The 72,089-nt window shown below is 33.4% G+C and overlaps 4 protein-coding genes and 1 non-coding gene across 7 annotated transcripts; 3 read left to right on the top strand and 2 right to left on the bottom strand.

Annotated features, from left to right (window-relative positions):
* The first annotated feature begins 34,402 nt into the window (after nucleotides 1–34,402).
* LOC120084846 lies at nucleotides 34,403–34,855 on the top strand. Its single transcript, XM_039040663.1, has one exon. It carries the CDS (start codon nucleotides 34,403–34,405, stop codon nucleotides 34,853–34,855), a length of 453 nt encoding a protein of 150 aa, XP_038896591.1.
* An 8,878-nt stretch (nucleotides 34,856–43,733) lies between these two features.
* LOC120087253 (pentatricopeptide repeat-containing protein At5g11310, mitochondrial-like) lies at nucleotides 43,734–46,924 on the top strand. 2 transcript variants are annotated; one of them, XM_039044188.1, is made up of 3 exons: nucleotides 43,734–44,520; nucleotides 44,806–46,316; nucleotides 46,511–46,924. In XM_039044188.1, exons 1-2 carry the CDS (start codon nucleotides 43,905–43,907, stop codon nucleotides 46,026–46,028), a joined length of 1,839 nt encoding a protein of 612 aa, XP_038900116.1. In that variant the 5' UTR covers nucleotides 43,734–43,904; the 3' UTR covers nucleotides 46,029–46,316; nucleotides 46,511–46,924. The 2 variants fall into 2 exon arrangements, with proteins under 2 accessions (XP_038900116.1, XP_038900117.1); XM_039044189.1 differs by having other exon boundaries at nucleotides 46,498–46,924.
* Nucleotides 46,925–50,860: 3,936 nt separating this feature from the next.
* On the top strand, nucleotides 50,861–54,959 carry LOC120086603 (protein TIFY 8-like). Of its 2 annotated transcripts, XM_039043332.1 has the most exons (7): nucleotides 50,861–51,603; nucleotides 52,393–52,544; nucleotides 52,680–53,119; nucleotides 53,410–53,497; nucleotides 54,003–54,189; nucleotides 54,426–54,523; nucleotides 54,611–54,959. In XM_039043332.1, exons 1-6 carry the CDS (start codon nucleotides 51,351–51,353, stop codon nucleotides 54,518–54,520), a joined length of 1,215 nt encoding a protein of 404 aa, XP_038899260.1. In that variant the 5' UTR covers nucleotides 50,861–51,350; the 3' UTR covers nucleotides 54,521–54,523; nucleotides 54,611–54,959. The 2 variants fall into 2 exon arrangements, with proteins under 2 accessions (XP_038899260.1, XP_038899259.1); XM_039043331.1 differs by having other exon boundaries at nucleotides 54,426–54,959.
* Nucleotides 54,960–60,086: 5,127 nt separating this feature from the next.
* On the bottom strand, nucleotides 60,087–60,989 carry LOC120086473. Its single transcript, XM_039043147.1, has 2 exons — nucleotides 60,826–60,989; nucleotides 60,087–60,722 (listed from the first exon to the last, which is right to left on the bottom strand). The coding sequence occupies exons 1-2, from the start codon at nucleotides 60,924–60,926 to the stop codon at nucleotides 60,362–60,364; spliced, it is 462 nt and encodes a 153-aa protein (XP_038899075.1). The 5' UTR covers nucleotides 60,927–60,989; the 3' UTR covers nucleotides 60,087–60,361.
* Nucleotides 60,990–61,146: 157 nt separating this feature from the next.
* Nucleotides 61,147–61,218, bottom strand: TRNAG-UCC. Its single transcript has one exon. It is a non-coding gene; the product is annotated as a tRNA-Gly (tRNA).
* Nucleotides 61,219–72,089: the final 10,871 nt, after the last annotated feature.

Here is a 72,089-nt window from a genome sequence, read left to right as displayed (position 1 = left end):
TGCTTCTTCCATTTTTTAATTTTATTTTCTTTATCCGGTTTTTGCTTCTTTCCTTTCTTTTTTATTTTTTAAAAATTTATTTCCTTTTTCTGGTTTTTGCTTCTTTTCTTTTTTTTTTCTTTTCTGATTTTTCTTTCATTTTTCTAATTTTTGCTTCTTCTCTCTCTCTCTCTTTTTTTTTTAATTTTCTTTTTTTTTATCCAGTTTTTGCTTCTTCTTCTTCTTCATAAGAATTATGAGGCCAAGTTTTGTAACCAAGACTTTAAAGTACTCAATTCATAAGTGACTTAACACCAACAGACCAAACATCAAGTTTGATTATTATAATAAAACATTAAATATAAATAGCAAATGAAAAAGGATTTCAAAGAAACTATTTTTTTAGTCCACAAATTTGAACCATTTTTAGAAACATTTCTTAAAAGTTTGAAATAAGAAACAAGAATAGTTATTAAAAAATGAGAAATGTGAATGACATCAGACATGCCAATAATTTTTTTTTTCTTTTTATAGAACTTTAAAAATATGATGTCTATCGGAAATAAACTTGAAAAAATGGCATAGATGTCCTAAAATGACGGGCACAAATTGAAATATTTGTATATTTGTGTACCCTAGTATTGGTTTACAAAATCAAACGAATAAGAAGGGTTTCGTTTGGCTATTCACTGTTTTTACGGAAGTGCCCTTGAGAGGTATCAGAAAGAAAATGAACCGTACAAATGTCTGTAAAGGACAAGGAAAAGGACAAGAAGGTGGTCAGTAGCTATCATTGATAGAAGTTACCACTGATACCATGTTATCGGTGATAGAAGCTAACACTAATAGCACGTTATCGATGATACAAGCTACCATTAATAGCACGTTATCGGTGATATAAGCTACCACTGATAGCATGTTATTAGTGATAGAGAGCTATTATTGATAGCATGATATCAATGAGATCATTGATAGCATCTTATCAGTGATGTTATCAGCGAAGAAAGCTATCATTGATAACCACGATATGAGTGATATTAATGATATTGATGATATTGATGATAGAATTTAGGTGAAATCTATATATCGAGTTTATTCAAAAGTTCACACCTAATTATAAAAGTCTATCATTACCAGCTGTGAGTGTTAATATTTCAAGGTTGATTATAATTAATGAAAGTCTATTAATATAGCGTCTGATAGCTGCTATAAGTGATAGCCACGATAGAAAATTATTAGTGATAGCTACTGTGTTGATCTTTCAAAGTTGATAGTCATTTATGAAAGTCTATCATCGAGAGCCACTAATAGTTTTCCATCACTGGTATAGCTCAATCTTTCAAAGTTGTTGGTTTTCTTTCAATGTTGATAACTACTTATAAAAGTCTATCATTGATAGCCACCGATAGCATTAACTGTTAATATTTCAAGATTGATTCCAATTAATAAAAGTGTATCAATGATAGCCACTAATAATTGAAAGCAAATTAAAAGCTAATATTTCAATATTGTATTAATATCTCTCAAATTGAAAGCTATCATTGATAGCAACTATCAATAATAGCAATGATAGCACCTATTAGTGATAGCAGCTATCAGTAGAGATCAGTGATAGCTTTCAATTTGAAAAAATTGGAAAGAAGAGGGCAAAATGATGGTTAGGCGTGTGATTTTTAGTCTTTTACCATTTTTTATTCTATATATGCAATTATGTTATCCTTATAATACACAATATATTATTTTGGGTTTGAATTCCATTTATGCAACTAGTCCTTATTATTAATAATAAACTTGTAATAAAATATTACATACAAATACCTAAAAAAATAACTTTATTTTATGTCTCTGTGTGTATATTTTGGACATGATTGCCATGGTGTCTATCTAATATAAAATTCAAATTAATGATTGATAATGAATATATAAATTATTATTATTATTAGATATTTTATGATTTTTGTTTTTATACATATAGGTATTTTATTTTTTTTAATTTTTTTTAAAAATATGATCTCTTCTTTAAAAACACTTTATTTAAACAAACATAAAAAAAAAAAATTCTTTCTTTACCTTGGTAAACTAACAAAATTATTTAACTAACCATTTAAAAGTTTACTTTGGAATTTTAAAATTAACATGAAATTAAAAGAAACAAATAATCCTATAGATTGGTAATATTAAAAAAATCAATCAAAACTGTATTAGAAAAAAAAAAAGTATAAGTCCAACTATTAACGTATTAACATAAAACAAAATTCTAAAACACATATGGAGAAAATGACTAATACATGCATTTATAATTTATCTTTTAGATGACGTTTTTATCCATCATTTATGTTTTGGATCTAAACATTTAGATCTTTGGAATGACCCAAAAATATTAGTTATTGTAGCTTTTTAAATAACGTAATGATCCAAAAATATTAGAGATCGTAGTTCTTTTTATGAAAAAATCAATTGACAATCAACGACAAAACTAATTTTTTTAAAAAAATGTTTAATAGTAATAATGTAACATACATAAACTTTACAAACAAAAACAAAATCATTATTATTATAAAAATAATTTGAAAAACCTATAGCAAAAGTTGATACCTGTGATGGATAATATTTTGTTTGAAGAATCTTTTTTCTTTTTTGCATGCTTAAAACTACTTTGCATTCATACAAATCATTAAAAACTTCGAGAGAATAAATCGTGACATGAGAGAGAAAGGACTTAAGAAGAAGATACTCAAGTTTTGGTAGAAAATGAATAAAGATTAGATGTTTATCAAAAAAGACGTTACACTATTGAAATTCTATTAGTAAATATGATTAAATGTAAAGATTTTCAATATTCTAGCTTTTCATATTCCAACTTTTCAAGATACTCATACTGATTATTTTCCAATTCATAGGTTAATTATGCATCAAAATATTATATTTAATTGAAAATTTTGATAATATATAATCTACTTTTTATTTTGTTCTAGAAAAATTAAAAATTAAAGATAAGATATGAGTAATTATAAATCTTGAGAAGATAACAAATTCAAGGAAGATTACCATAGAAGTTATTTAATGTCTCGAGTGGGGTTAAAAATAGCAGTAGGTGAATTTTAATTAGTTTTTATTCATAAATGGTAGTTTTTTTTCCTAGGGATGCCCATTTACCCCGCAGTGACTCTGAACGCAGCGGAAAATCTCAGATTAGATGGAGAATGGGGGAGGGAGCGGGGATAATTTTTTTCCCATTGGCTAGACGAGGACGGAAACGGGGATTATATTCCCCGCCCCGTCCCGATGAATATATTATATAATTATATTTATTATTATTACAATAATTATAATTATAATAATAATTATTATTATTATTATTTTATCTATATACTTTTTACAAAAATTGTGGTATAAAAAATTCGTTGTTTTCTAATTTTCATTTAAACCTTTTCGTACGTTAATACATTTATAAATTGTTTTAACATTTAAAACTTTCTACTTCTAAGTCATAAATGTTGTACTTAAACGGAAAGCTTGGCTATGATATTGTAATATAATTTTAACTCTTAGAAATTATAAGATTAAATTATATTTTTACAAATATAATAGTATTATTTTTATAATGATTTTTTATACTATTTTCTTTGAATGAAAAATTTATTGGAAATAACTCATTTAATATATAATTTTATTTGGTTGAGAATAAATAAAATTGCTAAAAATGAATATATTAAAAAAATACGAAATTTTTCCTCACACAGAATTTTGCGAGGACAGGGAATAAAATAGGAGGACAGAAATGGGGACGAGAAAGTCTTCATCGTCCCCGTCCGCCCCGTGGACATCTCTAACTTTTGCCCACGTAATTGTAGTTATTGTTGTTTAGCCCGATTAGAGAAGGGACGTAATAGGAATAATAGAATTATCATTGGAATAAAATAGTAAAAAAAATGATCCTCTCTGTTAACCATTTCTGTTAACCATTTTTTTGAGATGGTAAGATATACAAGGATGATTTAAAAAGCGTCCTAAAAACATGAAGTATTAGTACATATCATCTACATATCTATATATTTATATATTATCTAAAAGGATTATGAGAAAAACATTTGATTTTCCTTTTATTCATTTTAATTGATAGTTATTAAGATGTCTTATGTAATTTCACACTTAAATCATTAAAATATCTCATTTTTATCTCTAATATCTTCTCCACATCAAATAAATGGAAATTTTTTTTTAATAAATCACCTTTTATTATCTAATTTTAATTCACGAAAAATATATTTTTTAAATCATATTGTATTTTTAGTAATCTCTACTTCACTATAAATAAAATGATTTTTAAATCTTATTTTATCCTCTAATATCTTATCCATGATTTTTTTTATAATCATATTTTTATCTCTAATATCTACTTCAATCAAATAAATGTAAAAATATTTTAAAACAAATAACATTTTATTCCCTAATCTTCTATTCATGATTTTTTTAATAAAAAAAATCACAATTTATCCCTAATAATCTTACTTCACATTAAATAAAGGAAAAAAAATAAAAAAATAAAATCAAATTATGATTTGAAATCTAAATTTTCTCTATAAACCGCCAATTTCAATCTCTCATTTTCAATCAGGTATCTTCTCTCTCTTTTTTAATTTCGTTAATAGCAACATCTTTCCCGACAATTTTTTCCTTCGATAACAAATTTAATTTCTCTGTTTCAAGTATCTCTTCTATTTTTTATGGAAAGATATCATTTCTTTTTTTTTGTTTAACGTCCAATTTCATACGAAAAAAGCAATACCTCAACTAAACTATAATCATATATGTCATTAATTCAAACTACACATAATGTTAATTTATATGAAAATTTGTTGACTACTTCTATATCTACTTAGTTGATGTCAACATAATTTTTCATTCAATTTAGTAGCATTGAGAACAACAAAATTGTCAAATTAATTATCTTAAATCTTAATTAATTAAGCGCAAAACCTTAACAATTCATAAGACATCAAGTATTCTCAACTCAATGTGACTATAAAAGCTATCAACGTACACCCAAAATCTTTCATCCACTAAAATGTTAAAACTTGTGATTAGATCGTTTTAACGAAAATAAGTGATATTTGTATGAACCAGATCGAATTTTTTTTCTCTAATTTGGCAGAAAAAAGAAAAGAAAAAGAAATTTTTATGTCGATTTAAAAGCACTTTTTGCATTTCTAGAAAATGAAGGTTGGATCCGCATTCACACTTGCCAAACTTGAAAAAAAAAAAGAAAAATAAATAAATAAAACCTTAATTCCTCACCACTTAGTTTGAACTAATTTTATAAATAAAATAAATAAATAAAAACCAATGAGACGATGGTCGTGAATGTGTTTATGACAATATTCAAAGTGGCAGATAATGTCGGAAATAAAATAAAATATTGTGATTGAAAATTTAAAAAAAAAAAATGGGAATCAATTCTTTGTCTTTGTGTCATAATTTTTCAATAAAAGGAGAGAAAAATATTAAATGAGTATTTACTAACAATAATGGTAACTATTCAACTTGAAGGGAAAAAAAAAAGAAGAAAAATTAATTTGCTCGTGATTGAATTCAATTCTCTGTTCTGTGAAAATCAAGTTGGATGGGACCAAAATAAATTCTTTAGGTACGTAAGAGGGAGGGAAAATGTCGGGGTAGGAGATGTACTCATTATTATTAATTTTGAAATAATATATTCTTTATAGGTCAATCTGAACACAAATTAATGGTTCGATGTTTTACTCTTACACGAGTGAAAAAAAATCAATATTAAATATTTATATCGAAGTTTGATATCAACCGTAATTTTGGGGAGACAATCAATCAAACGCCCTATAAAATAGACAACGGTGTGGTGTTTGGCCATCAACACTCCAACAATCAAGTCTCTAACATGTAGAGAGAGCTATATGGTATAGGAGTTAGGATTTATTTCAGCATAACTCAAATGTCACGAGCCCTCTCGATCATATAGAAATGGATTTTATAACGATTATTTGGCTAATTAACTTGTCAGATCATTGATCAAGTCGTTATAACCCTTGTGGATCGTTGGATTTATTACATTAGTGACCCAAGCATGTGCAATATTACAACACTTATACATAATATTTACTTTCAGAGGGTCGGTCTCCTCCACCCTTATGGCTGGTCCTACGGGTTAATCTCCATATTTAGCCAAACAAATGTATGACTTGATGGTCAACCTTATAGATCGATCTCGATACTTAGCCAAATAAACTTGTGGCTTGAAGGCAATCCTATGAATCGATCTCCATACTTAGTCAAATAAACACATGGCTTGATGACCGACTCTCTTAGTCAAATAAGTAGTCACTTTTTCATTCACAACATTAGAAAATATTCATTTTAAAAATTAAAGTTGTTCGTAATTTTGTTGATTCGAACATAGTATTTTAAAATCTTATCTCCTTTTGAATTTTTATATTGTGGTTTTTAAATATCTTAATAAATACATGAATTCATAGGCAAAATCTAAAAGCAAAATCTATATATTTTTTTTCATTGGTTTGGTTTGTTAAAACATCAATAGAAATTGGGTGATAAAACATGAAAAATTATTATTGAAGTAGTGTCTAAGCTCGTTTTCAAAAACCGAAAGGAAGAAGGTGCATATATTNAAAAAAAAAAAAAAAAAAAAAAAAAAAATTGTATTGTGGATAAATTTGTATATAAATTATTGTTATTATTATTAAACCAAATTTAATAAAAATTAACTTTAAATAACTAAATTTAAAATTTATTAAAATTATCGGTTTATCGAAAGCACAAATACTAGAGTAAAATAAATTGGAACCTAAAGTACAAGGCCCAATATAGTATTTTAACCAGGTGAATTTTCCTTTGAAATTTAGCGCGAATTGCAAAAGCCACCCCTAAAGTACGGTGGTAGTTGCAATTATAGCCTCAGGCGTTCTATTATAAAAATTGAGCCATCAAATTTATTCAAGTGTTAAAATTAGGCCCTCAAACTTACATATTTGTAGCATTTGTAAGAATTATATAAGCTTGAAGATTCAAGTTTTATCATTTTGAGTCTAATTTTAACGTTTGTATAAGTTTGAGGGCTCAATTTTTATAACTGAAAGTTTGAGAGTATAATTGCAATGACCATTGTACTTTAAAGGTGACTTTTGCAATTTATCCTAAATTTCAAGTTACGTTTACTTTTCTATAAACGTAATCAAGCAGTGGTAACATGAAAAGTTGGGTCAAATTGCATTTATTGTTGTTTATCAAAATTATGTAATCACAATGAAGTGTGGGCCCTACAACAAAATCCATAATTTAATTGTGGAAGGGAAGATCATCTATCCGATTATGTTTGATCATTGTGTGAAACTCATACGATTTCTTTTTACTAACTTTTCATCATTTACCCTTTACCTCTAAATTCATACCCATATTCATATCAATATCAGTATCAGTGGTCTGTATCGATATCAATATACTATATGTAATTTTTGGATTAGTTTGTTACAAAAATGTAATTGAAAAACAAATTAAATAATGTGGTCTTATTAAATCAAATAACAGTAGATTTTGTTTGAAAAAAATATACTTTTTAGATTTTGTTTGAAAAAAATATACTTTTTAGAAATGTATTTACATGAAGATTATGTGTTTTTTTCTAAAAAGAATATTATGTGTTTTTCTAAATTAATATTTGAAAAATGATTTTTTTCTAGAATTGTGTATTTTTAAATTTTTTAAAATATAAAAAAATAGAATACGTAAATAAAAATGATAAATGGTGTTTCATTCTTATAACATATTACTTAACTGCCACGTTTTAATTAATAAAATATAAAAAAAGATATTATTGTAATCATTAATATGAAAATTTGATTACACATCACTTTAGAGTGAACATTCCCTTTGTGATTAAGGTTACGTTTACACTAGTGAAAATGTAATAAACCAATGGTAATATTACCTTTGGGTCACATTCCCTCCGAACGTCATGATCAAGTCTATTAAGATACTCATATTCATTGTCACTTTTTATGATTATGAAATCTGGCAAATGAATGTCAGTACAACTTTTTTTGAATGACTGTCTTGAAGAGAATATCTATATGTCTCAATTAGCGGGGTTTATCGCACAGGGTCAAGAGCAAAAAGTTTGCAAGCTTAATAGATTCATTTATGGGCTAAAACAAGCGTCTAGATCCTGGAACATGAGATTTGATACTGCGATCAAATCTTATGGCTTTGAACATAAGTTGACGAACCTTGTGTTTACAAGAAGATTAACTGTAGCTTTTTTGGTTCTATATGTTGATGATATTCTGGTTATTGGGAATGAAGTAGAATTTCTAGCTGACATTAAGACATGGCTAGCAACACAATTCCAAATGAAGGATTTGAGAGAAGCACAGTATGTTCTTGGGATCCGAATCGTTCAGAAGCACAAAAACAGAACGATAGCCTTGTCTCAGGTATCTTATATAGACAAAATGTTGTCTCAATATAAAATGCAAGATTCCAATAAAGGTATGTTGCCTTTCAGGCATGAAATTCCTCTGTTTAAGGAACGATGTCTTAAGACACCGCAAGAGGTTGAGGTTATGAAACGAATTGCATATGCATTAGTAGTAGGGAGTTTAATGTGTCATGTTGTGTACTCGTCCCGACATATGCTATGTAGTTGGAATTATTAGCAGATATCAATCCAATTCTGGATATGATCATTAAAGCGTCGTTAAAAACATCCTCTAGTATTTTCAAAGAACGAGGGACTATATGCTTGTATATGGTACTAAGGATCTGATCCTTACTAGATACACTGATTCTGAGTTTCAGACTGATATAGATTCTAGGAAATCTACTTTGGGGTCAGTATTCACTCTGAACGGAGGAGCTATAATATGGAGGAGTATTAAGCAAAGTTGTATTGCTGACTCCACTATGGAAGCTAAGTATGTAGCTACTAGTGAAGCAGCTTAAGAAGCGGTATGGCTCAGAAAGTTCTTTATCGATTTGAAGTCGTTATAAATATGCATATGTCCATCACTCTGTATTGTGATAATAATGGTGCAATTACTAATTTAAAGGAACGTAGAAGCCACAAGCACGGAAAAGACATAGAGTGCAAGTACCATCTCATCAGGGAGATCGTACACCGAGGAGACGTGATTGTCATGCAGATTGCCTCTGAAGACAACTTGGCTGATCCATTTACTAAGGCCCTCTCGGCTAAAGTGTTCGAGGGTCACCTAGTGGGATTAGGATTGCGAAATTGATAAAACTAGGGCAAGTAAGAAAAGTAATGGGTATCTGATGCCCTAGTTTATTGTATTTATTCTCTCGTTACTCAAAATTGTATATATGTTTGTATATATATGTAAAATCCATTGTAGTTTTAGTCCAAGTGGGAGTTTGTTGGATTGTATGTCCTAAAACTCGCAGTTTGAAATGTTAAATATATTCTATTATCAATAAAGATGTTATTGACGTTTATTCAATAAAACTGTTATTGAATATGTGAATTGCACTTGTAAAGTCTAAATCTAATAAACTAAAGATCCATGGCTATTATTTGAATACATAAACTTTATGTGGAGACATAAGAGTGGATCAAGTTCAGTAAATAGCCAAAATGGTCTATAGTATACGAATAAGGCTGGGTACCTTATTCTGGTAACACTACTGGATGCGACCCACTTTGTAATTATTACAATTTGTTGTAAAGTGCTACAAATGAAGTGGTCCTGATTTGCTCATGTATTGACATGAGGAGCGGAGACATCCTATGCAATGATCTTGCATAAGATCGGACCAAGAGTTAAGTCATTCTTACTTTATAATGTTGTTTACTGTTTAATATTGACTATTTCAAAGCGATGACCTAGGTAACCTGACCTTAATCCTCAGCTAACTATGAACTCCTGTTTATTTGGAATTATCCTTAGATTTACATGGGTGAGGGTTGCCTTAACAGCGCTGGCTCAATAAGCCTTCCATTTCAGGGCTAAGGACCGGTTAGATAGCTGGGGACATAAGATGCAAGACGGAGTTCACTCCTACCCACTTTTAGGGATAGTAGAGAGGTTATTTCCTTAAGTGCTGACTTCGAGTCTTGAACAAAAGGCCCCACCCTCTCATTGGCCTGAGAAGGACTCGGTTTAGTGATTGGATCACAAACCAATTCTTTATTAGAGGATTAGTGGGACTTAAAGGAGAAAAATGTAATCTTAGAGGTAAAATAGCTTTTGACTCAGCCGTTAATATGAACAACCTGTGAAGGGTTAACTTATTAATCATGGTTATATCGAGTGGACATAATATATCTACAATGAGAGGAGTGCAATTACTGGGCTTTAGTGGAGTGACCCAATAGTTAACGAATGGTGGTTAATTAGGTTAAAGAGTTTAGTTAGTTAATCGCGGATCGTTAAAGCCCATGATCTGTAGGTCCATGACGTTCCCCTACTAGCTCATATCAGACTAAACCTTAGAACAACGTGATGAATGAATTTGAAGCATTTAAATTCAGTTTTTGGAGCAACGCGTTAAATATATACGATATATTTAACCTAATGTTTAATTGTGAATTAAACATAAAGAGAGAGAAAATAGGAGATATGTAAATAATATTCAAATATCAAGATTATGAATAGTGATTCAAATTCATTAGGATTTTTGTTGGATTTAATATTAAATTGAATTAATTATTTAATTTAATTTAATTTTAAAATTGATTATTATAATTAATTTTGAAATTAAATGGAATTGGTCAAAATTGCATTAAAAGTCAAATTTGTTTACTTTAGACTTTGAGAGTCAAACTTTGATCAAGTTAGTGGAAAGATCCAACATTTGTGAGTAGGAAATGTCATCTTTTGCATGGCTAAGTGTTGTCTTTATTTGAAGACACTTATCCTACTAAATCCCACTTTAAGTTAGTGGATTTTGAGTGTCAAATTCTCATCAAACTCAAAGTTGCATGTTTTGGCATGTAATGGTCTTTATAAGGGAATGTGTAATGAATTTTAAAAACTCTTGACCATAGTGGAATTTGATGAGATTATGTGATAATCTCATTACATTTTTCTCTCAAAGACTTAACCTTTTCCTCTCCAAATTAATCACTCATCGAATCCCACAATCCCGTTCTAAGGTCAAAAAATAGTCGAGAAAACTCTTGTGGTGGTCTTCGAACCCTTCGTGAGGAGATTGGAGCTATATTTGAGGAGATTAAAAGCCTAAGAAGGTTGACCCCTTTTATTTGTTTCAATTGCATGCTTATCCTTTGTGATTAACCTAATTAGAGTACTTTAGATCCGTTTTTCTTCCGCTGCATATGTGTTCGTTCCATTTATTGGTATCAGAGCATGCTTAAAGTACTCAATTTTTGGTTAATTTATGCATATGGTGGGTATTGATTCATATGATGAATGGTTGAGTGTTCTAAAATGGATAATTTCGGTTTTGGCATCAGTTTTTCCTCTTGGGTTGTAATAATTATTGTAATTGTCTGGTGTTTTATGGGCTTTAATATGTCGTGAAGGGTCTGTAAATTTGTTAGAGTCATTAAAGTCGAAATTAGGCTTTAATTGCTCAATTTCGGCATAGAGGATAGCTCCAATTTGGTGAAAAATTGATCACAGACCCGAGTTGCACTCCCATACTTGATAGCCGACCCGATGACCCGACCCGGTTGGCGCCTAACCCGCGTGGAGGGAGTGAAGACTCGTGTAAGTCCAGATCCGGCGACCCGTCTCGACCCGTTCAGTCTGCTCTGGTTGAAGCCCAGCATGTGCGCGACCCAAGCGCGTCCGCCTCACCAGCCCAATTTGATCCAGCCCAGCTGCATTGCTCCGACTCGCACCTCCTCTATCCAGTTTGCACGTTCGGTTTGGTAGCTCAGCCGATTCAGGTCTGGATCGGTCCAGTTCGACTGGTTTGATTAGTTTTGACCGGTTTTGGACGATATTTACTGTTTTTTGGGTTTTTTAGGCCGGTTCAAGCGTTTTTCAAGTGGTTCGAGCTAGTTCGAAGTGTTTGGAGGCGGTTCGAGGCTAGTTTTTACTTGTTATTATAATAAGTATATCTTTTAGCTAGCTTAGGATGCCAAAACTGGTCTATTTTAGTGTATTTATTTAATTATACATTGTGAATGTATGAATTAAATAATTTATCTATTGTGTGCATATTGTATGCCATGTAGATTTTAAATCCCATTATAGGATAAGCATGTAGCATGCATTGCAAGTATATTATAAGTGTTATAATGTATAGTATGCATGTGCAGGATTCCATGTTTTTTTTTTATATAAGTTGTTATATTAACGCATGGAATTAATGTTTATATAATTGTTATATAAAAGCATGTTATGGATGCAAAGTATGTATATTATTTTATAAGTTGTTATAAAATTGAGTTAGACATTTAAAATCCATAACAAAGATAAATTGCATGCTCATGTAGGTTAACCGTCTGTTTTAATAGTTAAATAGGTCGACATCTTGTAAAATACGGTTAAAAACTTAACTAGTATATAATCCTGTCTAAAGCTAAGGGTGCTTAAGTTGACGGTCTAAGGAATACCTCCTACCTATGGATTATGGCCAAATAATTAAGCGTTATTAATCGATTTATAAGCACAGTGAGTGGTGTGAGGTGTTAAAATTGGTTTTTCACTTAGACATCGTAGATTGAATCCAATTATAAACAATATACTTGGATAAACCACATAGACTTAGGTTGTTTAATTAGCCGAAATATTCCTAAGTAAGGATTTACCCAAAAAGAAAAAAAAAATAGAATGCTTCAGTGGGAGATTAATAACATATGGGATATGTTGTTCTTAGCTCTTACATCCCTAAGAGTTCACATCACGAGATTCATGCAACGCTTCATGTCACCCTGAAGTGACCTCCATTCGGAAAGAGTTTGCATGAGTCAATAACAAGGTGAATAGGCGAAGTAGTTCATAGTAAGTGAGTGAAGGATGTGTGTCAACGTGTCCTGCGGTCTCTTCAATTAGCTTAGACCATGAGATTCCTATATTGCGCTTATTTTTCGTCTTTAATTTGGAACTAGCTATTCGCTAACCATGGCTATCCCCTTGGAGGGTTGTAACATAAGATTCGGAACAACTCAAACTCCAGAAATGGATAAGATTTCTTAGGTCGTTTCCCAACTTTAACTCTCTAATTCGGTAGCCTTGTTAAGGCCGCTAATCTTTGAGATTTGAAAATGGAGGGTTACACTTACATAATTACTAAGTGTTAGTAAGTTCTTGACCGAAAATGATAGCTAAATGACTATCGAAATATGATTTATTCTGGAGATAGAATTTAGTCAAGAATACCTTGCTTTAGTGAAGAAGTATTTAGCTGACCCCCGGTAGCACTTATTTTGACTCATTATAGTATCGTTGCAAATAGCACTTATTTTTTTGGTTTCGATCAAAACATTAATTGAACTTGTATCTACAAGAAAATTATCGAAGAAAAAGTAGCTTTTCTAATACTTTATGTGGATGATATCCTACTCATTGGAGATGATGTAAGGTACCTTACTGAGTCTAAAAGAACAGTGTCCTAAGATAGCTCAAGGAGTTGAGGATATGAGACGAATTCTTAGGAGAATAAGGGACTACATGCTAGTGTATGGAACTAAGGATTTGATCCTTACAGGATACACCGATTATGATTTCAAACTGACAAGGATCCTGAGAAATCCACGCCAGGATCAATATTTATCCTAAATGGGGAGCTATAGTGTGGTGTAGTACGAAGCAAGGATGCATTGCAAATTCCATTATGGAATCCGAGTATATGGCTGCTTGTAAAGCAAAAAAGGAAGAAGTTTGGCTAAGAAAGTTCCTAAGTGATTTAAAAATGGTTCCAATTATGGATTTGCCTATCACCTAATACTGTGAAACAGTGGGGCAGTAACCATTGTTGATAAATTTACGAAAGCTCTCTCTTGACAAAAATGTTTTAGGGTCATTTAGAAAGTTTAGGTCTACGTGACATGTATATAGTATAATCTAGGGCAAGTGGGAGATGTGTAATGGGTATATGGATGCCCTAGTCTATTGTATTTAGCATTGTCCCGCCTTTTGGATTGTGTACAACCCATTGACTAGAGTATTAGTTTATGTGAGAGTTTATTAATTCAATAAAAGTTATTGTTTGTATTGTTGTCTAATTTGTCTTAATAACCCTAAATCTAATAAAATAACATCCAAGGTTATCTTATGAGTCTTGAACTGTATGTGGAGACATATAGGAATCAATGTTCAAGATATAACCTAAAAGATCTATAGTATAGGGATAATGCTGGGGACCTTATCCTGGTAACACTATGGATGTAATGACCCGACCCCCTAGGACTTAGGTAAGACTGTTACTAAGATAAATGCATGCACAAAGTTTAAAACGACGCTTAGTTATTTGAAATAAATGCTAATTAAACAAGAGAAATTCATAAGGCATTTATTAAATGCAATTGTTAAAACAGTTAATAGGGTACCCATAATTCGTAAAGACTATTAAAAGTATACAAAAGACATAATCCTTAATAATAAGTTTAAGACAGTAAAACTAAACATTAAGGGAAAAATATAAGGACTCTAAATGTCATGATGCGGAAGCGTAAAAACTAGTCCCAGTGGCATGATCACGAATTCTGCTGCGCCATCGCCGGTGTATCTCTACCCTTACCTGAAACATCAACATAAGAAAGAATGAGCATGAAAATCCTTGATACTATAGCTCACACAGTCTCAACGTTCTAAGAATCAACATTGTAAAATTCTAGAACATACATGAAAATCCTTGATACTATAGCTCCATCACATACACATGATTATTAACAACATATCATACTACATTCATGTATACCTTACATCATAATTCCACAGCATGCAAGTATACCTCAACACCAGCAGATCAGATATCAACATATGAAAACACATACCATCACATACTAACGATCGAATACCTAGGTGTATCTTTAAACAAAACAGAACCCGTGCCAGAACATACTTGATTCAGGTCATACTATCAGTCAACATGCTAATATTTACTATAACTTACACTTATCACGTGAGCATACAAATAAAACCTGGCCCGTGGGTAGTTCCAATGGTAAGATTACTTACCTCAAATAAAGTCCAAAAGTTAATTCAAGCGAACAAACTCCTTTCTAAATTTCCACAACTTTTGAATGAGATCCTAGAACATGGAAAAAAATCGATTAACCTTTGAGCCCAATTTTTAAACATTAAATCATTCCTAAATTACCAGCACGACTTACCCAAAAGTGGTTTGACCAAGTTCGTCTCAAAGTTCTAACACCAAAATTTTGTTGGAATCAAACTCAAGTCATTCGCGTCTAAATTCAAAACTTCTCCAAAACTTGAATCTAAAGCCTAAAGTGTAGTTTGTTCCAAATTGTCTTCAGTCTCTCAAATAAATGCCTTAATCTAAGCAATTCAATAATAATGGTTAGAACCTCAAACAAATTCCAGCAACAACATTTTAATTCAATCCTTCCAAGGCTTAATATACTTACCAAAATGTTGCTTGGTCCAAAATTAGTTTCAAACTCAAATCCGTTTGCGAATCCAACTTAATCCTGCCAATGTCTGACAACACACTTCGACCTTAAAATTCCTTCAATGCTTGAATCTATGGCCGAAACAAATATGTGTCAATAGATTGAAGTAGAACACCATTAGCCAATAAATCAAAATAAAATATCACAAACTTACCCCAAATCCAAGAGTTTCGACGACCCTTATTGTTGGCAGCACAAACGACGAGAAACGACGGATTTGAAGCACCCTTGCGTGACTGACGACGAGCGACCCAAAAGTGAGGCGTAGTGGTGGCCACCTGGGTGTGGGTCTTCGAATCTGGGCGTGAATGACAGCGAAACTCGAGACTCTAGGCGACGACCTGCAACCCATGGAGACCAGCAGGGGCCGGAGAGCGGTACCATCGGGGTTCGACGGTCGGAGACGCGGCTGAGGAGAATCGGACGAAGATGGCACAGACGTGAGCGACTGGGTTTATGCAGAAGCGCGGCGCACGGTAAACGTCTGATTTTCGATCTTGGCGGTGACTGAAGGCTGGGCGGTGTAGCTGGGAGAGTTTCGACTCAGATTTGGCGGCTGACGAGGCTGAGTGACTAAGGCGGCGGCGGAGCAATGGAGGACGGGGAGGGGGGTCTCGGTGGCTGCTAGAAGAAAGGGGGAGAGAAAGAAAAGAAAAAGAAAAAGAAAAGAGAGAGAAAAAAAAAGAAAGAAAAGGGAAGGATTAAATAAAATAAAAATAAAATATTTTATTTTATTTTATTTATTTTATTCTTCTCCTAATCCCCATTATTTTCTTAAATTCTCTCATTTTCTAATTTGGAATTAATTCCTGCCATCAATTTCTAACATAAATTTCCAACTTCAATAATCAAATTCTAGTAATTACTCTTAAATGTCCAAAATTCCAAAAATTTCCCCAATTAATATAAATTAATGAAATTACACTACAACAAAATTTTGAGGTGTTACATTCTTCCCCACTTACAGAACTTTCGTCCCCGAAAGTTACTGTTGGAACAGCTCTGGGTACTGGGTTCTCATCTCATCCTCCCGCTCCCAGGTGGCTTCCTTGAACTGACGATTCTGCCATAACACTTTTACAAAAGTTATCTCCCTATGGTGCAATGTCTTTAACTTTATGGCGAGAATTTCTACAGGCTTCTCCTCGTAGCTCAAGTTGTCGTTCAACTGAAAAGATTCAAAATTCACTATATAGAATGGATCTGTCAATACTTTCTCAGCATCGAAACATGGAAGACATTATGGAATGAAGACAGTGCTGGAGGTAATGCCAATCGGTAAGCTACGGGGCCAATTTGCTCTAAGACCTCGAAAGGCCTAATGAACCTCAGAATCAGCTTCCCTTTCCTACCAAACCTCAGAATACCTTTCATAGGTGCCACCTTTAAAAACACTTTATCATTAATCACAAATCTCAGGTCCTTACGTCTCAAATCAGCATAGCTCTTCTGTCCGCTTTGAGTTGTTTGCATACGAGCCCTGATCTTCTGCATTGCCCTCTTTGTGGTTTGTACTAGCTCATGTCCTAGCAACTTCCTCTCGCCAACCTCATCCCAGCATACTGAAGACCTGCACTTCCATATAGGGCCTCAATGGCGAAGTGCCAGCGGCAGTCTGATAGCTATTATTATATGCGAATTCCATTAAATGTAAGTGAGAGTCCCAACTNACAGACGTGAGCGACTGGGTTTATGCAGAAACGCGGCGCACGGTAAACGTCTGATTTCCAATCTTGGCGGCGACTGAAGGCTGGGCGGTGTGGCTGGGAGAGTTTCGACTTAGATTTGGCGGCTGACGAGGCTGGGTGACTGAGGCGGCGACGGAGTGATGGAGGACGAGGAGGGGGTCTCGGTGGCTACTAGAAGAAAGGGGGAGAGAAAGAAAAGAAAAAGAGAAAGAAAAGAGAGAGAAAAAAAAAAGAAAAGAAAGAAAAGGGAAGGATTAAATAAAATAATATATTTTATTTTATTTAGTTTATTCTTCTCCTAATCCCCATTATTTTCTTAAATTCCCTCATTTTCCAATTTGGAATTAATTCCTGCCATCAATTTCCAACATAAATTTTCAACATCAATAATCAAATTCCAGTAATTACTCTTAAATGTCCAAAATTCTAAAAATTTCCCCAATTAATATAAATTAATGAAATTACACTACAACAAAATTTTGAGGTGTTACAATGGATATGACTTACTTTGTATTTGATACAAACGTAATGATCCAATGCGTTCGTGTAGGTGACACGCAAGTGGGGTATCCTATGCAATGAGCTTACATAAGACTGAACTGAAAAATAATAACCACTAGATGTAACACTGTTGACTAGTTAGGTTTCTATTTCAATATGATGACCTAAGCGACTTAGTCTTAATCCTAAGTATATTATGAACTCATGTTCACGAGGGATTGACTTTTGATTTGTATGGGTGAGTGTGACCAAATCGCCAATCTAATATGTATATCATTTTGGGGACAAGACCAAGTGGGGAGTTGGGAACATAATAATACAAGATGAAATTCACTCATTCCCTCATTGAGCATAATTAGATGAGTGTTCCCTTAAGTGGTGTCTCTGGGATTTGAACAAAGAGCCCTACCCTCTCATTGGTCTGAGTGGGTTTCTGTTTATTGGTTGGACCATAAATAATTATTCATTAGAGAAGCATTAGTACTTAAGAAGCCAAAGGTAACCCAAAGATAAAACGGTAATTTAATCAAGATGGAGTTACAAACACTCGTGAAGGATTAATTTGCTGGTATTTGTCTATATTCATGGACAAGAAATATATCTGCAGTGAGAAGAGTGCAGTTGTGGGTCTTTAGTGGAGTGTACCTGCAATTAACGAATATTGATTAACTTGGTTAATGAGTTTAATCAATTAATCTCATATCGTTGGAGCTTTTGATCTATAGATCCACCAGGTTGTTGGGGTTGATGCCCTAAAGTCTCGTGTCATGTAGTTTGTAAATAGTTTGTACGAACGCTTCCGTTGTATAATATATGATATTTACTTCACATCTGGTTTTATGCTCAGTTGCATGTTTTATTTGCTTTACCACAAACCAATAAACATAAAATCCCTAGTTATCTGTATGTAACTCAAGTATGTATATAGTGACATACAAGTGGATCATGTCTTGAGAGATAACCAAAATAGTCTGTAGTATATAGATATATGAGAGAAACCTTATCCTGGTAACGCTACGGATGCGACCCGCTTTATGGAATGGTCACAAATGTTGTGACTTGTCACAAATGGTCTGATCCTGATCATTCATATTGGGGACATACGAGCGAAGGTTTCCTATACAAATAGTTTGTATAAGACCTGACCACGAAGTGTTAACGTCTTGTTATATAACATCGTTCATGACAAAGACTTCACTTCACTAGGATGACCATAGGTAACATGACCTCAATCCTAAATGAGTTGGAAAGTCCTGCCATCGAGAGCGGTTCTTTAATTTGTATAGGTGTGAGTGGCCAGGTCGCCGATTCAAACCTACCATTTTGGGGATTCATCTGATTTGGGAGCAGAGAACTCAATTACACAAGATGGAATTCACTCCTTCCTAGAGGCAAGGGGAAGTAGATAGATAGCTGCCTTAAGGGCTGATTTCGGGGCTTGAACGATGTGGCGCTACACACCTTATCTTGGCCCGAGGGGTGTTCACACATAGTTGGACTATGTTGTATTGTTCATTAGAGAAATCAGTGGTACTTAAGGAGTGAGATGTAACTACAGAGGCAAAACAGTAAATTGGCCCAATTGTACTTATGAGCATTTGTGAAGGGTCATCGTACTCATGATTGGTTATATCTGATGGACACAGAAATATATATGTGGTAAGAAGAGTTCAGTTGTTGGTCTTTAGGGGAATGCCTGACAGTTAACGGATGGTGGATCTCGTGTCTAAAGAGTTTAGTCAGTTATTCATGGACTATTGAAGCTTTGAGCCACGGTCCATTAGGTCCCCTTGGTAGCTTGGATAAAGTCGAGAAACAATGTTTGGTTTAATTTGAAATGTTCAAATTGACAAGAGGGAGTTTGATTATATATGATATAATTGGACTGGTTAATTATATATGATATAATTGACTAAATATATGAGATACATTATTTTGAAGAAACTTAGATATAAATATGATTTATATCAAGTAGAGGATAAATTACTATTGTAGATATGTGATATTAAACTATAGGGAAGAATATAATATGATTATATTTATTAATTATTGAATTGGTTAATTATATGATAATTGACATAAAATTTCTCTCGGACATGCGTTAGTGGGAGCAGCCGTTTCGGTTATGGTAACCGAAAGATAGAATGAAAATTGGTTTCATTTTACAAAGGTTAGAAAAAAATTGGCATCGGTATGGAAACGTAAACGATCGCATAAGTCGAGAGCCTATATGATAGTTGCTTAGCGCTTAAACGATCGCACGCTAGTCCTTAAACGATTACTCAGCTTTCCTAAACGGTCGCATAGTGTGTCGTGTTTTCTAAATGATCGTCTACCTTTTACTAAACGATCGTTTAGTAAAACCTACACTATTGTGTAGCTTCTTCTAAATGATAAGCAGTTAGCTATACGATAGCTTTCTTTTCTCTCCCACTTGCTTATCGTCTACACGATTAGTTCATTCTCCAACCTCTACCAAACTCACCAAAGACCACACTTTAGATTCTCACTCTGAGAATACCAAGGGCTCTATTTTGGTGGGGTTTTCCCCGTTGCGTTTCACTTGTTTGTGATTGATCGTGCTGCTGCAGACGACGCGTTTGCTGGGCGATAGAGTACGGGTGGAGGTTCTTCCGCTGCATCTGAGTTCTAAAGCTTGAAGAGGGTCTTCAACTGATATGAGAACTTTTTCCCTTATTCTTTAGTGCTCAAAGCATGCCATTAATTATTGTTTGTTTGCATAACTGTATGTTAGAATGTATATGTTGTATTTCGGTCACGGTGAAATCGGAAAGATCCGAACGCGCTCATGGATGCTCTTCGTTAAGAGATCCTTCACAGGTCTCCTTATTAGCTCACTATAGGATACTTAAAAGAGATAATTTGAATTGTTCAAATTAATTTGAGGAAACTATATATTAATGTATTTAATATATAATTAATTATGGATACGATCTATAATTAAATTAGAGAGTAATATTTGAATAAGATTTTAATTCAAGTGAATTAGATTTACAAAGAATTAATTAATAAAGAATTTTTGCATATATACATAGAATGTATATGATGAATGTATATGATAATTAAATATATACATTAAATTGGGTTTAATTTTATTTAATAATTGTGCAAATTAAAATTAAATAAGTGTTATTTAATTGGCTAATTGATTAAATAAGCGTTATTTAATTATATGAGTTAATTAATTAAATAAATGTTATTTAATTAATTATAGAAAAGAAAAATACATTGGGAAAAGGGCTTGACTCTTCTCTATATAAAGACCTCCCCATGGTCATTTGAGAATGCACTAAATACACAATTCTCATTGTAGAAAAACTCTGACAATACACAACTCTTTAGTGTTATTGTGCAGAATTTTCTCTAAGCCATAAATCTTCTCTATTCTCCAAAACCTTATTCTCCTCTCCATCTCCCAATAATTGGATACCACTTATCCCTCTATTGGAATCTCAGAGAAAAATGAGGTAACTCTCGTGGTAGTGTTCGAGATCGCTCAAGAAGTTGTTTGTGATCAAGACCGTTTGGAGATTCGTTCATTGGAACCTTAGAGTGGATTGTTCGTGGCACTTGGGGAATCTACAGAGGTAAGAACTGTTCTAAATCTTTTCCCAAATAGTATGCTAATTTACGTGTTTATTCATTCAGTTTAGTATAACAATTTTGTTTATTGTAAAAATCGAATCGCGGGATGCAAGGCATTCTCACACGAGACACTTCCGTTGCAGGCCCTTTAATTTGATTTTTCCAAAATATGAAAAATATAGAGAAGCAAAAAAATATGCATTCTACAAAATTTACAGCATGCTTTAACAAGATTAAAGAGGAATTAGGGTTTGGTGATTACATACCCTTGAAGAAACTAAAAATTTCATGTGATCTTTTCCAATCAGTCACGAATGCACCAATCACCTTTGGATCAGAGCTCCAAAAACACAACACTTCAAAAGCCAATTGGAACACCACCACATTGAAAACCACGATATTCTCTATAGGATGAGAATATTAGAGAGAGTTGTGGGCTTCTCTAAATTTGAAAAAGGGAAAGAGTTTTTTTTTTCTTTTGAGAGGAAAAAAATTTGAATAAACTTTAGGATAGCATTTGGATCATTCACACCGACGTTCTGTGTTTTTTGAAAGAAGATGATAGCCTCTCCTCCAACTCCCCTCATCCCACGATTTTTTAGAGATAATAAGGGAAAGATGTTATTTTCATAATTCCCTCCCATTAATTCAAATTTTAATTTAATTAATATATATATATATAATATATATATTATACTATATGTCTGTCTCTTATACACATCTAGATGTGTATAAGAGACAGATATTATACTATATGTTATATCAACTACAACATGTAGTTTATATTATTTCAAATATAATATGACCTATAGTTTGAAATTCTCTCAACAATCTATGGTATTTAATATAAATCGAATTTATATTAAATAATTATATGAATTCAATTCATATAATTAATATTTGAATCATATTCAAATATTTATTTTATCTCAAAATACATTATATTAATCGTATCATATATAATTATTTTATATTAATTATATCATATATAATTAATTATCTCAATTAATTTGAACAATTCAAATTAATCCAAAATTAATTTGATTCTCAATAATCTCAGTTGAGTTACCGAGAGGATTTTAGGGACCTATAGATTGAAGCTTCAATGGTACTTGGATAATTAATTAAACTCTTTAATTAAATTACCCACTTCCATTAATTGTTGGTGACTCCATTAAAGACCGACATTTGCACTCTTTGTGCTACAGATATATTTATGTGTCCATTGGATATAACTAATCAACAGTACGATGACCCTTCATAAATTGCTCGTAAGTACAACTAGGTCAAAATGACTGTTTTGCCTCCATAGTTACATTTAACTTCTTAAGTACCACTGATTTCTCTAATGAATAATAAGTCATAGTCTAACTATGACCAAACCCCTCTCCAGCCAAGAGAGGGTGTAGTGTCACATTGCTCAAGCCTCGGAATCAACCCTTCAAAGAGCAATTTCTCTACTTTCTTTAACTATAGAGAATGAGTGAATTCCTTCTTGTGTAGTCGCGTTCCCAACTCCCCAATCAGATGATTCCCTAAAATGATAGGCATATTGAGTTGGCGAACTAGCCATTCTCACCCATGCAAATCAAAGGACCACCTTTAAAGGCAGGAGTTCACGACTCACTCAAAATTCAAGTCAAGTCACCTATAGTCGTCCTGATGAAATATGAGTTTCTTCTATCAATTGTGTTATATAATGATACTATTTATTTTGTGGTCTGATCTTATACAAACTCTTTGTATATAACACATTCACCCACATGCCTCCACATGAATGATTAAGATCATATCATTTGTAGCATTTTACAACGGTTGTAACAACTACAAAGTGGGTTGTATTCGTAGTGTCACCAGGATAAGGTACCCAACCTTATCCATATACTACAGCCGTTTAGGTTATCGCTTGAACATGATCCACTTGTATGTCTCCACATACATGCTTAAGTTACAAAGAAAACCTTGGATCTTCGTTTATTGGTTTTGTGGGTTAACGCTACAAAATGTCAAATAAAATGCCTAAGATTTTGTTAAAAAAAAAAAGAAAGAAAAAAAGAAATTGTTTGTACATTACAATTACAAACTACAGAACCCACTGAAATTTAGGCCATCAACCTCAACAGTAGATCCCTGGGTTATGACCAATGAATACCATATAGAATTTCGATTTTCCCATCTACCTATAATTTCAAAATAGGGGTAGTCAATACCAGTGATAAGTGGTGATGTGAAGGATTTTTTCGGGTTTAGGATTTAGAGGTTCCAACTTCCAATGGTTATGGGTTAGAGGTTCTCATGCAACCCTCTACTGCCTATAAAAAAAAAAAAAAAATTGTGCAACTAGATATTATAGTTGTCAAATTTTGAGAGTCAATTATATAATACACGAAAATCAGTCTATCGATCTTTTAGCACTTTTAAATTAACTTTCAATTTGACTTTAAAAAACAATGTACTAAGGATGAAAACTATGCAAGTCTATTACTAATAATTTTTTAAATATAACATTTTTTTTTTTGTAAAACTTTAGCCATAATTCTAAGCTTCATTATTTAAATAACGTTATGTAATTTATGAAAATAATGATTATGCAAAACACATTGCTCAAATATTGTTTTGAGAAACTATTGGTATTCTTATTATTCTAACTTTTATTAAATGTTTGTAGGAAGAGTGTTAAAATTATGAGTATTTTTCTTAAAAAAAAAAACATACTAAAGAACTATTTTCAAAACAGTATTACAATTATGAGTAATTTGTACACAAAAAAAGAAAAAAGAACACCCTTGAATTTTTTTGTTTTTTATCAAACTAAACGAAATGCACTTTAGGGATATGTTTAATAAAAATGTTGCAACTATGAGTATTTTTCAACAAAAACAAAGAAGGATGCTTGAGACAACCACAACAAATGAAGGATGCCTCATATTGAAAGTGGAAGAAAATAAAATTATAATAGTACATTAAAAATCTTCACCAAATTAAGCAACAAATGTCTAACTACAAAAAAGGGTTACTCCGAACATAAAACTTACAAACCTCAAACTATTTACAACAAATCACAAATCATTGACAGGTAACAAGTCAGAAATGTCCACAAAGAAAAATATCCCTCAACAATGTCAATATACATGTGTAAAAATACAAAACCACGGTACATTACATTCTTCACCAAGTCAAGTAATAAACATTAGACTATAACAAAGATTATTCTAAACGTAAAACTTACGAATCTCAAACTAGTTACAAAATATATGTTTGATTAGTTTGGATCGTACAAGGAAGAAAAAGAAGTATAGTTAGATCAGAGGGTGGGTCAATATGACTAAAATACAAAGAAAATAGACTAATACATACCTTTTGATTATGTTCAGAATGAACGGAGGTCGAGACAGTCCATACGTAGGGAGGCAGAACAGAGATGTTGTCTAACAAAAACATGAAAACATTGATGATAGATCTTACTTGGAATAAAATGAAGGAAGGACAAATCTTACTTGGAATAGAATGAAGGAAGGAAGGAAGCATACCTTGTGTAGGGCAATCATTCTTTTATTAGCTATCTTATATGAATGGAAAAATTTTGAAGTCAGAGGTGGAATAAGGAAATAAAATATATTGTAACAGCCAAAACACACATATGAGAATGTAAAATGGTTTAAGAACAAGTTGAAAAAAGAAAGTTATAAGAGGAAAGTTGGGAATAAGGACGTACCAACACAGTATATCAGAGGAGGCAGTAGAGAATTCTAGAAAATATGTGAAGTCAGGTAAAAATAGAAGATACAATAAGGTATGGGGTGGGAAGAGTTTGGTACACTTAAGTGTACCTAACCTCAATAAGTTCAAATAGTAACTTCATTAAACCCATAAGAAAGAGAGTCAACTCAAACATAAACAAAGTAAGTAATGGTCAGGTTAATATTAATTGGGTGGTTGACCATAAAATAAGACTGCTAAACAATAATGGGCAACCAAATTAAATACAACACAATATCTCACACGTAAATGGACATAAGAATAAAGATCTGAAGGCCTCGGGATTTGGTATCTCTTTAGTTAGAAGAAATCCAATTCCAAATAAACAAAATTAACATTTGCAACATTTGTAAACTTGAAGCTCAATTTCAATGTATAGAAATTGAATTTAGTTGAATATTGAAAACATTTTCAATGGAACAAAAAAAGAAAAGCCCATTGATCAGATGAAAAATACCAAATAAATTGACTATGTATGGAGGAAGAAATTATAAAACAGTCCACAAAACATAAGGAAAAACGGAGATTCAATAATTTGAAACCAGAATAAGAACGCGAATTTTGAATCTAAATACTAGAATGAAGTAAAATCGAATCTAAAATCATACTAAAAGATTAAAGTGTAGAATTTGGAACTAATCATCATCGACCTCAGAGAAAAATAATAGAAAATAAACCTATTGTGGGGTGGATCGAACACCCCCCCTCCCTCCTTACCACGCTCCAATAACATGGTCAGTAGCCCCTACCAAGAATTTAGTCGTCGTCCAATTTTGATGGTAAAGTAGGAAAAAAAATGACAAAGGAAGGACATGTGATTTATTATTGAAGCAATAAAAAGAGATCTATATAAAAAATTAAAAAAAAAAAAAGTAGGGAAGACAAAGACAAACCAAAACAGATATCAGTAAGGGAAGAAAATGAAGGAAATCAGACATGAGGATTTCCATGAGCAGCAGAAGGATCGTTCCAAATTCCATTCGAAATTGAACAACAACAATTACAGTACAAGAACGGAAACTAATAGGTCATGCACAAAACAAAATTGCAGCATGCTTTAGTAGGAATCAAAGGATAGAGTATGCGTACCTTTGAAGAACCATTCTTCAAACTCTCTCGAACAGACTTCAAGCATCCAAGAACAATAATGCTCGAACACAACGATCGGTGCAACATGCACCCAACAAATGGCCTTCAAATCCTCGAAATCAATCGAGTTGAGTGAGGACACTACCATAATGATTACCTTGGTATTCTCGGTGTGAGAATCCAGGAGTTGTGAGCTCTATATGAACTTGGTTAGAGGAAGAGACTAGAGGACATCATGTAGACGATCGAGCAAGTAGGAGAAAGGAAACTGTTTATCGTATAGACGAATGCTCGATTGTGTAGTAAATGGCAGCCTATCGTTAGACAATGCCACGCGATCGTTTAGCTACGATCAGATGAATGAACTATTGTATAGTCAAACTCCACGACCGTTTAGTCTCTCTATAGCTATCACTTAATGAAACTCTTTCACTTGATAGCTTTTTCCGTGAGTTATTTCCGAAAGTGGCAACCCTCTAAAATTAGAAAAATATTTTTCCTTTTATCTCACGGTTATCATAAAACCACCAATAACTTCCCACTCAATCGGTTATTAGAGAAAAAATTTTAATTATCAAATAATTAATATTATTATAAATAAATATGATAACCAACTTACCATATTATATTTATAACCTATAGTTTTAATATTTTATCTCATGAAACATATAAACTACAGTTCTTTTTCTATTTTATGGTACTTAATGTAAATCATATTTACATTAATCCTCCACTTGATGTATCTCATACATCACACCAATTATTCATATATAACTGAATTTTTCTCTGTTAATTTGAACACTTCAAACTAACTCCAAGAACTGATTCTCAACTTGAATCCATTGAGCTACCAAGGGGACCTTATGGACCTGTAGCTTGAAGCTCCAACGGTATGTGAATAACTGACTAAACTCTTTAGTCACGGGATCCACCATTCGTCAACTGTCGGGCACTTCACTAAAGACCGACAGGTGCACTCTCCTAACTACAGATATATTTCTATGTCCATATCAACCAATCAATAGTGCGATAACCCTTCACAGATTGCTTGCAAGTACATTAGGCCAAATTTGCCATTTTACCCCTATATTACATCTAATTCCTTAAGTACCACTGATTTCTCTAATGAACATAAGTCATAGTGCTACTATGACTGAGTTCTCTCTTCCAAAGATAGGATGTGGTCACTATGTTCAAGACCCGAAATCAGCCCTTAAGGGAGCAATCTATCTACTTACCCTTACTTTGGGGAAGGATTGAATTTCATCTTGTGTAACTGAGTTCCCAGCTCCCCAATCAGACAAATCTCCGAAAAGGTAGGCTTATTGAGTTGGCAATCTGGCCACTCTCACCCATACTAATCAAAGAACCGCCCTCAAATGCAGGAGTTCCCAAAACACTCAGGATTAAGGTCATGTCACCTATGGTAGTTTAAGTGAGATGTAAGTCTCAAGTATCAACGACGTTATATAAAGAGACGAATCATCTCGTGGTCTGGTCTTATACAAGCTCTTTGTATAGGACACCCCCGCTCGCATGTCTCCACGTGAATGGTCAGGATCAGACCATCTGTAGTAGTTCACAAGTAAACCTCTACAAAGCGGATCATATCAGTAGTGTCATCAGGATAAGGTATCCCTCATTTATCCTTATACTACAGATCTTTTGGGTTATTACTTAAGCCATGATCCACTTGTATATCTCATATGCATGCTTAAGTTTACATACAATAACCATAGATTTTTGTTTATTGGATATGAGTATCTTATTCATAACAATGTGTACAAAAAACTATGAGATTCCGGGAGTGGACACCAATCCCAACAAAAAAAAAAACATAGACGAAGAAGTAAACAGAATTAAATGGAAAAAAAATAACAGAGACTTGGTTGTAATGACATAATAGAACTAGAAAAAAATTATAAGAGGCGAAGAATAAACACATATAATGATCGAAAGAGGTAGCACACATGAAGAAGAATAAGATATCAATAGAAGAAAAAATAACAGGGTAAATATAATACAAGTGGGAAAAAGCTATCCTAGAAACGATGAAAAAAACGCAATAGAAGTAAAAACAAGAAATATTAGGGACGAAGAGGAAAAACATATAACAAATGAAAAAAGTAGCAGACATGAAGAAAAACCGTAAATCCTAGTCATAAAATGGAAACCAAAAGATCCGAATACAAAAAAACCTCACACAATAGATCTTTCATGCGAACCGTTTTTGTGAAATCAAGCCCATATCATTGAAAAAATGGAAAAGTTGTTGGGGTTGATGCCCTAAATCTCATAAAATCCCATAGTTTGTAGTTGTAATGTACAAACATTTTATTTATGTAATAACATATGTGATGTTTTATTTCAAAATTATTTGCATTAACCACAAACCAATAAACTAACATCCAATGTTATTTTGTAGCTTCAACATGTATATAGAAGCATATGGGTGGATCATGTTTAAGTGATTACCTCAATGATCTGTAGCAGATGGATAAGGCTGGATACCTTATCTTGGTGACACTACAAGAATGACCTGCTTTGTAGATGTTACAATCGTTGTAAAGTACTACAAATGATCTGATCCTGATCATTTATATGGAGATATGTGAGAGGGGATATTCTATATAAAGAAGTCTGTATAAGATCGGATCACGAAATGTTTAGTCTCATTAGATAACACCGTTCATAATAAAGACTTATATTTCACCAGGATGACCATAAGTAACATGACTTGAATCCTGAGTGAGTTGTGAACTTCTGTCTATGAAAGCAGTTCTTTAATTTGTATGGGTGAGAATGACCAGATCGCTGACTCAACAAACCTACCATTTTGGTGATTCGTTTGATTGGGAAGTTGGGAACATAGCTACACAAGGAGAAATTCACTCCTTCCCCAATGTCTGGGCAAGTAGATAAATTGCTCCCTTAAAGGCTGATTCTGGGGCTTGAACAATGTGGCGTCATACCCTCTACTGGCCCGAAAGGGGTTTGATCATAGTTGGACTATGATTTATTGTTCATTAGAAGGATTAGTGGTACTTAAGAAGTTAGATGTAACTTTAGAGACAAAATGGTAATTTTGGCCCAACTATACTTATGAGCAATTTGTGAAGGATCATCGTACTATTGATTGGTTATATCCAATGGATACGGAAATATATATGTAGTACGAAGAGTGCAACTGTCGGTCTTTAGTGGAGTGCCCGATAGTTAACAGATGGTGAATAATTTAATTAAAAAGTTTAATTAATTATTCACGTATTGTTAGAGCTTCAAGCTACAGGTCCATGAGGTCCTCTCGGTAGCTCAACGAGATTTAATGAGAGTCAGTTTTTGGATTAATTTAAATTGTTCAAATTAATTGAGGAAATCAATTATATATGATATAATTACTATAATGTATTTGATACATTATAATATCAAGTTTATTAGTAAGGAAATAAATGCTTGAATATCATTCAAATATTAATTATGTGAATTAGAGTCATATAATTAAATTTAATGTAAATGTGATTTATATTAAAGTGATTAGTGAGAGAAAATTTAAACTATAGGCTATATTGTATTTGATACAATATAGAAACTATCGGTTATATGTTATATGTGATATAACATATAGTTATATATATATTATATTAATTAATTTTAATTAATTTTATTTTTTTAAAAGTAATTGTTTTTGAATTATTGAGAGAGAAATAACTTCCCTCCTCAATTTTCTCTCAACACACGTATTATGTGGGTGATTGACAAAGAGAGATGGATGATTTTCCTCTTATTCCTTTTTGGTCAGAGAACTTGCAAAAAAGGGAAAAAGAAATATAAAAAGGTTCTGAGTTTCTTCTTAATCTCTGATCTCTTTCTCTCTAATCTCAAAAGATTTACTATTCCCTTAACAAAATAGCAAGATCTCGCACCTCTGGGTTCTCTACCTAAGAATACCGTGGTTTCCAAGTGGTGATGTCAAATTGGCCATTTCAATTTTGTTCGTGATTCACAAGGAAGAGGAAACGTGAAGTTTAGAGTCTTCAAGGGTAAGCCTTGTATTCCCTTTTTTTCTCTTCTATTTTATTGAGCATGTTATGTTTTTGAATTAAATGCATGATTTTGTATGTCTTTGTAAATTTTTATATTATGTAAAATTGGGAAGATCTATCGCTTCCGATCAAGGACCCTTCAAAGGGATCTTTAAAAAATAACATGCAAGGACGAATAAAAACATGAGGGAATCGAGCCGAGAACGTACAAATCCAAATTCATAAACTACATATTCCAAAAGATTTTAGATATGAACAAAAAGACGCAGTAGAACAATAAAAAAAATAGTTAGATCTACAAAAAAAAATCGTTCATATCTACTAGATCTTAAAAAAATAGTTATACAAAGAGAACCGAAGAGGAAAAACGCAGGGTTCAGCAAGAAGATGCAAATATAGAATGAATCTGAGGAGAATATAACTCATACAAGCCAGAGGGAGGAAGAAGAGACAAGATGAAGGAAAACGAATTGAACAACGAAAGAAGAGGGAAGATGAGAAGAGGGAGAGAAATGAGTGTGTAAAGGGGAGAATAATGAAAACACGTCATAATAATCGGAGAGTTGAGGATGGTAAAATGGTGGATTACCAAAAGTCCACTGTTTAATGCTTATCGATAATCCAAACAGTGATCGGGTAATTTAAACCCAGCTAGTTGGATTACCAAATACTCCCTTGATAATTCATATTACAGACAACAAACCCATCCTAATCAAATCTTAAGGGCCTGTTTGGTAGAAAATTTGAAAACAGAAATTTGAAAACAAATGATTAAATGAAAACAGTGTTGTATTTCATGTTTTCAAATATGTGTTTGGTAGCAGAATTTAGAAATTGAATTTTAATTTAAATAATAGCAGACTAGTTGTACTTACCTACTAAAAATTAGTAGATAATAAACTATTATTAATTTATTTATGAACATGTTATATGTTTAAAAAAATTGTAAAATTATTATTTTGTAATAATATATAACTTATAGGATAAATTGAAACTTTTGTCCCTATGATTTGGAAGAATTTAAAATTTAGGTCTTATGTTAATTTGAACTTACCCCTATAGTTTGACTAAAGCTTCATAAATAGTTAGAGATTATTTAAAATGATTTAACAAACCACAGAGACTATATGTGAAATTCTATCATACTATAGGAACTAAAATCTAAATTTTAAAACCACATGGACTAACTTTTAAATTTATCCTATCCATAGGGACCAAATTTGAAATTTAACTTAATTTATAATATATTACATAATAAATATTTTAATTTTTTAAAAATTGAATTAAGTTTATAACTTGATATACTATATTTCTAATTTTTTTTAATATTCTTTAAAATAATTATGCATTTTAAAATTTAAAATTTAAAATTTAGATAATATAAAAATATTGTTTTCAGAATTTACGGAGTTACCAAACACATATCAGTAAATCTAAAAACATAAAATTTTAATATAAACCAAACAATCTGACTAATCTGAATCTAAACAAGGGAAATTTGTACAGATGACCCAAAAATTGGGCCAAAAATGTCAAATGGCCCATTTTTTAAAAAATAATGTCAATTGACCCTTTGCTGACATCATCGCCATACCAAATTACGTGAATTGCCCTTACACTGGCCTCATGAGATAAATCTCGTTCTTGTCTGATTAAACGCTCTCGCTCTCGCTCTCGCTTGAAATTTCTTGATTTGATGTGATTGCTCGTCAGTGTACTGTTGATTTGACAAAATGTCATGATGAAAGCCTCAAATCAAATCAATAATACCTAAACACAATACAATGGTGATTTCTTTAAACTCTAAACTCCATTTCAAAGGTGATTACTTCTCTAGTTTTCGACGGTGTTTTGTTGAATGGAGATTTTTCAAACGGGGATTTCCATGACTAGGCTCTTATAAAGGAACAGCTTTTTCATAAAGGTGAATTATTTTGAGTATGTTTAATTATTTTTTATGTGTTATTTCTGGAAAGGTAGTATTACGAAATTTTGTATTGGGATAGAGTAAGAAAGAGGAAGAGTAAGAGAGAGAGCGAGATTTAGAGAGCGAGAGCGAGATTTTAAGAGAGAGCGAGATTGAGAAAGCGAGATTTTGAGAGAGAGCAAGAGTACACTTCAATTACTTGTATAACTTAATGACAAATGTTCTCTTGCATTATAGAATGTCAGAAAAGTGTCTATTTATTCGATTTGGAGGTGATTGGGATGAAAATGAAAGTTGGTATATTAAAGGACAGTTGAAAGGAATCGTTGTGCCCCCTACAGTGAATTATGAAGAACTTAAATCTCGCATTTACAGGGCTACAAAAGTCAGTTCTTCAGAGTTTGATCTTATCCTGAAAGTTAAATATAATCTTGAATTTGAAGCCCCTCTACAATGCATAACGGATGATGATGATCTTCACTTCCTTCTTTTGCGAGAAGAGCTTAGTAGACTTCAGATAGCTGTAACGTTGAAGTCTAAACAGGACGAAAGGGTTGGAATGGAGTTTAGAAATGTGAGTTATGATGATACGGCTGTGGACAGACAATACGAGGAATCATATCAGTTTTGTCGGGAAGAGGATGATATTCCATTGTTTACCAACACTGTTATTCCATTGTCTACCAACACTATACCATCAACATTCGATTATATGGATTGTGGTCCTTCAGTGGATGTGGATGTGAATGAGCAACCAACAGGATTGAATGAAATAGATTGTGATCATGGAGATGTGCGTCGTTCTACAGCAGCTTCAGTGGTTCCACCATCTGTGTCTTCAAGTCATAGGACAGAGTTGATTATGCCTGGCACCTCTTCATCTGGGACAGAGGACGTTAAAGTTGGACAACTATTTTGAGCAAAAAGAACTTGAAAATGAGATTATCTATTCTGTCCATCAACAGAAATTTTGAATTTAAGGTCAGGAAATCAACCAAATCTCTGTTCACTTTCAAATGCATTGGGGAGACATGTAAGTGGAGCCTTCGTGCAGTCAAAATAGAAGGGTCTGATATATTTAAGATCACAAAGTACTGCAGTTCGCACACATGTTCCATAGGAATTTTGAATCACGACCATAGACAAAAAACTGCTACGGTTGTTGGTCAACTCATCAAAGATAAGTTCATGGGCATAGGACGTATTTATAAACCTTGTCATATCGTTGAGGATATGATGAGAGATTATGGCGTGAATATAAGTTATGATAAAGCGTGGCGTGCAAGGGAAGCTACGTATAATCTCACTAGAGGTACTCTAGAATACTCATACTCCATACTACATGCTTATGGAGAAGCGCTAAAAATAGAGAATCCGGGTACAGTCTTTGAGATCAAACTTGAAGATGAGGTGCATTTCAAGTATATGTTTATGGCATTAGGGTCTTGTATTAGAGGTTTTGAAAGCTATCGGCCTTGTATTATTGTTGATGTGTCGCACTTGAAAGGAAAATACAAACGCACCATGTTGGTTACGATTTCTATGGATGGGAACAATCAATTATACCCACTAGCATATGAAATAGTGGACAATGAAATCGATCGATCATGGAAATGGTTTATCTCAAACTTGAAATGTAGTATCGAAAAACCCGATAATCTGGTGTTTGTGTCTTATCGGATGGTATCTATCGGCAATGCTATTCGTGCGTTTTTTTCCACAACATTTCATGGATTGTGCACATGGCATATAGAATAGAATCTGGTTACAAACTTTAAGGATAACACGGTTGTTGGGATATTTAGAGATGCAGCAAGACATTTCGCATGACAGAGTTCCAGACAAAATGGGACGAACTCCATAGTTTTAGAGACTGTGTTGTCACGAAATATTTGAAGACATCGGTCTTCAAAGGTGGGCATGGGTTTACCAAATAGAACGAAGACATTATAACATGACATCCAATAGTGCAGAGTGTTTCAATTCCTTAACTAAAGAGTATCAACTAATGCTCATAATATGCTTGATTGAACATGTTAGTGGAATGATCCAATCGTGGTTCTACAAATGGGGGAATTACTGGACATCTCGAACGACATTACACTCTGACTACTTTGAAACCCAATTGGTAAGTGAAGTTGATAAGGGCAGACGATATCGAGTGAAGCCTATTGATTGTTATCGGGTACACATGCGAGACAATCGATTAGACAGTATTGTCAATCTTCACACGAAGGAATGTACGTGTAACGAATTGGACTCACTTGGTATCCCGTGTTCCCATGCAATTGTTGCTGCCAAGGAAAGAAATATACCCATCCACAGTCTTTGTAGTCGATTTTATACAGTGGATTCTCTAATGACTGCGTATGCAGAGCCTATAAATCCACTTGGCCACATATCTGAATGGAAAAGTCCTTCTGGATACGTAGAAAAGATTATCCTTCCCCTGAAGTTTGTGCCACAAGCTGGGCGACGGAGAGTGAGAAGAATACCATCCAGAGGAGAATTTCGCAGACAAATGAAATGTGGTCGGTGTGGGAATTATGGACATAACTGCCAAAATTGTACTGAACCGCTTACAACCGTGCGAAGTGCCGAAAATGCAAGAGACCGAGACACAAACACCCCTCATCTAGTTTAGTTATAAATACCATTGATCATTTTTTCATACGTCATACTTGTAACATACTTCATACTTTTTCATACTTGTAACATACTTCATTGTTTTTCATACTTCATACTTGTGACACTTCATACTTCATATTTTCAACACAAAAAACAATAACAAGCTGGAGTATTTATATAATAGCAATATTCATACTCTCTCAATCTTCATACTCTCTCAGTCTTCATACTTGTAACAAAAATAGATAACTTCATACTCTTTCAATCTTCATACTGAATACAAAAAGCAATAACTTCATACTCTCTCAATCTTCATACTTGCAACAAAAGTGGATAACAAATACTCTCTCAATCTTCATACTTGTAACAAAAAATAATAACTTCATACTCTCTCAATCTTCATACTTGTAACAAAAATGGACAATAAATAGTCTCTCAATCTCGCTTTCTCTCACGATCTTGTTCTCTCTCAATCTCGCTCTCTTTGAACAACTCGCTCTCTCTTACAATATCTCTCTCTCTCAATCTCGTTCTCTCTCAATATCTCTCTCTCTCTCAATCTTTGAACTTTGAATCTTGAACCATGTTCTAAGCTCAATTATGCATGTTCTGATAAAATTCTGATATTGAACTTTGAACTTTGAACTTACATAAAAAAAATACATGTTCAATTATACAATGAAAAGAGCAGTAGCTCCATTATACATAAAAAATGCATGTTCTGATAAAATTCTAATATTGAACTTTGAACTTTCATAAAAAAAATATATGTTCAATTATACAATGAATGTTTTTACATACATACAAAATAAATGAATGTTTTTACATATATAAAAAATACAATAAAAAGTACATGTTCTATACTTATAAAAAATCTGGAGTGTTTGCCCATAGTTGACACGCTAATTGCATCCTATATTCACTCATCTTCTCTTGAGTGGTTACGGATGGATCAGCATCAATCACCAGGTGTTCCAGTAGTTTTATTGTGAATATGCCCCAATCGAACGACCCGTGTTGTATGTCGACGTTCATAGGTCGCGAGATTTTCCAACGGGCTGTGGATAGGTTCGGCTTCGATCGATCCACGTCACAATAGTGAAGTAGGGATGGTACTGTGACCGTCAATGGCTCTAGCCATTTCACCAGCTTTGTCATTGGTGTGTATGACGGAAGTGAGTCGAACAAGAATATGTGGCCTCTGTTAATGCCCATTGCAAGGACCATCCAGTGGTCACTGATATTCATTGCCGTATAAACGAAATCCACATTTGCCCATTTGACATCAGTAAGTGTCGTAGTCCTTATACGTGTTTTCATCTTCTCAAGCTAGGGCAGCCTCTAGAAGTGACTTATTCTTTATTCGTTTAAATACCCCACCACGAGAATTAAGGTGACTCTATCAAATAAAATGAGAAGTTAAGTAGAGAAGTAAAGACCAGGAAACTTAATGAAATGAGAAGTTAAGAAACGAAATATCAAAATTTACCGTTACACCAATTGGCAAGATGGTGAACTTGTGCATGCACATGTCAGGTTGGGTATAAAATTTATCTTTCATAAAATAAAATAAAGTATTTATGGTCTGCACGAAAAAATAATATGTCAGTAAAAGTATAAGATAGCCAACATGTAAATACGTAAAGACTAGGACACTTACATCGCACTCGACCAACGAATTCGAGGTAATCAATTCCTTGAAGAATTTCTTGGCGAGTGGTTTAAAGGAGTTCTCTCGAACCTCGTTGTCTGTATTGTCATCCGAGATCCAGCCCATCATTTCTGTCAGGATATTGTGTGGAACATCATATGCTACGTTATATTGACGATCAATCCAGATATTGATGTAGCTACACCTGGGAGAGGATATTTAGCCATATTTTTCTTCTTTACTTGGGCTGGGGGTGTATATTTATCAACCGGTTTTCTTTTACGACTAATTCTTCGAGATTCCTACATAAACAGATAACAAAACGTTACTAATCAAGAAATATAAAAATATAAACAAAGATTACCGATCAATAAATTACTCACCAGTGGAACTCCTTCTGTGGTCGTAACAATCCCAGAAGTGTCTGCCTCTGGGATGCCAAACATGTCAGCCTCTGTATATGGCATGGTGAGTAAGGCAGACATGTCAGGCTCTGTTTGTGGGATGTCGACCTGTATAGGTTCAACGTCAATTGGTGATGTCGTGGCAGTGGTGGTATCGGGCTGTAAAGGGGGGATGGGGATGGGAGTGTTAGAGGCAGTCGCAGTCGTATCGGGATCCCAAGATGGGATGAGTGACCTGATCGTCTCCTCATTCACCGTGGAACCCTTCAATTAGTAAAGTAAAATGGTGAGTTCACGAACACGTAAAAGCTAAACACATAAAGACATAAAATGATGCAAACCTTGCACATAGACTACAACGATGACAAGATGGCTGACAATTGCCCTTTCATGTCAGTCATGTTTTCCTCCATACTGGATACACGACTATCTAAACCCAATATACGGCCATCCAACCTCGATAGTGAGTTGTCAATGGACCGCAGGTACAAATAAGAGACTCGTCAGGATTGACTCCCTCCCTGCGGTGGGCAGCACACTCAGGACACTCCTCATCCACAAGTCGCTCTGTATCGGAGTTCGCAAGAAAGACATCAACTTGGTTCAACTCGTCCTCCTCGCGTACGTCCTCTATCATATCATGGAACATATCATCACTACATGTGTATGTCTCTCCTTCCACCCTTCTATATTCAGCATCCTCGTACTTAGAATGCTTGGGTTCATCCCTTCCCTCCACCCCTACAACCTCATCATTGTCATCTCCACAATGGTCATCACCGTCACTTTCACTTTCAGGACTACCACCTCACTCGTCGACCTATTGCCACTTTTAGAACTATCATCATCCGCACCTAGCTGAAATATAGGTCGTCGTTCCACTGGGGTATCTCGAAACTCCCTTTTAGCATTTGACATCATAGTGCCCTCTTTGACCTTTATATGCATTAACAACCCAGTAAACTGGATAGTGTCAATTTAACAACCAAATAAACATATTATGCATAGAGTAAACTACATTATTAGACTCGAATATCTCTCTCTCGAGTACTTTGAAGGACATTGAGTGGGAGCATGACCATCATAATATGCGGGGCAAAGCCACCTTGCTCCTTCGCTCCGCAATGTTCCCAACTGTCGATGAAGCTAAGATCTCGTACGTCCATACCTAAATAAAATTTAAAATATATTAAGAAAAATAATAATGTTAGATCAAACAACACGATTATTATGTTAATCAAATTTACCTGGAACGCTTGTGGAAATCCACATAAGGAGTACTTCACAACGTAGTTTTTATTTTCTTTGACCCTCGTCTTGTATAGACTGCTCTTATCATTCAACGCAGTCTTTAGGGCATCCAATGTCCTCTCCCAAATAATGGTATCCCAATCAAGACTATTGTAGTACTCCAAGTTTTGAACGTCCTTGAAATGTTTGAGGTTGACTGCATTTTTCTGTTTGTTTTTCCCCATTATTGCGACCTCAATATAGTAAACTAGGCTAATATTCACAGCATCATCATCATTTTCAGACTCTAAGTCCTTGTATTTTTCTTCAAGTTGACGGAGGTGTAAAGTGTCCTTTGTCACTCGATTACCAAAATACTTGATAGCAAGTTCATATGAGGACTGCTGGTTCCGATCAACTCATGATGGGGAAATCCACAAACCAGTCATCATTCGAAAAGGTGACAACCTTCCCACAGACAGAGAATGACATTGAGTATGATTTTGTCCTCTTCACTTCTTTAAGCAACATGTGATGGACAATTGGGCTGTTAAACACCATGTCAACGTCTACAAATCACCCAAAAACTGTTCTCTTGAACATGGCCAATTGCACATAACACAGCGAAAACCAATTGCACATAACACATTGGCGTGAGCTTCTCTTTGACAATCTTGTTTGCATTAACAATGTGGGCCAAACTGGTTACTTGATCGGGCAATCGGTCGGCTTTGGCTATTCTGAAACGTGTAGCCATCTTATATCACTCCTGCATTTATTAAAAAAATTCAATCAGTAAACTCCTTCAGAAAAAAATGTAAAACAACATTCTGTTTAAATCCCATTGGATTCGCCTCGTAGCTCGCTCTCGCTGCATCGCTCTCTTCGTATCGCTCTCTCCAGTATCGCTCTCCTGTGTCACTCTCACTTATCCCCTCAGATTCTCTCTTTTTACTCGTCTTCAACCACATAACACATCGAAAACCAGAAAAACAAACAAAAAAAACCATAGGTTCACTTATCTCGCTCACATTCGCTCTCTCCGATGTCGCTCTACCGATTTTACTCTCACTTATCTCGCTCACAAACTCTTTCTATCGTCCTCAACCACAAAACATATCGAAAACCAAAAAAACAAACAAAAAAAACCATATTGAAAGATTTTCTATAAGATTCGATTGTCGACGACAATAGAATCGTTTGCAAACGCAAATAGTTTTTTTCGTTTATGAGCGATACGAAGCCGTTAGCCTTTGGAAAATTTGAATGAAGAATAGTATGTTTTGGTGGGTCTCTAGTAAAAGGTAAGAAGACGAAAAGTAAGGGCAATATACGTAATTTGGTATGGCGATGTTGTCAGCAGAGGGTCAATTGGCCATTTTTTAAAAAAAAGTGCATTTGACATTTTTGGGCCCAATTTTTGGTCATTCGTACAAATTTCCCTGAAGAATATTTTGTTTTGGTGGGTTCTCAATAAAAAAATAAGAAGATGAAGAAGTGAGGACAATTTACATGATATGGTATGACGATGATGGGTCAATTGACATTATTTTTAAAAATAGATCAATTTTGGGTCATCCGTACAAATTTTCCTCCAAACAACCCTGTGTTAATTATCAACGCTTAACACTCACGATATATCGAAACTATAACGCTATAACACTCACACTATGTGTTAATTATCACAAGCTATATACACTCACGACATATGTTAACTATCAAAACTATACACTCACAACATATGTTAACTATCAAAACTATAACACTCACCTTAATTACTTAGGAGCCTTTCTAATAGTTCCCTTTTCTACCTCGGGCTCCCTTTTTACCCCTAGAATCCAGATCCAACTTACAGCTTAGATTACTCATAGTTCTAAACCTTATTTGAGATACTTTCTTCTACAAAACTATTCTAAAATGTCTCAAGAAGCTTACCGTAAAATATTAGCTTATAACTCTTCATGGTTTAGCCGGAATATCCAAAAAACAAGACTGGCCCAGCTTACCCGATACCAGCCCAATTCCTTAGAGCTTTTTCTCATTATCCAGCCCAATTCCTTAGAGCTTCTTCTCCCGGCAGCCTCACCATGAAAATTAGACTCTCTTATCTTTCAAATGGCTTTGGAATTACATCAAACGCTCGAGTAGATTGGGAGATCTCCTCGTCTCAAGTTGATGCATTCTCCTACACCCTCACTGTCCAATGCACTCTACTTTTCCCCTCTTTTTACGAATTTTATGATTTGTGATTTGAAAATGAAATCCCAAAGGCTCTATTTATAGGCGTCCAAACCTCCTATAGTGTTGACACCACCTACTTGGCTGCATGGCCAAATGTTTAATCCTCCCTTTATCAACGTAAATTGACTAACTCTCCTAATTAACCCCTTAATCACTTACTTAAGTAGGAAAATGGAGATCCGGGTTTCACAATTACTTCCCCCTTAAGAAATTTCGTCCTCGAAATTTACTCAAACTAACTAACTCTGGTTTAAGTATATTATTTGTTTCAACTGATTTATAGAAAGCACAATTGGCAAAAAAGTTTATCAAACACTAATACGCTTCAATCTATTTTACAGAAAGCACAGTTTGTAAAACTTAAAAAACATATTTCAGTTTTGGTTTCTTGAACTTCATAAATAAATATTTTTGACCATTGTTATTATGCAGTGTGGTTTCTGGATGACAAGAAATAATAGTAGATATCAATTTTTCTTTTTCTTTTTTTTTTTTAAAATAATACATCGTAAAAAATTAAATTAGACATTTTCAAGACATAAGGATTTCGATGGATTTTTTCTTTTCCCTTTTTTTTTTTTTTTTAATTTTTAATTTTAAGTTCAAAGATCGAATTAATTTTTTTTAAAAAAAAATCTTAAAATAATAGACAAATACAAAGCATTATAGAAAGTTTGATAGTTAATTTCAAACTTGAGCATTATTAAATAATCATGAAAAATATCTTCTTTCATGAGGTCCAAATCGAAATAACACTTATTATAAAAAAAAAATGAAAAAAAAATAAAAAATAATAAAGGCCAACAAAAATCAGGGAAATGCACAAAAAGGGACCCAGGGGTTAAGAACCATGAAAAAAGTTCAAGTACTCATGTAATAGTTAAGGGACTTTTAGGTTTATTAGAATTTGAAAAAACAATATATTCAATAACAACTTATTGAATTTTCAGAATAAGTTCTACTATTTACAAACCACGAGTTTTAGGACATCAAACCCAACATAAAATTATAACTATATATGTACTTACGTGAAGCATATTTGTAGCAGAAGAATCCCTACAAAAAAGAATAAAAATAAGAGCAAGAGCAACCCAACGATGGCTAATTATATGCACATCGCACCCTGAAGCCAAGATACAAGGATTGAGTCACGGAGCATGAATAAATAAGAACATCAATAGAATTGACTACTGATTCAGTGCAACAAGAATGAAAGAGAAAATATGAAATTAACTTGTTTATGAGATAACTGAGCCTAATTGGGAAGGAATCATTGCAGGTCCTCCTTCACTATAAAACAACTATTGTCCAATACCCAGACGAGCAGGGGATATATGGGCATCCGAGGGCAACTAAAGCAGCCATGACAACTGGTTGTATATGAGATAACCGAGCCTATAGGACACAGTCAAAGCCATTAAGTCATAATGTTTGACTAAATTAAAAAAAAAATGAAAATTCTGGGAAGGAAGAGTTTCACCTGATCTGGAGTTTCAATCTTATCCCTCCCACTGCATATCATATCAAAACCACCCTGATAAAACAAAAATGCATTTAAATCAAGAATTGCATTCAAATGGCAATCACTTCGCATCAAGACTGCACATATTCACACTAACAATTCTAACAAGTGAAAGCTAGAAATCCCTTCAAGAAAATTAACCTGATTGCGATACGGGTAGATAAATTGTGCAATCAATTCTACGTATTTACCATATCTTGAGGTGGTCTGCAACAAGATTTGGAGAAGATAGCAGCTGGAGAATGAGATTTGAAGAAGTTCTACAAGAGGTATGTCTTGAAACTTACTTGTTTACAGCAAGAGCATGCTTTATATTTTGCCAAAATTAGTGTATTTGAGTGCTTAGATGATCCCCGCTCTCGCTCTCTCCACTTTCTCGCTGGTCTCGCTCTCTTCACTCTCGCTCTCTCCAACTTTCTCGCTCAAACTCTCGTTTTCTCCACTCTCGATAAGGATATCGCTTTCTCGAGCCTTCTCGCTCATTTGGCTCTCGGTAGTGTCGCTCTCTTCAGCCTTCTCGCTAGCTTGGATCTCGGCAGTGTCGCTCATTCCAGGTTTCTTGCTCTCTCCAATCTCGCCGCTCTCGCTCTCGCTCTCTCCCACCTCGCTGGTCTCGCTCTCTCCAACTTTCTCGATCAAACTCTCGCTAAGGATCTCGCTTTCTCAGCCTTCTCGCTCATTTGGCTCTCGGTAGTGTCGCTTCCTTCATGTTTCTCGCTAAGGATCTCGCTCTCTCCAGCCTTCTCGCTAGCTTGGATCTCGGCAGTGTTGCTCTCTCCAGGTTCTCGCTAAGGATCTCGCTCTCTCCAATCTCGCCAGCTTCGCTCTCTCCTTTCTCTCCACCCTCTCTCCAACTTCGCTCTCTCCCATTCTCTCGCTGCCTCCACTCTCGCTGGTATCGCTCTCTCCGCTCTCATTCTTTCCAAATCTCGTTAGCTACCGTGAATATAGTTAATCTCCGTGCAACTTCCACACGAATTTTCCCAAATAATTTTCTATATTTTCCTCAGTTCTTCAATCCTTTCTTCACTATTCAGGATTTAAGTCTTCAAGGTTTTCTCTTCTTTTTATCCTTTTAGGGTCCTCTCTACTCGTACTCCAGAATCAAATATGGTTATCGTAACTATAATACCTAACCATTATAGTTTACATTCACTCTTACTAATTGTTGGTGACAATTATTACAGTTATTATGACAAATTGTAAATATTAGATTATTTACATAACATAGGATTTAACTTTCTCCTAATTACCCCTTAATCACTTACTTAAGTAGGAAAATGGAGATCCGGGTTTCACAATTACTTCCCCCTTAAGAAATTTCGTCCTCGAAATTTACTCAAACTAACTAACTCTGGTTTAAGTTTCATAACAACCACTGTTGTAACCTCCTATACCCTCGTCTATTACACGCTTCCACTGCGCTACTCTAATATCAACTTTCTCAGTTTGAGCGAGATAGTTGGACGAGAGCGAGAGTGTAAGCGAGAGTGGAGAGAGCGAGATTGTAAGCGAGAGTGGAGAGAGCGAGATTGTAAGCGAGAAAGTGGTGAGGAGAGAGCGAGAAGGGTCGAGCTATCGGGTAAGCTGGGCCAGTCTTGATGTTTGGATGATTCCGGCTAACCATGAAGAGTTATGAGCTAAGGTTTTTATGGTAAGCTTCTTTGAGACATTTTAGAATAGTTTTGTAGAAGGAAGTATCTCAAAATAAGGTTTAGAACTATGAGTAATCTAAGCTGTAAGTTGGATCTGGATTCTAGGGGTAAAAAGGGAGCCCGAGGTAGAAAAGGGAACTATTAGAAAGGCTCCTAAGCAATTAAGGTGAGTGTTATAGCTTTGATAATTGGATTAGCTCAACATAAGCGCGCGAGGAAGCCAAGGCATAAAATTTTCGGAAGACATATTTAAGAGAGACAGACCGGAATTTCGTGTGGCACTACCGGAATAGTTTGTCGGAGAATTGTCGCCGGATTATGGTCGTCGGTTTCTCTGTATAAACCCTAAACCCTAATCCCTAATGCTCATTCAGAAACCTCGCCTTTTGGTATACGGAATCTTCCACGCCGTCGAGCACAATCATCGTTCTAAGTTTCGAGTTTCAGCTCTGCAACTCTCCTCTTTGTCTGCCCATTCATGGCTGTCCACGCCAGGAAAGCCCCTCATAAAGTGGCCTTCACTGCCTGACGAGTTCGGCAATCCGTTGCAATCGGATTCTGCCGTGATTTCAAACCCTAATCCTGCCATTGACCCGAAACTCGAAGCAAGTTATGCGCCGAATGACTTGTCTACCATTTCTGGCATCCTTTCCGATCACGGTGTCCGGCCCGGTGCAGAGCTCGAGGATGCTCTGGACCGGACTGGAATCGTGCCGAGTTCGAGTTTGTTGGAAGCTGTGTTCGATCATTTCGATTCGTCTCCCAAGTTCTTGCACTCGCTGTTTCTCTGGGCTGCGAAGAAACCCGGATTTTGTCCCTCTGCAGTATTATTCAACCGTCTGATCAACGTTCTTGCGAAATCGAGGGAGTTTGATTCTACTTGGTCTTTGATTATTTCTCGTCTCCGTGGAGATGAAAAGCCCTCTTTGGTTTCGGTAGACGTCTTCGTGATATTGATCAGGCGGTATGCTCGTGCAGGTATATTTTTAATTAGGCTACAATGTCGGTACTTCTGTATGGATTTGATTGATTTTCCATTTATTTTAACCGTCCCTGTATATGAAAATTCATATTTGGAAATCACCTTCCTTCACCATTCCAATTTAAGGGTTATATTCATCTTATATTGTCATTCTGTACTGTTGAGTGCGCTCGATTGAAACTTGAAAATGAACAGAGAAATTTTTTAGCTCGTGTTCTTGTTTGAGATAATGGTTTGGTTTATATTTTCGTTTTTGTTCTTATGGATAATAATTTCTTCAGGCATGCTTCAACCTGCAATTCGAACTTTTGAATTTGCTTGCAACCTAGAAACAATTTCAGGGACCAACTCAGAGGGCTTGTTTGAGATTTTACTGGATTCACTCTGCAAAGAAGGTCATGTCAGGGTAGCTTCCGAGTATTTCAATAGGAAAAGGGAAATGGATTCAAGTTTTGGACTGTCAATTCGAGCATATAATATACTTTTAAATGGATGGTTTCGATCAAGAAAGCTCAAACATGCTGAGAGGCTCTGGTTTGAGATGAAGAAGAACAAAATATCTCCAACTGTTGTTACCTATGGCACCCTTATAGAAGGCTACTGTCGAATGCATCGTGTCGAAAGAGCCATTGAATTGGTGGATGAGATGAGGGGAGAAGGTATTGAGCCAAATGCAATCATATATAACCCAATAGTTGATGCACTTGGGGAAGCTGGGAGGTTTAAGGAGGCACTGGGAATGATGGAGCGGTTCATGGTTTTGGAACAAGGCCCTACTATCTCGACGTATAATTCTCTTGTCAAGGGGTATTGCAAGACAGGAGATCTTTCTGGGGCTAGCAAGATCCTTAAGTCGATGATAAGTAGAGGATTCACTCCAACCCCAACTACCTATAACTACTTCTTCAGATTCTTCTCGAAGCATGGTAAAATTGAGGAGGGTATGAACCTTTACAATAAAATGATTGAATCAGGATATGCGCCAGATAAACTTACATATCACCTGTTGCTGAAGATGTTATGTGAAGAGGAGAGATTAAACCTTGCAGTTCAAGTTTGCAATGAAATGAAGGCTAGAGGGTTTGACATGGACTTAGCTACAAGCACCATGTTAATTCATTTGCTTTGCAAGATGCATAAATTTGAAGAAGCTTTTACAGAATTTGAACACATGATTCATCGAGGAATTGTTCCTCAATATCTTACTTTCTTTAGATTGCATGATGAATTCATGAAACGTGGATGGACAAAAATGGCATCTAAGCTGCAAGAAATGATGTCTTCGGTTCCTCATTCAGAGAAGTTACCCGATACGTATAATCAAACTCCTGATTCTATCCGTGCTAGAAGAAAATCTATTATGCGTAAAGCCGAGGCAATGTCCGAAATGTTGAAGGTCTGTAAAGACCCTAGAGAGCTTGTCAAACGCAGAAGTCCATCCGAAAATGCTGTATTTAGTGCAAATAGGTTGATGGATGATATCAAAAAGAAAGCCAGCCTTTGACTGTTTGAACCCATCTACTTAAATTTTGCTGTTGCTGGTAAATAACTTCTCGTTAGCTCAACACAAAATGACTTGCGCCACATAATTTATACATAGAAATCAGTGGAGAAACTCCAACAAATGGATCAGTTTCACTGGCATGTACAGTTACTTGGCAAGGGGGCGAACACACTTTGTGCGGATCGAGTGTTTTTAAGGTGAACGGGGGCGCTCGTATATCGAATGGAGAGCTCGCAAGAATTCAGTTGGATTCAGAATTGTTTTATTCATTTGAATGTAGAACAGAACGTAAGTCCATTTGATTTAATCTTTCTTTATCCAGAGTAACATTATTATTATTAGGCCTCTTTGAAGGTTGGCGATTGACTTTAGCTGTTCAAGAATATCACTGTAATCCAAATCAAATCCCCTACTTTGATTTTCCCATTTCATTTTGCTCAATCTGAATATTCTCTCATATGTGCAAAAGCTTTTTCCCCCAGGGATCAGAAACCATTTGCTGAATTTCAACTTTGAAGTCAGAACATGCGACCAAAATTACATAGCAGGGAGAAAAACAAGGATGGGAGTGTTGAATTCAAGGACACGACGTATGTGAATGTTGCTGAAAAGCAAGGTTTTCCAACAGAATGATGATGAAACGCACAATTGTTGGGAAGTGCTTTTGCAACCAAACTCAGTTGAATTGCATCATTGTCCATTAACAATGTCACGGGGAGCTTTGTGAATGCGGGTGAAATTATTCGAGGAGGCTATCACAATGTCGTTGACAATTTTATAACGTTAGATGAAATACAAAATATATAGAATTTGTATCTTGGAGTTATTATGAGTCGAGTAAATTTTTATCTACATTCAACTATTATTAAAAAATAGCTACGTTGTGACCGTTTCATTGAATAATTTTCTCCATCATAGCAATTGGTTTCAGATTGCAGCCGATGACATTTCTTCAGGAACGGCTGGCTAGTGGAATCCACTCCACCTCCTCGTAAGATCACCATTTTAAGTTCTTTGCCACTCGAGCATCACACACATCAACTAATTTGATTGGGGAAAAAATCACAATTTACCTACTTTTTAAAAGGGTTTATAATATTCTAAGTTTGGTTGTATGGATAATTATCAGCTTTAATATTGTTCATTCAAGCATGCTTTGCTTTTGATTATATAATTGCTTTTTTTGAACCATTGTTCTCATCATATTGTTTTAAATACCATATCGCATTTATGGAGTGGGATTTGAAGCTATGAGTTGTTAGAAGTATTTTTTGATTGAAACAATTGTTATCATTGGGGAAAATAAAAGAATACAAGCGCATACAAAAAACCAAACCTACAAAAAGCCCTACTAAAGAAAGAGTTTCCAACTCGGTAAGAAGTCTTCGAAATCGAAATTGAAAGAGAAACATGAAACCTCACTAAAGACTAGACCTCATTAGAGTCTCTCCTCACCACGAAACACTCTATGTTGAAAGATAGTTTTATCTCTATGTATCATGGTATTATAACTTTCTTTATCTTCCATAGTTTTATGAACGGGACGGGTTTAATACTTCTTTGTGAGCTTCATAGACCTTTTTGTAGTTTTGATATTGATTTGATTGTGTTGAATCCAAGTTGTAGTGAGTTGGTAGATTTCTTCAATAGAAGCTTGGTTTCTTACCAGATATATATAATCAAATTAAATTAGTTGCTAATCCTAGTTATTTTGACTTTGTAATTGTAGATTGGATAGTATTAGTACTCTTAAAGAACACAGAAAAATGGAAGTAAAAATAATTTAAAACCATTTATTATCTTGTTTGGGTATGTAATTATTACCATCAATCGCTATAATCTTGAAAATTTATTTAACCAAAAAAAAAAAAAAAATAGAAGGGTTGATATCTTATTTTAGACCTATAACTAACTGTATTCCATTTTTCTTTTTATCCATGAACTGGCTGCATTTGGGATTGATTTTGAAAGAAATAGAAGTTAACCGTTTTTTGTATTCGGTAAAATAAATTACAATTTAATGGAAAATCACACTTTTTTAAATAAGCTATTTACTAGCTTTTAGATTTTCTTAAAGGAGATGCAATTTTTAATAATTTTTTACTTTTATTTTTATCATTTAAAATTAAAATTTATTTTATATATCTATTTTAAATAATTAACAATAATTTAGTATTTATTTATCAAACACGTGTAACCGCTTCAACTGATTTTATAGAAAGCACAATTGGCAAAAAAGTTTATCAAACACTAATACGCTTCAACTGATTTTACAGAAAGCACAGTTTGTAAAAACTTAAAAAACTATTTCAGTTTTGGTTTCTTGAACTTTCATAAATAAATTATTTTGACCATTGTTATTATGCAGTGTGGTTTCTGGATGACAAGAAAAATAATAGTAGATATCAATTTTTCTTTTTCTTTTTTTTTTTTTAAAATATACATCGTAAAAAATTAAATTAGACATTTTCAAGACATAAGGATTTCGATGGATTTTTTCTTTTCCCTTTTTTTTTTTTTTTTAATTTTTAATTTTAAGTTCAAAGATCGAATTAATTTTTTTTAAAAAAAAATCTTAAAATAATAGACAAATACAAAGCATTATAGAAAGTTTGATATTAATTTCAAACTTGAGCATTATTAAATAATCATGAAAAATATCTTCTTTCATGAGGTCCAAATCGAAATAACACTTATTATAAAAAAAAATATGAAAAAATAATAAAAAATAATAAAGGCCAATAAAAATCAGGGAGAAGGAAATTTGATATCCAGAAATAAAATATCAACAAATATGTCTCATTTTTATGCATATAAATCTTATTTTCATAGTTGAACTTTGAATCTTATTATGTTTTCGTTTCTAAATTTTTAAACACGTCTATTTTAGTCCTCAACTTTTAAAAAACGCTTACTTTAGTATCTCCTATTAAATTTATGTTAACTCTTAAATAAAATGATGAAATGATTTGTATTTTTAGATGACTGTGCTGCCAAATAAGTTAGTCATACTAAAAAATTTAGGGTTTCAATTTTGAATTATGTGGTAGAATAATTGATTAGGGTTTCTATTTCATCAAATATTTAACAAAATCTGAATAGTATAGACCAAAATAAACACTTTTTACAAGTTCAGTGACCAAACGATGGTCACATAATCCTAAAACCCAACAAAATTATGGGAATTTATAAATAATGAAAACTTTTAATATTTCATATATATAAACATATGTATACTGGTGTTAAAATATTGAAAAAGATAATTTAAAAAAAAAAAATAGAGGATAGATATTGATTTTTTTTTAGCAAGAGATGGGGATCAAACTCCGACTTCTAAGTTCACTTTTGCGATTGAAAACATAATTGATCTTTGATATTGATGTCTAATTTATTGATGTATTGATTGTGAATACTATTTTGTTCTATATACTTTATTTCTTCGTTTTGATTATTATATTTTAAAAATATTTAGTTTGATGCCATATTTTCAACTTTAATTCATTCTAATCTATGTATTTTTAGAACATTTGTTTTGTCCTCTTTTTTAAAAAAAGTTGCTAATTTGTCCATATTTTCAAGACTTTAGCATAAAATTTGTACACGATAGAAACACTTCATTCAAATTGATGTCTATAAAAATGGAGCGGATTAAGTATCATGCATTGAATGGACCAAAATAACAACTTTTTAAAAGTGTAGAATCCAAAACATATGTTTTGAGCATATATAGAATAAAATGGATAAAAGTGACAATATATAAATCAAAATGATTGTTCCGAAAGTATAGAAACCAAAATGAATAAAAGTAAAAAAATATAAACACATTTAAACCAAGGTATTAATTTTAAGAGTAATAAAGTATAAGCCTAAGCATTTTGTTAATTTGAACCTAACGAACAAGACACCAATTATCCTTATCATTAAGTTGATGGTTCGATCTTCAATCCCGTCATAATATTTTTTTTCTTCTTGACAATGTCTGGAGTATCGGAGATTTGAAATCTTACTGTAATATGATTGATTTGTTTTATTATAGACAAAACTTGGGTAACATGCTTTGAATTATGCAAGCAACATGTTTCAACAATATGCTACGTGACAGACATATTCTACCAAATATTTTTTCTTATAGTTATATTGCATATTCAATGATCTGTCTTCCTTTTCTTACAAAAATTATTTCTTCCCTCCTTGAAAATCTTCTTAAAGGTTCAACCATATATATGTTGTGGTCTTGTTTAATTTTAGGTTTAGCCCATTTATTAAAAAAGTGAGTATTGAAAGTTTTGAACTCAGTGATTGTGTAAGTCTCGATCTTCATGTATTGTGTTCAAAAACTTTTTTTTCTTTGTTGAGGGTTTGTTCCAGTGGTCAATTAGGCCTAGCTAGATTGTTGTGAGCTTGGGGAGTAAGTAAGAACTCGGTTTTTCTTTTTTCTTTTTTCTTTTTAATGTTGTATTGAACTGGAAAAAATTTTGCTTATGAAGGTGAGTGAATCTCATACTTAGGGGAGCTTAAGTAGTTTGTTCTGATGGGATCTCATGTAAAGCTTAGAGAAGCTTTATTGTGGGAATGAGGGAGCTCAAACTTATAGAGAGCTCAAGTCGAAACTTAAGAATAAGTTGTATATGAGCCTAATTGCTTGATTTTATATTAATTTTTTTACTAATTTCTAACCGGTGTCGGTTGTTAATATAAATTTACAATAATTGAGCTATGTTCTAGTTCGGGTTATCAAGTAATAGTTGAACTAAACAAAAGTCTAGGCAATTTTATGTAAAGTAATGAAGAGAGAATCTACAATAGTTTTAAGTACAAAATTATTATATTTTAATTACAAATAACCCAGTTCGATTTTCTTTCCAATGAACTGAAGAAGCTATCTGTCCTCATCCTTCAAAATCTTCATCATTCATATTTCTCTCAACAATTTCTTTTTCCATGTGATTTTGATTTTGATGAGCTTGTCACCTGTTCGATTTTTCGTCCATGCGCAACTAAATTTGTTGACGAACTCACTGAATTTCTCACGATTTAATCAAAATCCGATGAACTGAAGAAACAGAATCCCTCACCGGCGCCGGCGTCGGGATTGGGAAGTTTCTCAAGATGCTTTTCTCTGCGGTTTATCTCGAGAAAAGAGCCTGATTCTTTCAGTTTCCTCTCTCTTCTGATTCTTTTTGCCTTTTTTTTGTTGGTTCTCTGTATGTTTCTTTTCAAAAACCGAGTTTCTTGTCTTTTGTTGTTCTCTACACTCTTGCTCTTTATGCAGAGTGAAATGGATGCTTCCGTAAAGAGGCATTGCTTGTGGTTCTGTCTCTAATGGCTCGTCAAGGCGCTTATTCCAATGCTGGCTACTGCAGCAATGGTGAGAAGAAGAGTACGAGCCAGGTTCAACAGTTGGGTAACGCGATCTTCCATGATTTTCTTGGCATTAGGACCAAAGATGCTTCCGTACTCTTGGCCGCGAAGACGCCGGATGTAAGCTTCTCGGAGGCATCGACGCCGCCGTCGGCTTTGGCTTCTTCTAGCGGTGGCCGTGGACTCCACTCCGCCGCCTCCGATCTTGCTTCTGGTCCGTTTGTTAACATTCGTTGTCTTGAATTTGCATTTTTCTAGGTTATTTAATGTCTATTTGCTTTCGTGTTAATGATTTTGTTGAATTGCTTCTCCTTTGCCTGAATGACTTCGATATTTTTTGGTTTTCCTTTTGTTTTGAAGAATATTCCGATCATTATCGTCATCTGATGGTTTTTCGATCCTCACTGAGCGTGATTGTTTATTTTTCTTTTTTGTTATATTCTTTGATCAAGCAGCTTTTGATTATAAAATATTGATTTTCATGTGTGAACTCGTCTTTTCTGTAGAAAGTTGACTTCCGTGGTTTTATGCAAATTTTCTTCCTGCAACGTAGAATTTCTGTCTGCAACCCTCATTCCCTTTGCTCTTTATGTCACTGTAAAGTGTAAAGGATTGGTGTCTTTGAGGTCGCCATTGGTTAGAAGCTTTCCGAAAGACCTCTTTTCCATTTGACTATCTCTTTTCGTTCAGTTTTTTTAAACTTATGTATTCTGAAATGGAAACTACAATTAATTTTTCTAGAATCTTCCTTTCCCATTGTTAATTTCTTCCTACTCAGGCTAGAAATTTCATTCAGCTTGTATATCTCTCCCTGAACTGAGTGTTGTGACGTGCAACTTTTCCTTTGATTTATCTATGAAGTTTGAACTGAACTTATTGATGTATGTGATTTTGAATCCTTATTGTGGCTGTTTGCTTTATTTTCAAGTATCATCTGTCTGATTTGAGCATTGAATTCTTATCTGACGTAAAATTTACTCTGTTCTTTCCTCACTTTTTATAGAAAACCAGGTTGGAGATTACCTTGAAGGGGTTCCATTCTACAGTCCAAGGAATGATATATCCGGACCTGAAAATGGTAACCGAATAGCAGGGATTAAACGCAGTAATCCAGATTCTGCTTTCATGGGGTCATATAGAACCCAAATTCCTCATGTAAGCCTCTGACTCTCTTGAGAGTCGCACGCAGTGAAGGTTTTGACAGCTTTTAGTTTCTTTAGTCATATTCACATGGAAGTGAAAAGGACTTCTATGGATAATTTGATATAATTTTCTTTAATCTTGTATTAGATACTACAAAATGGAGCTGGTGGAGATCGACCAAGATACAACGATAATGAGGCACTTTACAGTATGCAGCCACCAAGAATTGCTGCTTCTTCCGTCACACAACATTCTCTTGGTACTAGATTCAATCCGAGTATTTCCAAATGGGAGAGACCCATTTCGTCGAACATGAGTTCTGCACCGAATTCTCCACTCGGGAGTCAGTTTGTGCCTCGTGTTCATCAAGTAGCTTCCAATTTTTCCAGAGAATTTAATGTTGCTCCCTCCAGTATTTCTCAGTCTGCTGCTGATGAAGGATCTAGAACTGGGATGAAAAGCCCTGGAGTTTTAAATAACTTTAATGCTCGACATGATGGGAGACGCTCTTCTCAAATGTTGCTAGGTTGTGACAAGCAGAAGACCAATACTGAAGGTTTAGCATACAAATCTTCTAACCCTCCCAGGTAAATTCCAGACCGCTCATCATTTTGAATAGCTAACATTCTCAATTGTCCTACAACAATTTAGGGTTCGTTTGAATTTTTAGTCAATTTCCATAAACAAATACATGGTTTAAAAACTCTTTTCCCCCCAAAACTTAGCTTGGATTTTGAGAACATTTGAAAAGGGTATATAACAGAACAAAGAACCTATAAGGGGGAGTAGTCAGTAGTGTTTAAAGTTTATTTTTCAGAAATCAAATGACGATCTGACGGAGCATTAGAGTGTTGTGTGTTTAAATATATTGTGACAGTCAGCAGGATCTTGATTCAAACAACAGACAGATGACTATTTTCTATGGCGGTCAAGCTCATGTTTTTGATGATGTCCATCCAAACAAGGTATTTTTCCTGTCTGGCAAATGCTTCATCTGAAACCATCTTGGTCCATAAGTAATTCATTATACTGTTTTCATTTTTTGCTTGGATTTTTTAACTGATAAGCTCACTATACATGCTTCATAAAGATTTATCGACTTTGGCTATGTTAAAAGTTTGTATCGGATGGGCAATTCGCAATATACTATCCAACATACTTCATCAAGACCTAGCTATAATAAAATCTTGAATGCAATGAGAAAATTGCAACATACATCAGTAGTATCATTTAATTACAAGTCAAGAGGGATGTATAAATTTTGTTCCATATTTTTGTTGGAGAAAAATTTCGTTTTGGAGTTCGTATATTGAGCACCTGACCAGCTTTAGAAGGAAGAAGCGTATGTGTATGTTTGATCTTCTAAATGAGGACGTTTTAGTTAAAATTTTAGGACTTCACTCAAGTAGAATTTCTGTTTTGTTGTTGATTATCCGTTAATCTCAGTAGTAGCTGCTGCATATTTTTCAGGCTGATATTATCATGGCCTTAGCTGGATCAAATGGAGGCTCTTGGTCAACAACCTTAGCACCTAAATTAAATGTAACTGGGATACCTAGTGACCAGGAATCAGCTAAAGAGCATCATGGAAAGTTATATCATAGTTTGATATCCACCAGTCGAGGAGTTGGCGATATTCCTACCTCGACGCAAGCAGGTGATTCTAACTTAAACAAGATTGGATTAACTAATTAAGTATGATTAACAACAAAATATGTTAGTATATGCGGTCACAGATTTTTGCAGCTATCTATCAGCTTTTCAAGACTCGATAGTAAGATTTTACTTTGTTAAAAGTTGTTTGCAAGTTTGTTGGTGCAATCTTTCATTTAGGTTAATTTATAGGCTTTTATACATAATAATTGACAAACCAAACCAACGTTCTGGCTGTAGCTGTTGGTGATCATCGACACGGCGTTGCAGCGAAAGAGACCCGAGAACCTGTTCATTCAGCAGAGCCCAATGCTGAACAGTACAAGGAGAGTTAAGTTGTAAGATTACTGTTAGAACCAATCTCATCGCCGTTTTCGTCTATCAGTCTTGTGTTTCTGCAAATAACAGTCAATTACTCTCTTAAGGTGACGACGATGGCTTTCTTTCCATCCCCATCCCGCCATCCCCATTCTCGTGCCTTTTGTTCGCAGCAAGAGGTCATTGATCAAAACTGAAGGGTAAAGAGATTTATGGTAGAAAGTATTGTTGTTAGTCCAATTTCATTAGCATTGTCATTATTTTCCTTTTAGCAAATACAACAGTCAATTGCTTGCTTAAGGGGACGGGTTTCTCTAATATTTGTTTGATGCAGAAAAGTCGGTTGCCTTCAAAGCTTGCTATAAAATTTTCCATTTTATCTATTGTGAAGTGTAGTGGAAAATTATGTTTATACTTTTCTTGCCCCTAATAAGATACAATGTCATATCATGGGTAGATTCTTTCTTTCAAGGGTATTTTGGTCATTTTTATTTTGAGGTTAAAATTGGTAGTTTTTTCCTTTCATGCCACTTTGGTAAATGACTACTTTGATTTTTTTTTATTTAAAAAAAAAAATCCATTTTGTTTTTTATTTTTGTAAGCTAAAATTTTAAACACTATTTACACCTATAAGGGTTGTTTGAGTGTTTGTGTAATTGAATGGATTTTGGATTGTAATGTAATTCAACACCTATGTTTGGATTGAGCGTTTTGAATCCAATTTGTAATATTAAACTCATTCCGTTTCGATCTTTTTTAACTTTGAAGGAATCAAATTCCAATGCAAAAGTGTATGCTAGTGCTATTGAATTTAATTTTGAAAAACTTTAAAAACAGAAAAAACTAAAAATTAAAACATGCTTTTACAAAGAAAATGATCCTACTCTTGAAGATTGCCTTCAATGTATTTCCTTTCCTGTTCATCTTACAAATGCAAATCTCTTTCTTGAACAAGAATCAACAAAACACTATCACTAGTGTCTTCTTAGTTATTCGTAGGCAAGAATTGGATTGTGGGATGTAAAACCTCTTGGACAAGAGAATTGATTTTACAAACAAGTTCTAAAATTTGTGAGTGAGAAAGAGTTCCTGTGAGAGAGTTTTCCTTTTCTTTTTTTTTTTTTTTTTTTTTTTTTTTTTTTTTTTTTTTTTTTTTTTTTTTTTTTTTTTTTTTTTTTTTTTTTTTTTTTTTCCTTCTTCTTCTTCTTCTTCTTCCCTCCTCCTCTAATACGTTCAATCACTTTCTTCACTAAAATAACTCTTCTAGTGGGGAGTTATTTAAGTTAAGTTATATTATATTAAATCATATTTAATATAATATAATTAAATTAATAATTAATTAATCTAGTCATCATATATTTAAAATATGCACTTGAATCATATTAAAATGTATATTTCTCTCATAACTTATAGTTTAAACATGAATCTCATTTATATTGATTTTATCGATCGCCCTATCTCGACAACTACATAGAGGGTCTCTAGTATATATAACCTATAATTTTTTATGAATCTCATTCATAAAATTAATATTGGAATCACATTCAAATATATACAAATATCTTTCTCATTATATAAAGTTTAATTTTTGAATCTCATTCAAAATTAAATTTATATTAAAATATATCCATATACATTATATGAATTGCATCTCATACAATTAATTTACACTCCCTTATTTAATTTGAACAATTCAAATTAATCGAAAACTCATTGATTCTTTTTATTATTTAATTTGAACAATTTAAATTAATCCAAAAACTCATTGATTCTTTTTATACTCAACGAGATAGCAAAGGGGCCTAAATGGACCTACAGACTAGAAGTTTCAATTATATGAAATTAATTAATTAAGCTCTGTAATTATATTAATCAACATTCATTAATTGTGAGACACTCCATTAAAACTCATAACTGCACTCTTCGCACTGTATATATATTTCTATGTCCACAAATATAGTCATTACTAGTAAGTCAACTATTCACGAATTGCTTATAATTATAGTTGAGTCAAATTATCATTTTATCCCTGTAATTACCTCTTACTCTTTAAGTATCATCGATCCCTCTAATAACAATCGATCAATTTATAGTCAAACTATAAACCAAATTTCTCTTGAGCCAATGAGAGGTAAAATCTCATTGTTCAAGACTTAGAATCAACCCTTAAAGAGTAATTCATCTACTTACCCTAAAATTTCATGTAGCTATGTTCCCTATTTGAACAAATCTCCAAAATGGTAAGCTTATTAAGTTGGTGAAACGGTCCATCTCACTCATACAAATCAAATGGTTGCCCTTGTAAACAGAAGTTCATAACTCACTCATGATTGGGGTCGAGTTACTTATGGTCATCCTATGAAATATTAATCTCTTTGAGTGTTATAAAGAAAGATTAATCATTTCTCAATCCGATCTTATACAAACTCTTTATATAGAATAGGATATTTGTAATACATAGTAGAATAAGAGAAAAAAATTTAAGAATATATTACATCATTAAAATATTTGCAAATATGAATGAGTTGACTAGTCAATCTTTGATTTTTTTTAATTTCCAATTTCGCCCTCCCTTGTCTTATCTTGTTGTGCATCTTTTTTTTCAATCTTTTTATTTTTTTTCTCTTCTTCGATTTTTGCTTCTTCCCTCCCTATTTTCATTTTTTATTTTATTTTCTTTCTCAGTTTTTGCTTCTTCTCTCTCTTTTTTTTATTCTTTCTTTTATCCGATTTTTGCTTCTTTCCTTTATTTTTTATTTTATTTCATTTCCTTCTTTTTCCCTTTCTTTTTCTTTCCTATATTTTTTTTCTTTCATTTCTTTCTTTTTTTAAATTTTCTTTTCTTTATTTTTTTATTTTTTTAAAAAAAAATTCTTTTCTTTCTTCGGTTTTTGCTTATTCCTTTTTTTAATTTTCCTCAACTCTTGCTTATTCCTTTTTTTTATTTTTATTTTCTCCCCTTTCTCCAATTTTTGCTTCTTTCCTTTCTTTTTCTTTTTTTAGTTTTTCTTTCATTTGTCCAATTTTTGCTTCCTTTTTTTCTATTTAATTTTCTTTCTTTCTTTCTTTTTTTCTAGTTTTTGCTTCTTCTCTTTCTTTTATTTTTAAAATTTTTCTTTCCTTTATTTGAATTTTTTTTCTTTTTCCCATTTTTTCCCACAAGAATCATGAGACTGAATTCCATACGCAGGATTTGAAAGTACTCGCTTAACATCAACAAGTCAATCATCAAGTTTGATTATTATAACAAATAATAAATATAAATAGAAAATGAATGTCTATCAGTGATAGCCACTAATATTTTCAATCATTGATAGCTTAATCTTTGATTATATTTTCGTAGTTAATAGCCACTTATAGAAATCTATCATTGATAGCCAACTTAGTGAATTTAATTAATAAAGTTGAATCTCAAACTAAAATGTAAGTGGAATGCCTAGAAGTTATCACTAATAGCATGTTTATCAGTGATGGAAGCTATCATAAAAAAGAAAAGAGACTTATAAATGTTTGGGAAGGACAAGAAAGGGGCAAAAAGGTGTTCAGTGGCTATGATTGATAGAAGTTACTACTGATAGCATGTTACCAATGATAGAAGCTAATACTAATAGCATGTTATCGATGATAGAAGTTATCCGATAGCACGTTATCAATGATAGAAGCTACCATTGATAGCACATTATCGGTGTAGAGAATTACCACTGATAGCATGATATCAGTGAGATCATTGATAGCATCTTATTATTGATATTATCAGTGAAAGAAGCTATCATTGATAACTACAATATGAGTGATGTTAGTGATATTGGTGATAAAACTTAGGTGATATCTATATATCGAGTTTCTTTCAGAGGTGATAACCAGTTATAGAAGTCTATCATTGATAGACTTAAGTGTTAATATTTCAAGGTTGATTCTAATTGATGAAAGTCTATTAGTGATAATGACTGATAGCTGCTATCAGTGATAACCATGATAAAAGATTATTAATGATAACTACTATGGTAATCAAAGGTGTTGGTCTTCTTTCAAAGTTGATCATTATTTATAAATCTATCATTGATAGCCACTGATAGCCTTAAGTAGTAATATTTCAATGTTGATTCCAATTGGTGAAAGCGAATCAATGATAACTACTAATAATTGATAGCAAATTAAAAGTTAATATTTCAAGATTTGCTATCAACGATAGCGATTGATAGAAGCTATTAGCGATAGCAGCTATCGGTGATAGCTTTTAATTTGAGAAAATCGAGAAGAAGCGAACAAAATGATGGCCAGGCATGAGTTTTTTTAGTGGGTAGTATCCGTAGTGTCTACCGCATACTATTCAAATTACGTAAAATAACCTTGAATCTTAGTTTATTAAATTGAGTGAATGCAATTTAAATGTCAAATAAAATAATTTTCTTATTCATTAAATAAATAATTTGTATATATAATTTACAAACAAACCCAACTTTATCCCATTTCGTTGATTCCTCACGCATTTCAACACTTCTTTGATTTCTAATAATCTTGATTATATTCCAACCTTTCAAACAGCTCCTAAGTTCCTTTGTTTTTAAAATTTAACTAAAAATTCAAAACATATTAGTGGTATATGTACATGTTACATTACATGATAATGTAAGATGATGCTATGGTATGTGCATGCAAATCAGATAATCTCCACTTTTCTCCTCGACCATGCGAAAATAATGAAAATTCTAACATCTCCACTTTCAGGAAGAGAAGAAAGTTTTCATTTAAAACAAATTAGGAATTTGATAGAGAGGAAAAAAAAACTTGTCAGCGTCTTTGGATGGGGAGTCTATCTTTGATTTCACTCTGCTAATTCTTACTCTAATTAAATACAATGTGGGATAACTTACAAAAAAAAGATTAAGTATTAAACACTAAAAAAAAAAATCATTTTTCTAAAAATTGATTTCAAGTATTTTTCTCAAATCAATTTATCTCGTAAATTCCTTTTTTCAAAATCTATTTTGAGTGATTATTAGACACCTCCATTTTTTTTAAATTAAACACTCAAAAGATTAAACCAAACAACCTCATAGTTGTAGAATAAAGAGTTAATAAGTTATTAGTTGATATTTTTTTTAATCGTGGAGCCCATAAAATAGTCTTGAGAACTAATATATTTGAAGAGTTTAGAGAGAATGAGTTTAAATCATGTGATTATGACTACTAACACAAAATATTGTATTTCTTTTCTCAATAAGCGTGTTTTTTTTCTTTTTCTTTTTTTTGAGGGAAATTTTCTAAATAGAAAAATCTCAAAAAATATATATTTTATAGTAAAAAGTTCAAAAAAAAATTAATTTTTTTTAATATTTAAAAATGCCCCTAACTAAAGTGTCTTAATTCAAACTCTTTTCTCTCTTAAAAAAATAAATTAATGCGGATAATCAAAGATGATATTTTTAAAGACCAATTCAACTTGTATTATCAACCTCAACCTAAATGATTCGAGGTTAGAACATATTTGTTATATATTCACTGGGCTATTATAATTAAGAGCAGCGGCCCAAACATTACCGGGCCGCCTAAGCCTGAACGGTATTGCGAGAACAAACAATCTAAGGTGAAAGATCAACAAAACTTTTCTAATGCACATTTTGTACTGTACTACATGTACTACAACGATCCCAATCTGTACTGCATTACATTTCAATTCAACTAGTTTTTTCTTCAATTTTTCCTATACCGAAAATTATTCATGTTCATCAATAACGATCAGCGGATGTGATTGATGTGATACAACGACTGAAGAAGATGAACATCAATAGCAATATTAACACTACAGCCATTGATGTGGTTCATCTAATGACTTACAAAACAAGAGTGATAGATATTTACAAAGAGAAACAGTAATTGGAGCTAGTTTTAGAAGAAATTACTCGAATTCCCGGAGCGTTCTTCACATCCATTGATTCATATGCAATTGCCTCCCACTTCCGACGATGCGACGGCCTCGGAAGGTTCTCAGGCACGATGAACTCCAGCGAATTGGCTCGCCATGGAGCGCATTTTCTCTTATCGCTCCATCTCGAGATCTTCACACGCTTCCTCGAATAATCCACAAGTTGCGGCGGCGATTCCAGAGCCAGAGATTCACTAGCGACGAAGATGTCGCTGACTTCGATTGCGAAAATCAAGCTCGCTAAACCTAAAACGCATACGCTTCGGCTTCTCCATGAGCCTTCATCTTCCTTCCTGCAGTTAATCGAGAAATCGAAGATGAAAAAACAGTCAAACAGATCGATTCGTCATTGAACGTAGAATCGATAGAGATGAAGTTGATTTGGTTGAGACTTACACAGATAATCGAGCGGTTTTTGTAGAATCGAAGGAATTTGAATCGGGAGCTTGAGGAAGGAGAAAAACTGAAGAAGATGAACAGCTAATTCTTAAAGCCATTTGCTCTGATTTTTATTTCTCGAAGAAACAGTCAAACAGAGGAGCCGCAAGGGGTGATCGTTGGACACTATATATAGACAGTGGTTACGAGAAACGTTAAGGTTACGGTGACTATCACCGAAGAATTGAACACGTGGATTAGGCGCTTTTTTATATATATATATATTAAAAAAAAAAACAAAACAAAACCAAAAAAAACATATATATATTTAGAAAAATTTGCGTTTGCCGGGAGTCGAACCCGGGTCTATTGCTTGGAAGGCAATTATCCTAACCGTTGGACTACAAACGCTTGATGTAAGGAGCGTTTAAATAGTATTATTTATATATTTTATTTAGAAAATGACCTATAATAAATCTAGGTCCGGTTTGGGTAATATTTGATTTTTGTGTTTAGTTATTGATTTTTTTTAACTCCTATTTTGGTCTTTAAAATTTTAAAAACTTCTACTTTAGTTCAATGTTTACTTTGATCCATGCTATTAAGATTCTATTGCCTTTTAAACAAAATGGTTAGATGACTTGTATTTATTTGATGATTAGGCAGTCAAATAAGTTAGCGACATTAAAAAATCTAGGATTTCAATTTTGAATTAAGTGATAAAGCGATTTTCTAGAGATCTCAAAAGTCAATGTGCATTCAAGATTTTGGTCATTTACTATTTTAGCGTTGGTGGTTGATATTTCACTTCACCTTCATCTTGTTCAACCTATGCTAAATACAATTCAATTTCACCATTAAAGAGTTAACAAAATATTAATAGCAGGGACAAAAAATAAATACTTTTAAATAGTTGTGGGACTAGACGAATGTTTTTAAAGTTTAGGGGTTAAAATAGAACAATATTCAAAGTTTATGGACCAAAATAGACAATTTTTTTACACAAGAAAACAAACTTTCATTAAATATGTAAGGGGGCATTTGGGACACTTCTCTCAACTTCTACTTTCCAACTTCTTGGTCCAAACACCCCTAAAGGACAGGTCGTATAGGCTACGACATCAAAACCTCCATTAACCATCAAGCTCCTAAGTCACAAGAAAATCATGCTTGTTTTTCCACAATTCTTATTCATGAATTTTATAATTTTCTATGCAAGTATTTGATTTTTTAGCCAATTTCTAAGAACGGAAACAAATCTTTTAAGCTCCGTTAATAACCATTTAGTCTTTGAAAATTAAGTTTATAGACACTACTTTTATTGTCAAATTTTTTTCCTTTGTTATCTACTTTTTATCAATTATATAAAAAAAAAACCAAAATTTGAAAACGAAAAAGTAACTTATAAAAACTTGTTTTTATTTTTGAAATTTGGCTAATAATGCAACCATTATACTTGAGAAAAATGTAAATAACCGAGCGATTTTGTTAGAGTCGAAGGAATTTGAATTGGGAGCTTGAGGAAGGAGAAAAACTGAAGAAGATGAACAGATGATTCTTAAAGCCATTTTCCTCTTATTTTTATTTCTCGAAGAAACTGTGAAACGAAGGAGGCGATTGTTGTATACATAGATAGCGGTAATGGGAAATGTTAAAGTTACAGCGACCGTCACCCGAAGAATCGAACATGGGTTCAGGGGAGGGGGTTTAAAAAACAAACAATTTATTATTTTTTAAAAAAAAAATGAAAAAATGAAAAAATGTGTATACAGGAGTCAAACTCCAGCTTATTGCTTAGAAGGCAATTATCCTAAACGAAACGCAAGATGAAAATAGGATTAAAATAATATTTAAAATTTATTTAGAAAACCAGATAGTTACCAAAGTACATAATAAGATGAGACTTTAATAATAATGTGTTTGTCGGGAGTCAAACCCAGGTCTATTGCTTGGAAGGTAATTATCCTAATCGTTGGACTATAAACGCTTTACACTATGGAGAATGTTTTTGTTTAATTACAAATTTAGTTTTTTTTTTTTAATTCAACAATATGGAGGTAGGGATTCACAAAGATACCTTTTGGTCAAAAGTAAATGTCATTCAAATTATTTTTGTATTTGGGTACAAATTTTTTATAATTTCTTGTTCTATAATGAAATTGAAGTAGATGAAGAAATAGGAATAAGTATTCCCATTGCAATTTAAGTGATGGTTGAAATAGTGTGCAACATGATATATTGAGAATTCATTGATTGGTTGCAGTACAATGATGATTAAAATAGAACATTGAAGAATGATTTTAATCTCATGTGGAACCTAGAAGAGTTAGAAAGAGGAATATATGGCCTCATTTGTAGATGACATTACACCAATTAAAACATTATACAAAATAAATAAATAAATAAATAAGAGGACAGAGGATTATAAGGGGTCATGAGTTCAATCCATGGTGGCCACCTACTTAAGATTTAATATTCTATGAGTTTCCTTGACACTCAAATATTATAGGATTAGATATGTTGTCCTGTGAGATTAGTCGAGGTGTGCATAAGCTGACTTGAACACTCACGGTTATCAAAAGAAAAAGAAAAATTATACTATGTGTTATTATACCATATTTTATTAATATTGGCAATGAAATGGTTATTGAATCATATTACTTGTAAAACATATAATTAGAACAAGAAACTTATATTAATTATAGGTTTGATTCATGAACTTTAAGCTTTGTTAAAATCACTTTTATTATTTTCAAACACTCCAAAAAGTACTTTTAATCATTTAGAATAAGTATTAATAATATGAAAATTGCATTTGAAAGTATAAAATTAAACATTAAATTGATGGGTTGTAGTACAATGGTTTAGTGTGCCTCGATATGTACTTAAGTTGTATGTTAATGAGAAAAAACATTTGAAAAACATGTCTGCGAAGAAGAAGTATAGAGTCCCTCACTACTGATTGTTGGACCTCAAGATAAAATATAAATTATATGGTACTAATTGCCCATTTCAAAGATTCTGATTGATGATTACATAAGAGGATACTTAGTTTTTGTCCACTTGAGAATCATAAAGGTGTTACTATTGATAATATTGGGATCGGTGTCCTAAATCTTTTTATTATAGTAGTTTGTAAACTTGTATAAACAAATTATTGATAATAAAATAAACGTTATTTTATATGTGCATTCATTTAATCCAATAAACTAAGTCCTAGGTTATTTTATGTAGCTCAAACATGTATGTGGTGACATACAGATGGATTATGTTTAAGTAATAACTAAATGGTCTGTAGTATATGGACAAGGTTGGCCTGATGCCTTATCCTAGTGACACTATGGATACAACTCACTTTGTAATTTTTACAATTATTAAAGTGTTATAAATGATATGATCTTGATAATTCATGTGGAGACATGTGTGTGGGGGTATTCTATACAAAGAATTTGTATAAGACCAGACCATAGAATGATAGTCTCTATTTATAATGTCGTTACTTGAAGAGACTTACATTTCACTGGGATTACCGTATGCGACTTGACCTTAATCTTGAGTGAGTTCTGAACTCTTGCTTATGAGAGCGGTCTTTTGATCTGCATGAGTGAGAGTAGCCAAATTCACTGACTCAATATGTCTACCATTTTGAGGATTCATCTGAATGAGGAGCTAGGAACTCAACTATATAAAATGAAATTCACTCATTCCCGTTGTTAGGGTAAGTAGATGAATTGCTCCCTTAAAGGTCGATTCTGAGTCTTAAATAATGAGAGCTTTTACCCTCTCATTGGTTAGAGAGGGGTATAGTTACAGTGGGACTATAACTAATTGTTCATTAAAGGGATCGGTGGTATTTAAGAAGTTAGATGTAATTATAGGAATAAAATGGTAATTTTGACTTAGCTATACTTAAGAGCAATTTATGAAAGGTCATCGCACTGTTGATTGATTATATCTAATGGATACATAAATATATCTATAGTGCGAATAGTGCAGCTATCGGTCTTTAGTGGAATGACCAACGGTTAATGAATCTTGATTAATTTAATCAAATAGTTTAGTTAATTAATCTTGTATCATCGGAGCTTCTAATTTGTAGGTTCATAAGGTACCTTGCTAGCTCAATAAGGGTTTAATGAGAATCAATCAATTTTGGACTAATTTATTAAAATGAATTAATTATATGAGATACAATTAATAAAATGTTGAAGGAAATCGGACTCAAGATTTCCATGAGCAGCGAAACAAGATTATTCCAAATCACAATCATGAATGAACATTACATTTACAGTTGAACACAAATAAGCGTTTATACAATTAATACAGAAACTACAGCATGAATAACTACAAATGCACAAAGGAAAAACTCTACGAACACTTGAAGATGCGTCTCCACGCTTCTTTGCGCACGACTGCTCGAACAACAGCAACCTTGAACGCTCGATCTACACGACTGCAACAGAGCACGAACTTCGTGCTTGTTCTCAACGATCACCTTGGCCACGAATTCCTCAGCAACAGCACGAACAACCTCCATAGTACCTCGACGGTGTAGAGTTGAGTAAGACACCACCAACAAGGCTACCTTGGTATTCTCGGTATGAGAATCCAGTGTGTGGGCTCTGTTCGGACTTGGTATGAGGTAGGCGAAGGAGGAAATACTAATCGTGTACACGATTGGTTAAGTGGGAGATGATAGAGACCTATCATATAGGTCGATGCCCAATCGTTTAGCTAAAGCTAATCGATCATCTAGCAAAAGCTATGCGATCGTTTAGCTCGGCCTGTCGCTTATAGACACTACACGATCGTTTACTTTGGGCAAGCAATCGTCTAGCAAAAGCTATGCGATTGTTTGGTAAATACTGTAAGATCGTTTAGCTCGCCACTGCACGATCGGTTAGCTAGCCTAAGCTATCGTTTAGTAAATCTATATTTACTTGACAACTCTATGAGATCCCTTTTTGCTGAGAGAGAAATCTCCAAAACTTTTTATGAAAAACTTACTAAAATTAGGAAAACCATTTTCCTTTTATCTCACGGTTACCATGAATCCAATAACCACCCACTCAATTGGTTATTAAAGAAAAAGAATTAATTATCCAATAATTAATATTATTATAAATATAAATAATAAACAACTTATCATACTATGTCTATAACCTATAGTTTTACTATTTCATCTCATGAAACATATAAACCATAGTTCTTTTTCTATTCCATGGTACTTAATGTAAATCTCATTTACATCAATCCTCCACTAGATGTATCTCATACACCATACCGATTATATCATATATAATCAAAATACCTCTAGTCAATTTGAACATTTCAAATCAACACCAAGAACTGATCCTCAACTAAATCCATTGAGCTACCAAGGGGACCTCATGGACCTGTAGCTCGAAACTCTAACGGTACGTGAATAACTGACTAAACTCTTTAGTCACGAGATCCACCATCCGTTAACTGTCAGGCACTCCACTAAAGACCGACAGTTGAACTCCCCTTACCACAGATATATTATATATCCATCTTAACCAATCAGTAGTGCAACCCTTCACAGATCGCTCGTAAGTACAGCTGGGCCAATAATAGTTATGCCCCTTAGTTACATCTGTCCCCTTAAGTACCATTGATCCCTCTAATGAACATAAGTCATAGTCCTACTATGACTGAGTCTTCTCTTCCAAAGAGAAGTTGTGGCCACTATGTTTAAGCCCCGGAATCAGCCCTTAAGGGAGCAATCTCTCTACTTATCCCTGCTTCGGGAAAGGAGTGAATTCTATCTTGTGGATTGAGTTCCCAGCTCCCAGATTAGACAAGTCCCCGAAAAGGTAGGCATGTTGAGTTGGCAATCTGGCTACTTTCACCCATAGTAATCAAAGGACCGGCCTCAAAGGCAGGAGTTCCCAAAACACTCAGGATTGAGGTCGTGTCACCTATGGTCGTTTAGGTGAGATGTAGTTCTCTAGTATCAACGACGTTATATACAGAGTCTAGTCCTCTCGTGGTTCAGGTCTTATACAAACTCTTTGTATAGGACACCCCCGCTCGCACGCTTCCACATGAATGGTTAGGATCTACCATCTGTAGTAGTTTACAACACTTGCAAAATTCTACAAAGCGGGCCATATCCATAGTGTCACCAGGATCAGGTATCACACCTTAATCCTTATACTATAAACCTATTTAGGTTATTACTTAAGGCATGATCCACTTGTATATCACATATACATGCTTAAGTTCATATAAGATACACAAGAAGCTTTGTTTATTAGATATGGGTAAATGTCAGAATTATATAACACTTATTTTATTCATTAAACAATGTGTATCTTTACAAAACAACGAGACTCCGGGAGAATTAGGACACCAATCCCAACAAATGTATGTGAATACATTATATTATAAAGTCTAATAAGATAAATAAATATTTGAATTTGACTCAAATATTAATTATATAAAGGAGATTTATATAAAAACTATATGTTAAAATTAATACGAATATGATTCATATTAAAACTATATAGTTTGATGAGAGAGGCGAGTTATTTGAATATGATTCAAATATTAGTTATATGAATGAGATTCATATAAAAACTATAAGCTAAAATTAATATGAATGTGATTCATATTAAAACTGTAGGTTATATAAGAGAATATAAACTATAGGTTATATTACATATGATATAATATAAACTATAGAATATATATTATATATGAAATAATATATAGTTGGTTTTAAATAAATTAATTATAATATAATTAAAAGTTGAAAAATAACTCCTTAGGAGTTATTTCCCATTGTCGAGAAGGAGCTATCAGATAACTCCCCCATCTCTCATATATGATATACAGAGGTAGATGTGTGGTTAACATGAAAGTACTATGCTAAAGAAAAGATATCTCACTCCATCTTCTTCCCCTGTAAATTTTCCTCTCAAGATCTACCTCAATTCCCTCACCAAAATCATAGGAAATCAGAGGCAAGCCCACCACTCTGTTGCGATTCCCATATTGAGAATAGCAAGGTAACTTTTATGGTAGTGTCCAAAGAACATTGTGTTTGTTGTGTTCATGGGATTTTTTCATGACGAAGAAGTTTTTCACTGATCGTGATTCAAGGAGATGAGCACTAGAAGAAATAGTTTTTCAAGGGTAAGTGATATCTCTTTTCATTTCTTCTCTGTATATTACATAGTAAGCATGCCTAAGGTTAAATGTTGTTTATCCTCTTAGTTATCTATTTGTCTTTGTTTTTAACAAGTTCCAAAAACGAATTCTTAGACACAAACGATCATTCGGTTCCGCTACGGAAAATTGATTCCATTCATATAAAACCATTTAAAAAAATTTGAAGTGTTGGGCCATTGAAAGGGTAATGATTTTGTTGGTTGATAATGTTGTTGGGGTTGATGTCCTGAATCTCGTAGGGTCCTGTAGTTCGTAATTGTATTGTACAAACATTTTATTTATTTAATAAAATATGAGATATTTAATTTGATATTTAGTAGCATTAAACCCACAAACAGATAAATTAACATCCACGGTTATCTTTTATAGCTTAAACATGTATGTAGAGACATATAGGTGGATCATGTTTAAGTGATAATCTAAATGGTCTGTAATAGATGGATAAGGTTAGATACCTTATCCTGGTGACACTACGAGTACGACCCGCTTTGTAGATGTTAAAATTGTTGTAAAGTTGTACAAATGATTTGATCTTGATCACTCATGTAGAGACATGTGAGCAGGGGTATTCTATACAAAGAAGTTTGTATAAGACCGGACCACGAAATGACTAGTCTCATTATATAACGCCATTTATAATTGAGACTTTCATTTCATCAGGATGATCATAGGTGACATAACTTGAATCCTAAGTGATTTGTGAACTCTTGCCTATGAGGACGGTCCTTTGATTTGTATGAGTAAAAGTGGCTAGATAACCAACTCAACAAACCTACCATTTTAAGGATTCGTCTGATTGAGGAGCTGGGAACACAGGTACACAAGATGGAATTCACTTCTTCCCCGAGGTCGTGGAAAGTAGATAAATTGCTCCTTTGAGGGCTAATTTCAGGCCTTGAACAATGTGGCGCCACCTTGATAAGGGTTTGGTCATAGTTGGACTATGACATATTGTTCATTAGAGGGATCGGTGGTACTTAAGAAGTTAGATGTAACTACAAGGATAAAAATGTAATTTTGACATAGTTGTACTTACGAGCAATTTGTGAAGGGTCATCACACTGTTAATTGGTTATATCCAATAGACATAGAAATATATTTATAGTGTGAAAAGTGCGATTGTCGGTCTTTAATGGAGTGTCCGACAATTAATGGATGTTGAATGATTAATTAAACTCTTTCAATTACTCAAGTATCATTGAAGCTTCAATCTACAGGTCCATGAGGTCCCCTTTACAATAGGATTAAATGAGAATCAATTTTGGATTAATTTAAATTATTCAAATTAATTGAGAAAATTAATTATATGTGATATATTTAATTTAATTTAATTATATTTGATATAATTACTATAATGCATTTAATACATTATAATATAAAGTTTACTTGAGAGGAAATAAATATTTGAATATGATTCAAATATTAATTATATGAACTGGATTCATATAATTAAATTTTATATAAATGAGATTTATATTAAATGTCGTTGATGAGGGATTTAAAACTATATTTATATTGTATATGATACAATATTAAACCATAGGTTATATGTTATATATGATACAACATATAATAACACACACACACACACATATATATAGTTAGTTTTTATATATGTATGTATATGTTTTATATTAAAATTATTTATTTATTTATTTATTTTAACATGGGAGGGGTGGTTGTGATTGGGGTTGGTTTTCTTGTCCTTCTTCGTTTGACAGAGAATAGGATACACAGAAAAATAGTTAAAATTTGTTGTGAGAAAAATTCCCAATCTCTCTTCAAATTCCCAATCTCTCTTCTCCTCTCTCAATTCTCCTTTCCCTTACAAAATACCAACTGCCCACAACTCCTTGGATTCTCATCCTAGATAATATGAGAATACAAAGAAAGCTTTCATGGCAGTGTCCAAATTAGGGTTTTGAGTTCGTGTCCAAGGAGAATGAATCATACGTGAAGATTGGATCTTCAAGGATGAGTCATCCTTATCTTTCTCTTCTCAATTTTCATTTAAGCATGCTATTAATTTTTTCTTTTGTTGCATAATGATTCTGTAAAATTGTATGTTTCTATAATTGGGATTTGGGTCTAATTCCCGCTTTCGCTCATGGACAATCAGTTTCTTCAAATGCAAGTTGAAATGATACTACAATTGCTTATCTTCTGAAGATATTCAATAAAAGGATTATTGTTTGGTGGAGAATTCCTGCATGTTCATTGTTATGCCCATATATTAAAGCTTGTGGTATGTGGTGCTTTAAAGGAATATAATGATTTCACTAATTGGATTCGATATGTAGTACAATATATAAGATCTTCTCCTGCACATTTTTTGAAATTTAAAAAGTGCATTGAAATCGATAAAAAAAAAAAAAAAAATCTTATAAAAGTTATGTGTGTCTGATGTTCCCACTAGATGGAACTCCACATTTATGATGCTTCAGGCAACTGTTAAGTTTGAAAAGGTTTTTGATAGACTAGAAGATGAAGACACTCCTTATAGACACGATTTGTCATCAAATAAGGAAGATTGGAAAAATGCTAAAATGTTGATTAGGTTTTTAAAAGTCTTTATGATGTAACGTTCAAAATTTAAGGCTTGTACATCACTTCGAATACGGTTTATCATCATATTACAATGGTTTAAAATTGTATACATTTGAATGCTGGTAATGCAAATGCCATGCTAGCTGGAATGACCAATAGCATGAAGTCTAAATTTGAGAACTATTGGGGGAACAATGAAAAAAATAATCTATCATTGTATGTTGCTATTGTGTTGGATCTTCGGAAAAAACTTAAGGTTTGCATCTTTTTGTCTTAAATTTTGTTTTGGGCTAGAGGTTGTTGTTGGAATGCCTTATATTCCAATCATAATTGGTTTAAGAGATTTCAAATCAAGGTGTAAATTTGTTGGAATGCCTTGAATCCTAATCATAATTGGTTTAGGAGATTTCAAGTCAAGATGGAGATTTTTTGGAATGCCTTAAATCCTAAACCTAATTAGAATTGAGATTTGTTGGAATGTGTTGAATCTTAAACCTAATCAGAACTGGTATTTGATATATCTAATTATTTAATTATTTTCCTTATCCACTTAGGGTTTAGAGAAGTGCACTATATAAACACTCTAATCGTATAGGCATTATTAGGCAAGTTCTATATTTTCGATAATATTCTCTAATAATATTGTTCTCCCTCTGTTCTGTAGACATAGCCAACACATTGTTAGTCAACCATGTAAATCTGTGTGTCGATCTTCTCTATTCTTTTAAGTTATTTTGTATTCTTTAATTGTTGATTTTATAATAAACTCATATCAAAGCCTATTCATTAGGATTTTGAAATTTCACATATGTTTGAAAATTAAAGATGTATGGCGTTAACGTAACAAATTCACTAGGAGGGTAGTGTACTTCGATTTTTCATGGACAACTTTCACAAAACTATCGATTGTCAAAGTTTCAATCGTTGTATTGTGCTAATTTTTTATCAGTCTTTTGAAAAATATGTAGGGTCTCATTTTTAACGGTTAGATCGTTGTTTTAAACTCTGATTTTTTCCGTAGGCACTACTGAACAGAATCTATAAAACTGCAGTGTAGTTCGATTTTTTCAAGGACAACTTCCACATAGTTATCGATTGTGGGAGTTTCAACCATTGGATCGTGCCAACTTTCGTCTAGATTTTTGGGGACACGTAGGGTCTCGTTTTAAACGGTTGGATAATTTTTTTGAGCTCTGGTTTTATGCATCATTGCTGGTGAACGGAATCTATAAAATTAAGTGTAGTTCGGTTTTGCAGGAACAACTTTCACAAAGTTGTCGATTTGTGGAGTTTCAACTGTTAGATCGTACTGAATTTTGGTCAGCCTTTTCGAGACTTATTAAGTCTCATTTGAATGGTGGATCTTCATTTTGAGCTCTGATTTGTCTGTCATTGCTGCTGAATAGAATCTGTAAAACTGTAATGTAGTTCAATTATTTCAGGGACGACTTTCACAAAGTTGTCGATTTTCGGAGTTTTAACCATTGAATCATGCTGCATTTTTGCCTGCCTATTGATGACACATAGGGTATAGCTTT

The sequence above is a fragment of the Benincasa hispida genome, chromosome 9, assembly GCF_009727055.1.
Source record: "Benincasa hispida cultivar B227 chromosome 9, ASM972705v1, whole genome shotgun sequence".
Classification (NCBI taxonomy): Eukaryota; Viridiplantae; Streptophyta; class Magnoliopsida; order Cucurbitales; family Cucurbitaceae; genus Benincasa; species Benincasa hispida.
The sequence above is the reverse complement of the archived record's forward strand: the minus strand, read 5'-3'. Positions and strand labels throughout refer to the sequence as shown.

What these genes read in the sequence shown, in the direction of transcription:
- LOC120087253 (XM_039044188.1), top strand. Translation starts at nt 43,905, where the DNA reads ATGCTCATTCAGAAACCTCGCCTTTTGGTATACGGAATCTTCCACGCC. An exon ending in CAGGCGGTATGCTCGTGCAG is followed by an intron (nt 44,521 to 44,805) that starts GTATATTTTTAA and finishes TAATTTCTTCAG; the next exon opens with GCATGCTTCAACCTGCAATT.
- LOC120086603 (XM_039043332.1), top strand. Translation starts at nt 51,351, where the DNA reads ATGGCTCGTCAAGGCGCTTATTCCAATGCTGGCTACTGCAGCAATGGT. An exon ending in CGCCTCCGATCTTGCTTCTG is followed by an intron (nt 51,604 to 52,392) that starts GTCCGTTTGTTA and finishes CACTTTTTATAG; the next exon opens with AAAACCAGGTTGGAGATTAC. An exon ending in ATGATGTCCATCCAAACAAG is followed by an intron (nt 53,498 to 54,002) that starts GTATTTTTCCTG and finishes CATATTTTTCAG; the next exon opens with GCTGATATTATCATGGCCTT.
- LOC120084846 (XM_039040663.1), top strand. Translation starts at nt 34,403, where the DNA reads ATGCGAGACAATCGATTAGACAGTATTGTCAATCTTCACACGAAGGAA.
- LOC120086473 (XM_039043147.1), bottom strand. Translation starts at nt 60,926, where the DNA reads ATGGCTTTAAGAATTAGCTGTTCATCTTCTTCAGTTTTTCTCCTTCCT. An exon ending in AAAACCGCTCGATTATCTGT is followed by an intron (nt 60,723 to 60,825) that starts GTAAGTCTCAAC and finishes GATTAACTGCAG; the next exon opens with GAAGGAAGATGAAGGCTCAT.